Genomic DNA, 72,089 nt, shown 5'->3' with positions numbered 1-72,089 from the left:
GTAAGTCTTTTTTCTTGTTAACTGAAATTCCCAGTCTTTGCTCGTATAATTTTTTTAAAGCAACATCTGAACAATGCACAGGAAAAACCTGTTGTTTCTTCTTTGAACTTCTGGTTTTCTTCTTAGTGTGACTCTTCTTGTTGTCTCCGAATAAATCCTCGTTTTCTTCAATATCAATCTGCTGGATGAAAATTTCTTGAAAGTCAACTGTGTCATCATAAGTTGTCTTGTACTTGATTTTAAAGGGAGAATCTTTCTCAACTTTAATTATTTTGATGTCATTCATTGCAACAGTACATCCTGAAATGAAAAGATAACTGTAAAATGTTTAATTATTATCTTTTTAGATAGAATAGGATAAAAAGTTGGATTTAAAAGTTTTAGTATGTTAACAAAGTGTAGGAAATTAAAAATAATCCGTTCGAAGTAGTTAAATATGCGTTTAGAAAAAATATTTAAAACGTAAGAAAATGCAATTCTTCCATCTTGATTGCATATCTATGTGCCATAAATAACTACTCTTTAACATACATTTTTCAGATTAAATATGAAAAGGAAAGATGGTTTAAAAACGTAAAAGAAGATAGTAAGTTAAAAGATTCTTAAAAATTGTGTAAAAAGTATTAAAGTTAAATTATTGGTTTCACATGGTAAAGGCTGAGTAGGGTTAAACTATGTTTGAACCGGTTGAGATTGTTTTTGCAGTGAAATAATAGATGAAATCCCTTTATTGGTCTGCTCATCACTAGAATTATTTTATAACTCTCGTTTCATAAAAGTGTCTAAATTATATTATAACAGTAAGCAGCTTACCTGACACATTAACTGTAGAGTTACATCCAATGTTTGCCCATAGGTCTTTAAAATCCAAGAAATCTTCATGACTTAGTTCATTGACTTTATACGGATTCCCAGTTTTTTTTTGCAGTTTTGATCAATGAAATGTATTGAGCCGGGTGGTAAATTGGTCCAGACTTCAGACATTTCTTAATCTGCTTCTCAATCATTGCATGTACATTGTCCCCCTCGTTTTGACTATGCCCTTTTATTAGGAAATTGTGAGTTATAGACTTAATTGGCAGTTTGTCCACTGCATATAAGTACATAGAAAACAAATACTTGTTTTTCTGTTGGCCGCTGCAATTATCAGAGTAAAATATAATTTCAATATCGTTTTTCGCAATTTTTAACTTTTTCACTGAGGTATTTGTAAATGCATGTTCCAATTTCGCACGAGCCTCTGGCTCCTTCGCCTTCATGCCAAGTATAGCAGAATACGGCATCATTTTTCAGCTCACAGACAGTCAGGTTTAGCATATTTAATTTAGATTTATAATACATTAGGGACACTTCCCCCTTTGGACACTGTAATACAGCTTGAAGGTCATAACAGGCAACAATGGTGTTGACACTCACTGAGTCTTTGTCAGAATTTTTTTTCAATCGAGATAGATCTTTTTCCATAATATGCTTTTCATATTCCTCTTGCAAACTGGTCTTTCTCTCACCTTCAGCTGTCTCATATGCATGGCACAGCTCACAAAGGTCTTTTTTTGGAACAAAAAAAGAAATATTATACTCTTTGGTGAATATATCGTAATACTTTTTATAATTTCCATGAGGTTTTTGCAAGCTTTTACAATGTTCAACATAATCACGATGTAAATCACTAATTGTTTTACCACCTTCTATGAATTCTCTGGTTGTGTTTGCCCGTAGATAGTGGCTCTCAATTTTAGGAATAGATTCTATATGACGCCTGATGCCTTCATTTATTAACTTGTCTTGATCAGTTTGATGCTTATCATGTTTACCCCTCAGATCACCAGCAACAAAGCCACTTGAGGCGTCTTTCTTATCAATAACGGTTCTAATTGGTCTGTCATTGATCCCTAGGGTGTTTCTGAAAAAATCTTTGCATACACGAACTCGCTTATCAGCAACATCAAAATAAAAGGCTTGGTTTGGTTTTCTCTTATTTCCCTCTCTCTTGTACTGGTAAGTTGGTTGTATGTTCTGAATATGTGATGCTATGAAATCTCTTTGGCGGGAAAGGTCACCAAGTGCCCAATAGTTTTTGAAAATTGTTTGACGTTCATCAGGGTTTATTTTGGTTTTACACTGGATTCTACATCTATCACTGCATGGTGGTTTTATTTCCTTTTTCTCAATTAGTTTTCTGGACTTAGATGATGATTTATATTCCTCTCCAGAATTTCTCAGCTTTTTTGCTTTACATTTCAACCAGTTGTCTTTGTTTAGTGACCTTTTCTTTCCTTTTTTCTTTTGGAGATCAGTGTTATTTTGTTCCAAGAATTCAAAAACATTATCATTTTCTTCAAAGATCTCAGGCTCCTTTTCTTTAGTATTTACAACAACTTTGTTTCTTCTAGGTATGTTAAATATTTTGTTGGATATTGTTTGTTTTTTAGGGAAATTAAGGTCATTTTTTGGCTCGTAATTTGGATCCTCGTCAGAATCATCCACGTCATAATCATTTTCACTGTTAGGGTCATCTGAAAAAAGATCTCCAGTAGCTTCGTTATCGGTTTTACACTTTCGTTTGGGTCGAACATTTTCTTGGTTAGACTGAGCTGATGTCGTTGGCAAATTAAGTTTTTTAGGCACACATTCCCTGCTTTTGTTGGTATTTTGTGAAAATTCACTAACACACTGTTTTGATGTCGAAGGTTTATGATTTTCTTCACTGTGAACTTCTTTAGAAGTACATTCTTTAGGAATGACATCAACATAACCCTGAGTTTTGTCTTCAGGTTCAGCTTCCCGGGTTTGTAGGATCGTTGAGATTGGCTGGGTTTCAATGTGTTCAGTTAAAAGTTCATTTGTAGTTTGAAATATGGCTTGAACCTCATTATTTGGGGTTGTATTTGGAATTTCCTCTTCATTAATCACTGTCCACTCATTACCACATACAACACTATTATGTGAATGAGGAGTAGGCCTATAGTCTGTAGAATTGCCTTTTTGTTTGGCTAATTTTAAAATCAGGGATGTTCTATTGCTCATTCCTGAGACTTAAACTGGCTGTTGTGATGCCTTCACTAGAAAAAAATGTGTAACCTAAAAAAGTTCATAAATGAATGGCACACACAGGCAAGGCATTTTGTCTGTATGTGGCATTCATTTATGAATAAAATGTATATTGTTTACTGATAGTTTAACAAGAAAATAAATCGTAATAGTACTAACAGTGGAATATTTATAATAAATTATGAACTATTTTCGCAATACAAGTGTCACAACTCAAAATATTGCACTGTTGGTATAACATTGTGATTTAGTTTCTTGCAAAAGTTCAGAGTTGTAATGACACATCTCAAAGTCTGCCACTGTGGAGGTATAACAAAATGAAAAAAGTACAATGATTTTCAAGGAAAAGTGACACATCTCAAAATTTGGACTTGTGGATGACAAACAAAATTGAAAGTCAAAGCTATATTCAAGGAAAAGTGACACAACTCAAAATCTGTCATTATTCTAGTAAACAATATAAACATGTACTTACAAAATATTACAACCAAACAGGCACAACTCAAAAAGTGTCACTTTTGCAGAGAAATTATAGCACTTCACTCCTAGACAGTCAAGTCACAACTGAAATGTGTCAGTTTTGCTAGAAAAACATAACCTAGAATGTTCTAGAAGAAAAGTGACACTAGTGCACTCTAGTGGGAGCAAGCAGAGTTTGAGTTGTGACGTTTTTGCAGTGAAAAGAATAACTTATTTCAAGACTATTAAACCAATAAAACCCATTTAAAAAAATTTTGAGTTGTGACACTTTTCTTCTGAATGAACGATATGTATCAGAACCGGGAAGTTCATGGTTACTGTTAATTTAAAAAAGTTTCATCTCAGCACCCCAGCACCCCATCATGAGTGTTTTCGTCGACTTTTGATTTTTTTTATTGTTTTTTTTTATTCCATAAGGGAACCTATTGATTCATTCGACTCCAACTCGTGACTGCAGTACAGGGCAACATCGAAAATATAGATACAGGTCAAGTTCAGCAATCCAAGCTCCGTAAAGGCATATATGCCTCACTCAATGGGATTAAATTTTTGGAAGAATTCTTACAGCTTCCTTTTGAGATCTAAAAGCTCTTTATAATCTGCACTTTTCCCTACAATATCAAGCCGTATGTAAAATGTGGATGGTAAAATCAAAATAGGTAATTTTTAGTACATCTGCAGAACACAAATTTGCAATACTTCTTAAGAGATAAATTCCCGAAGCAGCCTTACATTTTCGGAGCAAACATTTTCAATGTAATTATCTCCCGAGTAACGCGCATTCAAAGTAATTCAATTAATTATGATTCTTTCAGAAGAACGTCATCCACCAACACCGGAGGTTGAAGTTCTTGCTCTTGTTGTTACTGAAGGCAAAACTTCATCACGTTCACTTGAACTCTTTGTGTTTAAAATAATTTAGGAGAAATATTTAATGCATGAATTCCCAATGAAGTTCGCTGTTTGATTTGATCTGATCCCAAGAAATGAATAGACGAGTTCAATCGGCTGAATTAAATTTAAAAACTGATTTCCCCTAATATTGATCCCTGTGTGACACCGTGGGGCAATTTAGACTTTGCTTGACAAAGCATTCGTAATCTGCACACACTGATTTCTATATTTGGTAAAATAAGACGAGATCAAATCGTGCGGCAGACTCCAAATATCACTTGTTTACAGCTGTTGCAACAGTGTCACATAATCCGCATAATGTACAAAACAAAAAGCTTCAGAGTGGTTGAGGAATATGCTTAGAACCTGCTCTCGCTCCTCTAGGCCCTCGCCAAGAATGTAAATGAGATTCGTTACGGCACCGATTGTCGACTTATTTTTCTAGAACCCAAACTATCAAGAAATTGTTAAATTGTTTTAGAATGGCTTTTCGAAAATCATGCTAAAACAGGGAGGATGGAAATAAGACGATAGTTGATTAGAACGCAAGGATAGTATTTTTTTTATATTTTGAATGACCTCAATGCCAACGGGATGACGCATTGAACAAACGAGAGATGGATCAATCGGGCGTTTGGAGTCAAGAGGTATTTGAAGTGCCACTTCAACATCCACACATTCGTGCCATAAATGTTACTGTATTTTCTTTGCTTCAGATTTTGCACGATACGGGTGACCTGAACTTCACTCACAGAACGAAGAGCCATATACGAAACCGGTTTCGTGAATGGGTCATCACGATGGCTATCCAAAAATGAATCATCTGGTTAATCCACAGTTTAAAAAAAATTAAAATTCACTTGCCCCTTCAAATGGTTATCAATTAGGTTATTTGTTCTTTCAGGGTTGGAGTTGAAAATTTAGAAAACACCTGTTTTTTCTGCTTTTTTGTAATGTTTTATGCGTTTCTCGAAACATTGTATGATTGTCTCAGTTTTGTTTCCATATCTCGTGACTTGGGCTTGCTTCTTTATTTTCTATAATTTTGCTTGAAATAAAAAGGAAGTTTTGAATTGTTTATTTTCGGTCTTAAAACAGATTTATTGATAAAACATGAACCTTTCTCTTGAGGTGAGGATATACCGAGTGATTCTTTTTTGAGAATGGTCTCTAATATTTTTGAATATGCATGTGATATTTTAATTGTAAAGGGCTCTTTTAAAAAACGCATTGAAGACTTCCTCCAGTACATCAAAAGAATCTAAGAATGGATCTTCCTGAGACAATTGTTAAAAAGAGTATTGTTTGCAGGCTTTAAATCTCGCTTTATTTTCATGGAGGAAGGTTCAATTTTTTTTTAAACAGAGTAATTATGGGTTCCTGGGCGAAGTGATCCAAGATAGCGTGTTCAGACCAGAGACCGAAACATCTGGGACATTTGTGTGACGTTTTTGATAGCCATACTCGACGAGGCAGTCACTCGTATTGGTGAGTTATCGGTCCATATTAAACCGAAAGAAGATAACATATCGTGAAGCCGCTAGGTCAGGAGATTAGCGTAATCTACAACGTTGATGTTAAAGTTACAAATGATGATCAAATTGAATATAATTGTAACGAAAATTATTAGAAGTATTTTAAAATAAAAAAAAAAATTCCTACACATAGGTGAACGTTGAAGTGGCTGGAGTAAAACTAGATCAAATATCCATTTCGTAAAAATCTAAGTAATTGGCTAGAATATATCTCTAAATAGTTATAGATATATTCTAGCCAATTACTTAGATTTTTACGAAATGGATATTTGATCTAGTTTTACTCCAGCCACTTCAACGTTTAGATCACTGCTAAATGGTACTGTACTATGAATTAAAGCAGGACATCTGTGACTTTGTAATATGAATCTAAAGTTGTTATTTTACTCATTATTTAAAACATGATTAACAGTTACACAGGAGAAAAGGTAGTGCAATTACCTTAGGCAAAATTCAACTCTTATCAATTCGTAAAATATAATAGCTATACTTATGTTGGCAATGCATCACATTTTTATTACATAAACACACATTTGTTTATAGAACACAGTCAAGTAATTATGTTACTGAAATATTCTTTAACATTAATTACTGTTAATATCAAAAATATTGAAATTAATACCAAACACCTACACCAAACATAATAAACGAGTTGATTCTTAATGGTCTTGGTTTTTATGAGTCTGGAATTGAATTAGTATTACCAGGTAGGTGGCCACAGTAGCAAACATTGAAGTTAGCATTTGTTTTTTGACTTGAAAAAAATCCTTCTGCAGAAAACACAACGGGTTTCTTGGCTAGTTGCAACAGAAAACCATTTAATTGTTTCCTCAGTCCCGAGTTCACGTTTATATTGGTTACCAACTTGCAGATTACTGATTCCGTCTCTTGAGCAGCTTGAGTGACTTCAGAGCTTGAGGACACAACCAAAAACATGTAACATGTCATTGCCAGTATCCAGACTACCACTCTAATAAGATTACCTACGTTTTTCGTGAACCAATGTAGAAAGAAGAAATATAAGAATACGGTAACATTTAAAAACCTATTGAAGATGGAGGAAAGTAACAGCTCACTGTAGAAAGTATTTGCTTGATCGAGAGCATCGCAAAGCATGTGGTAGGCAATCATCAGAGAGTTGATCGTCTGATTGGTGTTGACATCCTGAGTAAGACGTAGACCTGGTGGATTCCTGTGTCGCATTGACTGTTTGTAAATGTCATCGTTTACTACTTCTGTAATTCTGGTGTTGATCATTTTGAATCTTTCGGCAATACAATGAGTGACATGTTGGAAATGAATCAACGTACTAGTTAGGCCACAATGTGTAATCACGAAAGAGACAAGACCTGCAATGTCCATCACCAGAAACTTTTCATATTCTGCAAAACATAATAACATGAATATTTGTACTGCATGAAATATTATTGGGGCTGTTATTGAAATAGCGATGAGAGCAATATTCTTCCCATTTAGGCAGGATCTTGGTGTCTCCAGTTGTATATTTCTGTCAAATCTATTCAGAGTGTTGCATACGTCTAAGAACTTTGAGTACTTCCGGCCATAGCTGTTTAACATTACTATTTCAATCCATATATTAGAGATAGTAATTACAGTGAAAGTGAAGAGAGTTGTGTTTGAATGATTGTAATAAACTCTTAAGGAGTATCTGTTTGCAAAGATTTTGTAAACTTTGTATGTCGCAAATGCTATTTGAAAAAGAGCCTCAATACAGCCCCACCTAAACACTGCTGGCGAATATTTTACCTTCTTGATTCCGGACGGTTGTAGCGTGCATTTCAATGGAAACCTCATAAATATTTGACAAAAGATAATGTTTCTTTCCAATAGAACATTCATTGTGACACAAATACTTTCTATATTTTAAAGGAATAACAGAAAGCCTACTTCATAGCTATATCTCAAGTTACATACAATAACACAGGTTCCATACCATCAAATACTGTTTCCTAACACTTGAAAAGAGGTTACAAACCTAAAAACTTGAAATTTACTATATCCACTGAGTTCACCTAAAGATTCAAGTAAGCGATTTATATTCTATACCTCTACTATAAGTACGTTTTCATCACACTACTTGTAATTACAAATACCAGCATACTTTTCCTGTAGTTTAAATTGTGTAAGGTTCATGAGAAATATTTTGTCAATATCCAGTGTAAATTTTCGATTACTACTATTGCCATGACATGAAAAGTATATGAAAACGACTTGAAACTGCCAAAACTTATTATTAATGAATATTCTACGGTAAAACGGTACGACGAGTGACTGATAATACAAGCGAGTAAATCAAATTTACAAAAGCAATGACAGTATAAAGGAATATTTATGCACTTGTTACACGTGCAGTACATTTCATCACAATATTTTCTCATTGTTTATTATTCATAAAACACTGAAAGTTAAAGTTCACGATTTGTTCATTGCATTTATACTGATTTAATTACTTACATGGGAAAGTTTTGGTTTCTACGATAAACATTTTTATGACATATCGATTAGTATTGAATAAGGTAAGGTGCAATAATAATAATTGCAGCTATTGAGTGAAACTTCAATAGAAAACCTTAACATATTATTACGATATTGCTTACTTAGACAATTAGTGTTTAATAATCCTCCAATCTTTGGAATTTCAATCCCACACTTTCTTTATGCACTAAATGTATTAATTGTATTTGTATTTTTTTATTTAATATACCAAAAACAATTATATAAATTTATAATAATATACGAAAAATATTGCTTCCCAAAATGGAAAAATGTTAATGTGATAAACCACAATATATGATTTAAGATACCCATTCAAAGCTATTCAAGGATTAACTTTCGCCAACTATAACCTCTTGAGAGTCTTGTTCAACTTTCAAATAACAGTATACATTTATCGTTTTAGAACTTTGATACATATAGAAATATCAAGTAATATTTTTTTACAAAAAAGTTCTACCCTTAAACTACAACCATACATATTACTTACCAACTACTTTACCAAAGAAGAAGAAATACTTATTGTTGATAAGATGATTTTATCGTCTTGATAATTTTAGTACACCTGCACACCTGGATGTAATGTAAAATCCAAATTTTCTTTATAGTAGTACTTTGAAATGTTAAAAAATAAACAGTAGCTGTATGTTTCTTATTATTTATATAACCTACTAAACAATAACTCATAAGCTTTAATGCTATCATTTTACTTCTACTTCATAAGTATATTCCCATGACAGATTACGTAAACAATCTAATTTCACAATACCATGCATGATCAGATGAAAGAAAGTGTTATCAAACTTTATTGAGTCAGTATCTAAATAATTCCGTTTTTAGTCTTGTTAGTCAAGCTATTATTTACTTTAATTTACTGTTACTCGTAGCATTTCATATTATTTAACAATTCCAATGAATTTTTCTATATTTTTAGTTTTTAGGAAATATAAAATCACGTTTTTAGTCTCCGTTTTGAAGTGGTTGAAAATATATAATACATAAAATGTAAACGTGAATAACATTGAAAAATGTATCCAAAATACAACACTGCCTATTGTTATTTGGAAAATGTTTAGTCAATATAAATTTAGAAGTTCGTGATTGGCATGTACCCATAGATTTAATGACCCTGCCATAAAAATTTTAAAATGTAAAGTAATAATATAAACAAAACAAAAACAGCATAAAATCAACCCTAATTCGGGAATAGGAAAATTGTAACACATCTTATTTAGACAGTGTTTGCGCAACTCTTTTAAGTCAATAATAATAAAGACAAAAAAGAAAGTTTAAATCACTTTAATCATTTTTAAAATTGTGTTAAATCTTCATATATTTACTCTTGCATTTTTAAAGATTCGAACTTTTGAACTTAATTTTCAGAAACATGTATATCGTAGATGTCAGAAGAATATAATAAGTGCTTCAACTTAACAGTACTCCATAGCAATTATATCTATATAAGTACAGCAAATCTAGGTAAACTTGAATTTAAATGAAAAATAGAATGAATAGACAACAATGTAAATTAATATAAGCCATTACAACATTAGTCAAAAATATACAGACTGTTATATTGGTCTACTTTTTATACAAACGTAACATCCAAAATATATTAATTTAAATTCTATGAAATGAGTAATAAACAATTTTTCTCTGTCAATAAATTTAATACAGATTAATGGTTCGAAACTCAGAAAAAATCGTTGAAAGCATAATTTATGGCAATATTATTATTGTGTCTTTAAAGGAGACAATAGTTTAATATTTCTATTATTACAGTACATGGTAAAATATTATTATTATTATTTAAAGTATTATTTTAATATTCTATTGTCTCAAGCAAATACAGTATAGAGCGGGTATTGTCATATATGCGTAATTCTAAGAAAAAAAACAGAGACGATAGAATGAGTAGAACATGCTTAGACATTGAACTCATTAACCAATTCCTATCTATAAGCCAATACATTTTTTAAATAGGTACCTAGAACCAGCAAAATTTTTCAATTCAGATAATTATTATAAACTTTTTCGTTTAGAGTGTAATGACCAAACCAATGCCACCGGCATATTTTTAAGATTAGACAAATAACAACAAAATAATATACACTTTCGTTTTCTTCAAAACTACAAATCGATTATTTGTTAATAATCTCATTGCCCATGATATTATAATAATATGATAGTTATCAGTTATATATCTCCTGTCACCGAGGTCAAGGTCCAGGGTCAGTTATTATATGTGGAATTGTGAGGCCCGTGCCCGGCCCTCCAGCCTTAGACACCAGACAGCCCGTGTCGCCCCAACCATCGCCGACAGCTGGGATTGCTAATCATAACCTCCTATTTTTCACTTTTTTGTTTCCATTCACGACAGGAAAAAATATTTTTCTGAAGTATCAATTTACAAAGACTATTTAGAAGTATTTTGGTTGTAGATTTAAAATAAGATATTTGTAACTTGATTTAAATTTAGGTTCGTAGAAATGTAATTTTTCGAAAGCTAAAATTCAGAACGTAACGTATTTGGCGACCAAAACAATTTCCTAATAAAGAAACGCTGGTTCTAATCTATCGCTTTTTCCTAACTAATAACTCAACATAGTTCCTACCACCACATTGTAACACATGTATTGTGTGCTTAATAAAACACTGTTGTTAATTAACAGCTTCCCTCAGATTTTATTAAAGAAAAATTTACAATTTTAAACTTTTTCTTCAAAACGTAACTCCTAAGACATCGTTGAACCAAAACCAATCGCCAGATATTTATAATGATTTAATATAAAATTTTGTCTTCCTATAACCACCGCTTGTTGGTAGTTTTAGTGTTCCTTCTTTTATAAACCCCAATATCATCGACTTATTAAAGTTCAAGTTAAAGTTAATATTATAATTTTACTAAGTTTGCAATCATGTGCTGCAGCCCTGCCGCTGGTGGCGCTAGCAACACAATATCATCTGCGTAGAGTAACACGTTTACTCGGTAACCACCGAAACTGCAGCCGCACTCCATGGCCCCGAGAATGTCGTTGACACACCGAGAGAAGAGTGAGAATCCCTTTCTCAATCCCAGTGTCGTGCTTAATTCCGCGGCTACTCCTGCAGTGCACGACATGCGAGCTGTTGTTCCTTAATACAAATTTTGTATCATAGTTAGCATCCGCATTGACAACCCCATAAATGAAAAGTTATAAATTAACGTCCCCTCTCCCACTAAATGTTAACAAACGCAGTTGTAAAATTAACGAAGAAACAAAACCGCTTTCCTTGTGGCTGCGCCAAGCGAAAATTATCTACGCTCGATAAATTAAAAATATAAACATTTTAAATTATTCTTTCTTGAACCCAGCTTAATATTACGTAAGTACTTCACAGTAATCAACCCAATAACTCAATCATAAATTTTATAGACTTGTAAATATTTTGCATATACAATCAATAAAGGACAATCGTCTGCAATTCTTGACTGCGTCTATATCCCCTTTATGTGTAAAGGAAATCGTATTGTATGAATCTAATAATTTTGCAATTACAAATCCGGTATATCAGTGTAAAATTGGTAATTAATTCTATCAAATCTCCTTTATTATTTTTAAATTTTGACATAATATATTTGATTTTTATGAAACTAAATTTATCGTACAGAAAGTCAGTTATTATCAACGAAATTGCATACGTTATGCAAGCTTCGGTTAAGAGTGGATCCTTTAGCATTTTAGTGCTCAGACCACTGGACAGGCGTGATATTACCGACTATATTAGGATTTTTATTTTTTTAACTATTAATTGCCGTCCAGCACTTTCTATAATCTGAAATAAAACTTAAATCTCTCATAGTATTGTTAAAATGTGCCCTTTTTGCATCTGCATATCAAGTGAAATTTATTTTAGAATCTAAATAACCAGGTTTTATTTCAGTTGAGTTCGTTTTACTTGAATCAACCCTTCCTATATTATCAATAGTTACGTTATGCGTAGAGAAACTTTGTTGCTCCACTGTCCTTAGAGGTTGTGTCAGAAACAACCGTATAGCATTCAATATGTACCTGAAGAGACGATGAGACTGCCGCTTCACATATTTGTAGGTCTTTCTGATCTCGAGGCTATGTAAAGTTTTGCTTTCAGCTTCATCACCGCCGACTTGTATTGTATCTACTTACTATATTGTCTATATGTTCCTAATTACTGCTATAGTCTGTAATAGTTATAACAATATTTCACTTACCATATTTTAAACTTTATCAGCCCACTGCATCAGGCTCATAATACCATATTATCGATCACCCCTACTTTTATCAATGTAAATAAATGTTTTCAATATTCTATCGATATTTCAAACCTACGGATCTACTAATTACGTAGGGTTTTAAGTTATCTTAAGGGATGTAGCGGTTTTTCATATGTTCTCGCAATTTGTTATACAAATTTAAATGAAGGACCAAAATGATTTTTACGTCTTAATATTTATTAATATGGTACCACAAAAATACATCGCTTCTTGGCGTATATGAACAATTAAATTTCAACGTTTCATAACCCGTTTCTTTTATTACATTCGAATTTCATTAAGTCGAGTAAAATTAAAATATAAAGTTAATAAATCTGTAATAAATATTTAATATCCATACATATAAAATGTTTGAAACAAATTGAAAGCTTTATCTCTTTCAGCTGAATTGATTGTTGATTTGTATGCTTGTTTATTGACAATATTGTGCAACTTGTCGATATTATAACATCAAATTTATTATAGCATAAAAATAATTTAAATGATGTTAACTATTAAAAAAAATGATAATTCCGTATTATTAATCACACAAATGGAATTCCTGCACTTCCATTCTACCCAATTGTATTTTTATATGTTTATCCCGTTCATAGACTTTTGATTTCTGCATTTTATGAAGTATACCCACCACTCGTTGAATACCGCTGACCGTAAACAGGAGTTGTTTTAACGAAAACACTCATACATTACAAGACCAATACTTTTGTTTTGGGCGTTATTGCATTGCTCGTATTAAAGCTCTTCATAAAATGAACTTCTGATATTCATTTCAATGTTTTTAAACAAGTATATGTGGTAATAATTATTAAAATATTTACTTCTAATTTATTTTATTCACGTCTCAGTGCTATTTAATGTGCTAAACTGGACCTACGCGACGCCAACCATACAATCTGCCGGCACTAGGTGGGACTGTTTCTGTTTCCTACAGTACCACACCAACGCTGTTAAATTTACCTTTATAATGATTCGTGAATGGAGATTTATGAGACTTTTACCGCCCGTTTGTCTGAGAATGCTGCTTATAGTGCTGGTCACACGTATATGACCAAGACCAAACATAGACACGACTTCCTGATTAGATAGCATTAGGTGGAGCTGTTTCCTAAGGTAAGACAACAACAGTGTTGAATTTCGGCAGCAGAGTACATGACTATTACTATTACTTTTATAAGCGCAATTCACACATACTTCTCAACGTACCCATCTTAGCCTTGGTTACTGTTGGTAACTTTTTGTTTCGGAATCATTTGTATTTGTTAGAAATAGAGTCCATTAGACTCCATTAGATTAGATGTATTAACGCCCAATAATTTTTAATTAATTTTAATTTCCTTTCATAAAATGAAATTTTGATGTCCATACGTGTAGGTAAAATTACACAATATATATTATACCAATTCATATCAATTTATGTATTCATATTACGGCAAGTAGGTAGACTTACAGATTACTGTAGACTTTACATTGTGTTCAAAGTAAAAGTTTCTCTGAAATAGAGACTAACTGGTCAAGTACTCGTACACAATTGCTCTTTCACATTTATTTTGAACCAAATTCTTTTAATTACTGTACTGTACTCATGGGTGTCGTAAATAAATGTTTCCCGACTGATTGTGGCCGAAAAAGTACACTTTATTTAGAAGAGAGATATTGAAAATATTTTTGAGGAAAGCAACTGTGTGTCTATACGCAGTAAAGAAAATGTGTGACAGATAAACACGCAGTTTGTTATATTATAAAATGAACCTAACATAGTTTTAAAAAGAGGTTGTTTGTATACTGTGAGAGTTTTAAGAAGATCTAAACAAAGTTTGTTCTATATACGTATAGTTTTGCATTTAGGTAATATATATATATATATATATATATATATATATATATATATATATATATATATAAACCTATACTTTACCTCTATTTAAAACCAGAATTAAACGTATAGTTTCTAGTTAGTACTTTGTCAAATCAATTTAAGCTGTATAATAATTATTAATTATAGCGTGCTAGTACTGGACCATTTAAACAGAAAATAAAATGTTAAAATTCCGTGTCTTTCACTACCTATTAAATATTCCTTAACACTTTAACACATACACAAATACACATTTATATATATATATATATATATATATATATATATATATATATATATACACATACATACGTATACTGAGTGTGTCAGTTAAATCTATGATACGCTCTGATACGCTCTGTTTCGTTTTCGAGGGATGGAACTCGGGACATTTTGCAGGAAATAGAAATGAAACATTTAATCACAGTTATAAACTTGCCCATTTTCCTAAAATGGGTGATTTATTGTGAGGGTTGCTTACATTTTTATGAAAAGTTTATATACTCATTAAGTGAAGGTTCCACCTCGATCCCACCCAGGAAGTGAACCCACCTTATTTGAAAGGCCTATATAAGAGAATAATAAAAGTGGAAACTAGAGCTTTCCATCACAACCCAATACAAAATCATTGAAATTAATTAAGTTAAAAGCATAGATGGGTCCTCGCCAACCGTCAATGGACAAAGAAAAATGAAACTCGATACACCCCTGTAGGTAACAAAAGCGAACCATTTCCCCTAAAGAAGTTTTTTGGGGAGCGGTTTAATACGTTTAAATCTAAAGTAGCACTAGTAATTAAAATTACGTTAAGCAAAATAACGGCTAAAACTTAATAACCTGAGATTTTGTATTAGATGGTCAAATTGCTATCACAGGACACTTTTTCAATGTTCAAGCCTGATGCAGAAACTTTAAACGGGGGGAGGTATCTTTACAATTTAAAAAATAAATGTCTATTGGAACATGTTAAAAGTACTATGCGATAAAAATATACAGTTTTTAAATAACTGTATTTTGTTTAACAATGCTTATAACAACTCTCAGAGTTATAATGAAGTATAAGCTATGGCCTATAATTAATTGTTATTTGTGACCGTCCATTTTAAGTACGTATCCTTATTTTAAATATTAAAGTTAATACTAACAATAAATACAGAAAGCAATACATGAATCAAATTTTAACATTATTTTGCCTAAAATATGAAATACTATCGCTTTATTCAAATCGATAAAAAACAGTCAGCATGGAAGACATGTTCTATGGACAGTTACAAGCTGACAATTGGTTTTAATTTAGTGAAATCAAAGACCTTTACTCTTTCACTGAAAACCTAAAGTGTGGAAAGAATTTTTTCACAATAACAGTTATTTAATTCACAGTTTTATCACTTAAAAATATCAGTGTAAAATAATTTACTACGTTTTTCATTTAGTTATACAACAACAGTTAAGATTGTTATTTATATTTTTATGTATAACAGAAGTTATATCATGGAATTTACGTTGAAAAATATATATATAACATCTAGTTTATATAAAGAACACGCAAATTTATTTAAAAAGCATGTTGAAAATATACATTTCAATTAAATAGCTAGTTATGGGGTAAATGTGAGTATGGTAAGAACAAATCATATTTCATTAGAATTTTACAACTTCCCACTGTCACTTTTGCGGTGGAAATATGTAGGTGGGTTATCGTTAAGGTATTTCAATATTGAACTAAATTTTATATTTTGTTCTAGCAAATATTACTACGGTACGAATAATTTCATTCATAAAAGAAAAATGCAGTACGCTTTGTGAACTTTATAAGTATTGGATTTAAGAATGTGCAAATATAAACTTAAATCGTTGAACGTATTAGTTTTAGAATAAATCAACCTTTTTTAAATTTTGGAAAATATGCAGTGCCTGGGAATGACAGCTGTGACAGTAAAACAGTAAACACCCTAATGTAACAACACGTAACATCTATTAAAAAATAACTTACCAAAAGCTATAGTTGCGTCAGAAATAAGCCTTGCGAAAATAAGCCATAGATGGAAGTTGTATTATTATTTCGTTCATGTTACTCATTTTATAAATTGCGAGAAATTTAAAATTAGCTTAGCCTAACATAAAGAATCGAGAAAGTAATTATTAAAAATCTCGATACATTTTGATAAATCAAGTAATAGTTTGTTGAGAACCATATCCTGGAACTCATTTTCTTTTACATCTTGAAAGATAATAAAATAACAATTTATTCCTTTAAAAGTCATTAATCACGATGTAATGTTTGAATGAATAACAGGAATTATGATCTTCAGGGACGTGTTATCTACCTACCATCACTGGGGCCCACACTTAGACTCGCGCGGGTACTTTTTTTGTCTTTTGCGGTCCATTTGCATGCAAGAGCGCGCGCGTGTTTACATGTTTGTGTGTGGTTTATGTGTATCTGTTCCTCTGATTTATTGAAACCCCACCTCATTATCGAAGCAATGCAAAATTAACAATACAAATTTGCAAATCTATGGTATTATAGTAAGATCATAACTAAACAACTTTCATTGATGGGGGAAAATAATTTACTAAAATGTAGGAAGTATTGATCGTCAAGCCAATGAACCAGCCCTGAGGATAAACGTATTGACCATTAGAATTTGTTCTCCAATTAATGGATGCAATAGAAGAATACATAATCCTGATAAGACATTGCACCGAAATAGCTTCTAATTATAATATTATTATTTAGTTTTATATATTTTATGTAACGTTTTCTGGCAAAGCTACACATTTTCATGGGTGCATGCCTTAAGGGGACTGTTACCCAAAAAATTAATAAAATAATAATTTTTTTTTTAGTTTTCCTTATTTTTCTTTGGAATGTACTGATTTCATTGCAGTAATTAGTTTTTTCCTATGATTACTATAAGTTGGTAAAAAAATATATTATTGAAACCCTTGCATGTCATTTTTCGACACTAACTGAACATCAGTCATGTTCCACTAGCTAACACTTTCATATATTTCATTGTTTTGCTGTATTTAACTTTTTATGTTGGCTATACTGTCTAGCATCTTTATTTCAGGTTACTATTATTGTTACTACTGTCAAAAGAGGATGGGAAAGCGGCTTTTAAAATTAAAATCTGTCTCGGGTAAAGTAAAACTTGAGGATGGTAAGGGATTAGGTGGGCAGGGTAGGCTAAGTGAGCCTAATATTCAAAAACTGCAGACCTATTATGGCCTGGCTATAAGGCGAAATGTGCAGAATGTTGAAGAGATGAGAAAGGCAATATGGGCAGTGTACTATCACACGATGTCATCAAATGATAAACCTACTCATCAGCTAAGCCCTAAAGACAATGAGACATGGTGTAAATATAACCTAAGTTAACTGACCAATGAAATGTATGACCATGATAAACATTTTCACATCCCTGAGTGTGTTATGAGTTTTATAAAATCCATATTCAAAGACCTTTCAGAAACCAAACTGTTGGAGCGATGTTTGAAAGGGAAAACTCAAAACCAAAATGAGTCATTGAATAGTGTTATTTGGTCCCTAATACCAAAAAGAACTTTTGTAACTCTGCCTACCCTTAAATTTGGTGTTTACTCTGCAGTTTGTAGCTTTAGTGACGGCTTTTCTAGTAAATTAAAAGTTTTGGAAGCATTAAACCTATGTCCAGGGAAAAATTTTGTAAAAGCGATGAAGCGCCTAGAAATAGTGCGAGTGAAGGAAGCGGACAAGAAAGTTCAAGAACTAGAAAAGGAAATAAGGAACAAGAGAGCTTTGAAAAGAAAACGCCTTGAAGACATGTTTAAACAAAGTGAAGACCCAGATAATCCATCCTACAGCTCAGGAAACTACTAGGCTATTGTAGTTAATACATTTTCTTCGATTCCCGTAAGTTGGTTTTTTTTCTATTTAGATGCAAGTTTTCTCAGCCATTTATGAACTCAGACCTCTCAAATTTTTACCACTTGTACTTTGCACTATAATCTAGGTCCTGAACAAAGGGTTTTACAAAATAAAAAGTATTATCTTAGAAATAAAATATATTTTGTGATTTTTTTAGTTTTAAAAAGGTGAACTTTTTAAAATTATTTTTTTAATACTAAAAGATGATAAATTGTAATTTTGGTTTGTGACGAACTATAAAAAGGTGTGCTTTTAAAGACAAAAAAATCAAAGCTCTATCGTGACTCATTATTTTAGAAACCTGCATAAAGTTTATATGGACTAAGATAGGCGGTAACAGTCCCCTTAATGTTCACTGCCAGATTCCAGTTGATTTCCAGTTCCCCACAATTCAAGACAAAAAGCTGCTGGTGAATATTTTATAGTAGTTTCATGCAGTAATTTTGTTTCAAATAGTATTTGTGTGCATGAAGGTACATTATACCGGGTGTCTTAAAGTCCCAACCCACCCCCGCCCGCCCTGTTAACTTTCTTATAAATTGAGATAAAGTCATTTACTTTAGGAGATGTTTATATAACAAACTGAGAAGGCTTTAGATGTAAGAACTTTTTTGAATCCTCGCCCAAAATGTGTTATTTTGAGGTTAAGTAAAAAATTTAAAATTAGAATCCGTATAAAATGACCCTTCATTTTAAATGTATTGTAAAAAGTAGAAGAATGGCGCAATCAAGCGCTCTCTAAAGTTAATCTATTACATTTGGTGATAAATTTAAATTTAAATGTTTATAAAGCCCCTAATATTATAATAATTGAAAGTTATTGTAAGGCAGATAAAACATTCACTCAATAGTTATTATAAGAACTTAGGGCTCAACATCAAAACACAATTCATTACAAGAATTAACAAAAATCAGCAACCATGATTAACATAGCATTTATTAGGTTCTGTTTTAACTGATCGAAGCCCATTAGGAAGTCCTGGGAATACCAAAAGCTGGTTTTTCTATATCATCTCTCATTGTATACCAGTTAGTTTTTAAAACTTTACTCGCCTCTTAAAATACCCTATTTGGCATTGAAGGGTGGGGGGGAGTCAATGATTTTATTATCTCGAAAACTTCCTCAGTAGGTCATATAAACAGAATAAAGTAAATTATTTCATTTATATTCATAAGAAAGTTAATAGAGGGGGGAGGTAAGACTTTTAAAACACCCGGTATTAAGGTAATTAGCGTATATAGCTGATAAAACGAGGGGTTGTATGCTACTGGTTCAACGCAAAACGGCATATAATTCAGAAAACACGTCCGAAAATCAGATTGCATAATGTAGAGTACAACAATGGTTATAGCTTTTCTAGATTTTATAAAAATTTTAAAAAGGTATTTTTTGTACTACAGAATTGAGACGAAACGAAACGAAATTCTAGTCTAGTAATTCTGTATTCTTTTAGTAACGGGGTAAGTAAGTATTATACAATCCTCTGCTCTTCCACTCGATATCAATGAAGATTCGGAGTACAAAAAGATTAAAAAGTATTAAAGAGTGCAAGTTTGGTTGATGTGAGTACACACAAGCATAAGATATGATCATTACATTTGATTAATTTTAACATTCCGTTCTTATTTGAGATGAATAAAATTACAAGTCTGCAGTTAGTTTGAATATTAATCAACACTTTTGCCTTAATAATTTAAATAAAAAGCAATAGGCAATATTTATTGTGACGGTGTTAGAAGCCGCAGCTCTGTGTCTTGGCCATAACAGTGATCGTTTGTGCCTAAAGACCACATAATCGGTTAGAAAAAAAGTTATAAAAGGATTTTCCTAATTGTTTTTCAATGTTGTTGCCCAGTTGTCCAGCCAGGTATTATACATAGAAATACATCTGATGTATGAGTTTCATAATGTTCCCAACTAAAACAGAACGGTGACTGATATATAGAATTTACCACTCGCAAAAGTTAATCGATGACCCAAAAATTCTCATTAGTTTAATGGAACAGGTTTGAAAGTATAATTTTAGGAATCCGGAAAAAAACAGTAAAGCCGTTAAGACCTATAAGTTTTCCTAAGTTAAATATTATTTATAAGAATATGAAGCAAAATTACATGAAACGCTGTACTTAAAAATATGTAAATATTACATACTTAAAACCTGTTTCCAAACACTAGTAATCTATCCAACCTTAATATTTTAATTCCATAAACTATTAGGCGGAAAGTTTACTAAAATTGTGTTGTAAAATATTACAAAAAAGTAATATTAGGTTTTACTGCTTGGCACCTGCTACGTAACGCATATTCTCATTTGCCATTACAACTGCTGTAAAAGTATACCTAAAGGTTCCTGATGGTGTCTGTGATAAAGGCCAAGATATTCCGTGTACACTGCAGTTGGATAACATACGATGCGAAAGTTGCAACTTCTAAGGAAGACAGTCACAGACTTTAGTTCTTAAAGATGTAGTAATACGTACAAGTTATTTGGTCAGGATAATAGAATGGTAGAGATTATTTATTGATAATGGTCATTATTGTCATTGTATTATTTATTAATAATATCACATAGGCATAGGTAACGTATTCGTATGTGATAAAACGGCAACTGGTTTTCTTACTTAAGGATATACCTATTTCCGTCAGCCAGCAACGACAGATGGGAGGAGTCTTACAATGTGCCAAGCGTGTCATAGAGATGGTACAAGAAAATTGGATCGGGTTTAAAAGGGTAATATTCTTCCTGAGGCCATAATAATAATATTCCTTTATTGCATAAAAACAATTTACAACAATTGCATTGCAAGCGTCAGTAATGGTACAAAAAATACATCAGTTATTTGATGATTTGTCAACTAAAATTATTATTTAATGAAAGGCAATAATCAGAACCAGGGATTTTTCTCGTTGCTCTTAATTTTCAAAATTTTCATCCCAGCGGCCCATCATGAACTCGTCAACAGAATAAAATGCCTTTGATACCAGGAGGTGTTTTAGACGAGCTTTGAATTTTTTTGGATCATCGAGTTGTTTGATAACTTCAGGGAGCCTATTGATTATTCAGACACCAACTTGTGATGGCAAGTGTTCAAAAGCAATTGTTCTGTGTTGGTCGATTCTAAAGTTGTCCCTGCCTCTAGTCTCGTACTGATGGACATCCCTACCCTGCAGCAACTCACATTTGAGTCTACAGTACAGGGCGACATCGAGAATATAGAGGCAGGGTAAAGTCAGCAATCCAAGCTCCCTAAAGGAATCTTTACACGACTCTCTGGGGTTCAATTTTGAAAGAATTCTGACAGCTTTCTTTTGAGTTCTAAATACTCTTTCGAATTTGTACTTAGAACAGCTGCCCCACAGTCTCAAGCCGTAAGTCAAATGTGGATGTATCAGGCCAAAATATGCAGTTTTCAATACATCCAAAGAACAACATTTTGCAAGATTGCGCAGGACAAAAATGCCCGAGGCAACCTTGGAGCAAACCTTTTCAATGTGATCGTCCCATGTCAGTCCTCGGTCAAGGTGCATTCCAAGGAACTTAATGGATTCAGCTTCATCAAGAAGAACATCGTCCACCATCACTGCAGGCCGTAGCTCTTGGTCTTGTTGCTGCCGGAGGCAAAACTTCATGACGTTTGATTTCGAGCTGTTTGTTTTCAGATTGAGACCATAGACCATAGACCAAGGAAAGCTTGTAGCGCAACAACATTAGTTTTAAAACATGGAGGATGTTTAAGACACGAACATAAATGTTCTTTCTTTACCTCACATTTTAGATATTGCTCTTCAGCTGCAGGGTCGACACTTACATCTAATCCATGAAAAACTAGATTTACATCTTTCACATTTTTAATTCCCGATAATTAATGTAAACCCAAATAAAAAGATAATTAATAACTTTTAATTTTAAACGGAAAAAGGAACATACATACACATGTACATTATATATTACATATAAACTTTGTGCATAAAATGCTAAATAACAAAATATATTAATTAGAAGTAAAGTGACTTGTTAACACATTTTTTTTGAATCACTAGTTATAAACTGTAAAGTTAATCGGTCAGACTTCAAAAGTTCTGACAACAGGGAAGTTTAATTATAGCATGTCCAACATAATAAAGTAGGTCCGATGGAAGAGTAAAGTTGTTGAAACTGTATTTATTACATTTATTCAACAGTTTAAAATTGAATATGTAACATTTAAATATAATTATGCAGGACGTTATACAAATATTTAATTAAGGTTGGAGATTTATACCTGTAAAATAAATATTTGTTGACCTGTGAGTATCAATTATAAGTTCCAAATATTTTTTATGATATATTTATTAATACAAGAAAATTAGATGTAATTGATCATATTTAAATCTGTCATTTAAATGGAATACCTTGTAACTTTACGCATCTAAATATTATGTCATATGGGAAATTCCTATGGTAAAATAACTTAAGAAGTTTGGCGTGTATTATTTTGTATAACGTTAAAGGAAAGAAATAATATTAAAGAAATGTATTATTCTTAACTTAGGTAAAGAATTTATATAAAATATTTTTAAAAAAATCATTGCGTAATACTGTTGGTCTCAATACTACGTCTACCTTAATAATTGAACATTAATAAGTAGTTGTCTATTTTTTCAATCAAGACCTTGAAAGTTTAGACCTCGATCAATTGATGGGAGAATCCTATTTAAAATTACCTAAATGTAAATGTCTTCATCCCACCAGTAATTAAAGATGAGAAAGGGAAATTTAAAATCCATTAGAAACGTCTTAAAGAATCTTTTCTTTTTTATAGGAGGTTTGGAAAACTTTCAACTGTTCAGTAGAAAGAGGGCCTTCGGAGCATCCGGTTTACAATCTTAAAGTACCTCCTCATACTAGTAAGCACAGATTTATATAATATTTCTCAATATTGTGTTGTTTAATATTTCAACTTATTCATTCCTAATTTAAATTCCTCAATGGAAAATATGATACTGCCACTGCAGCTAATGGCTTTTATTTCATACACATATTAAATTACTTTCAACACAAAAATTCAAAGACACGTACTGTTTAATATTTAAATAATGGATTTTGCCTTATATAAAAACTGTTTAAAAGTGAATACTAAAAAGCATAAACTATCTAAACTGTGTAATTTATGTGATACTTCGTGTGATAAAGGCATTTATATAACTTATGTATGTTACTTATAGAAATGCAAAGAGTACGTGCCTAAGATCTTATCAACTTCGTGGCTGCATGCATAATAATTAGTTTTATTACACAACCGTGCCTAGCAACAGCTGCTACCACCTAGTCACGCTATAGTTACGGACACCGTTATTATTTATGATTTATCATCTTATTGTACATCCTCCTTATAATGGGTATACAATGTAGAGGAATACACCTCGTAGAAAGAATGTAAAATTATGGACAATGTACAAGTTTGGTGACCGAGGCAGGAAATAATTGCCGTGTAATATATTTCAAAGAATAACACCTTTCTCAATGGACTGTTATTGAAAATTATATGTAGTTTAAAATGAATAGAACTATAATGATTTGATGTACTTAGAACCCTTTAGATTATTGAATTATTTATAAGCTGTGTTTGGGTTTGTGCTTATACTGTAATATATAAAAAATTTAATAATGTTTGAATAATTCTATGGGTATAATGAGACTATCAAGCTCAAGTAGGTAGGCTACAATATTTTTTTCTATAATTTATTCTAAACTGTAGTCAGATTACAGTTATTTAATTAATTATAGACAGTCCAAATTATTTTAATCAGTAATTGCCTCATCCACAAGAACCGTTATAGCTTCACATATTCATACAATTACTAACAGTGAATTTTGCAGTATGATTTATTCTTCGAATTGAAACGCTTACATTTATTTCAAAACCAAATATTTGTATTAAAGTATTTCTTAACGTAACTATCTTGTTCCCATTTGACTTTCAACTCCTCCTTATAACAATACAATACAATACTTTCTCTCTTCATAGCAGGTCTATTTATAATGCAATATTTAAATTTATATTTATGTACACGAATCTCAAAAACATTTTCACTTTGTTCAAAAATGTTTAATTAATTTTTAATAAGTTACATTAGCCATGCAATCTCTGGATACTGCAGTTACGAGAAATTAACCGGCACAGTCCAAAATATTATTATATACTTTATTTTCAAAATATCAATTTCTTCATCCACCAGATATCAAAGTCAAACTTAAACAAGCAGATTAGCGTAGTACAAAATAGCGAGAGATTTTCACGGAGGGATAGGCTACAATATTTTTGTATCTCGTAATAATTACGGTCAGAAAATATTACCATCGAAATAGTTCAAGATCTCGATGATACTACTTATAAATAATAACTGAATACAGTACCGTAAACCTGAAATCAAACCAACAAAAATTTCGGTGAAAACTGTTTGACTGATTTATCCGCACTTCTGTTTCTACTGAAAAATTATTTCATATTGACTATTAGTGATGATATAAAGGATAGCTTATTAAACAGCATCTCATTTAGAATTCAATAAAATAATCTTGCTCCAATATTTCAGATACTTTACTGCTTGTCTTCCAAAAGTCTTTCAGAAATTATGGTCCCTTGAGACCATAATTTCTGAAAGACTAATTTATTTTAAACCTTTCCTTGAAAAGGTTTAAATAAATTAAATTACAACTAAATACTTCTGGAAGAAAAATTTAAAATTGAATTAAAATAAAATTTTCTTGTAAAACTGAAATAAAACATATCATTTCTAAATATAATTCAAAATAAACCGACTTATCCTATTATGCGAGTGTAAGTAAAAACGTTAGTTTTAAAATAAGTTCGAAGCTTCTTCAAGTCCTGTGTTCAATTTCTGTTTCAGATTTAACGTTAAAATTTGAACTATACCATATTCCTTCCAAAATTATTTCATTTAAACTTTGAAATATTTATTTATTAATTTGGTCTTATTGTTGACAATTACGTTTATTTTTCAAGTAATCTTTTAATAACACTTAAATTGTACAATTTACTTGAGCGAAATACTGCTTGAACTGGTAATGTCTTCAAATATTGCCTTAATAATAGTTAAGCATCTACTTTATGTTAATATGTTCCATTAAAAAAATACAAATTCACTTTAAAAATAAAACATAATCAGTTGATAACCATTTCCCCACTTTTTGGACACTAAATAGATGAAAAATCTACCAAATAATACGTATAAAGCAGAAAAAATTAGTAAAAGTGTTATATACCCGTTCGATAACCTAAATTACCTCAAACTAACGACATTGATTGGCCTGCGACTATCCAATCATAAGGATTGTAAATTATTTACTAAACATCCCACGTTAATAAAAACTGGGATATTAAAATAATATATTAATTAGTTATATTATTTTTAATATACTGATAAAAAATAAATTTTTTTCATGTAAAAAAATTTATTTTACCAGATGAAATTAAAGCTAAATATCCACCACCAACACTAATCTGGGCATCTATGTCTTAAAGGTGATGTATAGCGTTACTGACTATTCTTGATGCATGTACTTAAATAAATTCCATGACAAATAAATTATTTTGAATTTAGAATTGAAGACTTTCGGGCCACCCCCAAAGTACGGACAGGTGGGCTGTTTTAATGACAGGTTCGCTCAGCGGTCACCCATCTAAGCAGCAGCCACGCTAGACGTTGCTTAATATGATTATTTTGCGATAACTGTTCCATTGAATCCGCTTTCAGAGAATCTTCTTTCCGTATCATTATATATCTTACGGATCCTTTCTTGAGAGTTTGTATTTTAAAATTATCTTTGAATTAACAAATCTGCATATATTCTAAAGTATGTTTGTATATATTTTTTTCTGATTATTTAATAATTGCGTTATTAAAAACATATTGGACGCTATAATTGGCACTGAATATATTAATTAAATCAGTATCGTATTGGGTTTACCTAATAATTGAAATGTTGTTTCAAAATAATGAAAAATATCATGTATTCACATATTCGGAGCTGTTCTTTTTTCATATTATTGTACGATGTATGAGTTATTAGCATATACTTATGTACAAAATATAATCTCATTACAAATGTCTATATTTGTAAATCTAAATTTAAAATATGTCTCTTTATATAAACAGGTAGTTAAAGTTACGTAAACTACTTTATTTAATCAAGATTAATGATACATATCTATGGACTCGCATTTACAATCACATACGAGCAAGAAGTCAGCTTAGTCTGATAAGTGCATTCCTTCTAGACCAGACGAAAGGCATTCCAGTGCAGGCATTCCTTTATCGCCGTTCCATTGTTTCATAGCCATTCCTTCTATTGTACGATTACTATGCATTTATAATATGGGAAACATATAGGCCACAGACTAAGTAGGTAGAAGTTTCTCATAAAGATACAATCATATTGTTACGTCATATTATTTTTATTATTTTCCTTTTTATAAATCACCTTCATGTATTCCTATTCACTTATACACTAATATACATTTAATATTATTTTTCCATTTTGGTTTATACTGGAAAGTGTACATGTTCAGTTTATTTATATTTCACCTCCCTCTTGGTGCAGAGTGTGAATTATAATACTGTTACAGATTTGACACCAGGAATCTAAAGACCACGTCTTTATATTCAAAAAAAAGATTTAATAAAGGTCAATAAAAAGGACTTTTTAAAAAGCACTCTTTAACCTTTTGACGTTAGAGACAACTTGACTACAAAAGAGGTCTGTTTGAGTGAGAACATTTTTACTTTAGCTCTACAGTGTCGTTGTCTATATTATTTTGAGATCATGGTTTTTGCTAAAAGAACTTTGACTTAAAAATGTATTTAAATCCAAAAGGTTTTATGCTAAATATTCCAATAATGTTGTCAAAAGTTCACTGAACAGGGCATAGCCGAGTAATATTGTCTATAAATGATTAATTTTTCGCTAGAAAACACAAAACTTAAAGGTTAAATTTAATTACAGTACACCTTTTGTAATATGTATGAACAACGTATCTCCTACCTCCCTCATTATGAAAAATTAATATAAATATTAGCAAATAAAACATAATTTATGAATCATCCGTACAGTTTTATTTGTTTGACAAAATTCTAACAAAGATCTATTCTATAAATATTTACAAATTACCCCAAAAATGAGTATATTAATTAATTCCAGCCTACAATCTAATGGGATATATTAAAAGAAATTCAATAATGTGAGGTTAATTGTAAAATTTTAAACAAAAAACTTAGTTATAAAATATTTTTGTGCTCTTTGTTTCAAGACCATTTTGACACAAACGCCAAATAATAAGTCCAACATATTAACTCCAAAAAGGAGTTTTTTTGTTGTCCGTGTGAAATTATTGAAAAGATTAAGGTTATATTTGCGGTGTTTACATGGCATTTTTCTGTAAAAGCTTTATTAAGATCTGATATACCTTAAAATATAAGTTTTGTTTCGAGTGTGCAACAAGTAAAAACAAATTCAATATTGCAGCTGAATTATGTAGCTACTTCAGTAAAGAAAGTTGAGTATATTTGTACATCTTCGGTTTTCATGTGAAGACTCAATATCAATATTTTATATTAGAGATGTAGCCTCAAAAGTGTTTGCTATATATGTATATAATTATAAACCTTTAAAAACTTTTAAAACTTTTTATTTTCATACTATTTACATTTCGAATTCTGAGACTTCATCTTCAGGTACTCAGTAATGAAGATTTTACTTAGTGGTCAATCAGTAAACCACATATAGATTATTAGTAGAATAATATAAATGAATATTATGAATAGTATGAATATGTCAAAACTGTTATTTTATATGGCCTTAATATTCTGAAGTGAATTGATTAATTAATATGAGAACGGTCTGAATCTAAGAATCCTGAAATTTACGCCTGGAATCTAGAAATCTTGATTACTGAACCTTGATTACTCAGTACCTGAAGATGAATTCCCAGAATTGGAAATATACATAGTATGAAAATAAAAAGTTTAAAAAGTGTTAAAATGTTTATAATTATATACATATCAATATTTTATTTGTGACATATTTTTGAGTAGGTGACAGGCTAAGAATTTAATTTCAAATGGTGTTCACAATACAACTAATCAGGAAATTTGTCAGTTTTCAGTCACTGAAACGTCTGAGCTGGTTATCCACATAATCATAGAGTTCATGTAGTAGAGTATTGATATTGAAATAACTATGTATTTTTAAGCATATCATGAAATCCTGTCAGTGTACCACCAACGTCTTACCAAGCACTTAAATAATGGTTAATGAAGAATTTCCATGAGTATATAATAGTTGCATTCCAGGTAACACGGAACAAACACAACTTACAATTTTAGTTCGGAAATATACAGAAACCAAGTTTACAAGAACTGAAGTACTTTCAGCATTCTACTTGACTGCCTACTATTAATCATCTGTCATAAAAACCTAATGTGAACAATTATTTTAATGTTTGCATTAGTAAAAACCCCGTAATAACATACGAATCAATGACTCCCATGGTAGGGTGATCGTGAATTTTCTCGTGATTCAAATCTATTAATATATATATATATATATATATATATATATATATATATATATATTGGTGTATGCTGGTTTAAAAAGTATGAAACAATGATTACATGCATGTTATACATTAACCGTTGTGATACGTTTTTATTAACGCAATGATTAAACAAATATATCTTGAGTATTGCTTAAAACCCCCAAACACACCCCCGCACACCATGGATACGCCTATGCTTGCATGCACACGTTCATTATGTAAAAATCAGTGTAAACAATTGTTTTGAATTTGTGACTGCTGCCATATTTAATAAGAGTGGGATGATACTATTTGTCATTTCTATTATATGCATCTCACACCGGCAGCTGATATTTATTCATGCGAATTCATGCAAAGTACTAGTATACAGCGTGGAACATTGCATTCTGTAACTCGATCAACTGTCTAAACATTACCTATTTTTTAGTAAATACATTTTATTACAATTACTTTTAAACGTATTCGTCGTCCTCTACCGTAGACTAATGGTTGTAGTTTCTGCTCAACTTTGAAATCACGGGTTCAAATCCCGGGAGGGCCACAAATATCAGTGTAATAAAAAAAAACCACTTTACATCGAAGCCAGCATAGCTTGAAGCTAAAGGCTTAAAAAAGATGTGTTTGTGGGAGGTATTTTGGAGCAAAAATATACCAATGTTTTATTTTAATTCGTAAGTAATGTACATGCTACTTTCCGCCTAGAGCTGTCCAACAGAATTTGTGTGATTGAACATTGTACCGTAAATTAGTTATTTAAATTTAATATAATGTAAATTTCACAACCTAGTCAGCCAGTATATTTAATATTATTTTTATCGAATGTTCCGAACTAAATTATCGGCGGAGTAACTACCTAATTGGCACGCGGATGAATATTTTCTTCTAACCCTTTGTAGCAGCCCAACTACGTGACTGATCAGACCTCGCGCGCTTTGTCCGTAAGTAAAATTTATCTCTTCGTATTATTAAATTAGCCCTTTGATGCCAAACGTATAAAAATGAAGGTAACGTAAAGTAAAGTTGTAAATAGTAAAGTAACGTACCCTTGAAGATCTTTTATTTGCTTGATTGGGATAGATAAAAGTTGTGGCGTCGTCCTTAATGGCGAACACATTGTTATAATAAGTAATTTGTATCATTAAATGGCTAATACCGTCGCGAATTTGTTTTAGGCGAGTTCACGTACCTGATGTATCTCACGTGTTGTTTTAGTAGATGGCTACCAGTTTCCCAACTTCTACCCCTCTTCTAGAAATAACCGTTCTTAGACTACAGCTTCAATGTCTCGTGCCATGACGCCGACACCCGGGTTGTGAGTCTACATATTGCGAAGTAAAGTGAAATCTTATTGTTTTATAAAGTAGAACATCGTAGGCATAATTCCAGAGAACATTGGATATTTTAGGCCCACTTAGAAGATATTCGTTTTTAGTTCTTGTGTTCTAATTGGCAGCAACGTGGCATTACATACTTTTCCTTTACCATCTAAAGGTGGTGCTTGTAAGTTTTCGTAATTAAAATGAACTTATAAGTAAACTTTGCATTTCTAGTATTTATTACTACGACCTCAGAAGTCACCACCCTCATGTATTTTCGTCCAACGGTACAACATCAAACACCCAATATTCAAATATGTTTAATATCACTAATAAATTAATACACATTTTCAAATATCATTTTTATTCTGGCGAAGCCTTTCAGAATCAATGATTCCATCATAAGGCAAGTTCAAAAAGTCGCATTTATAATAAACTCGTACATAGGTTTATTGTATTGGAAAAGGGTTTTCAATTAGTTTGTTGAAGTTCTAAACTAATTTCCTGGTCGATATTCCTGGACTAATGTTTTTTTCGTGATAGCTAACAGGAACTAACGAGGAACTGATATACAATACTAAAATCTAAGTATTAAGATTTATTTTGAATATGCTGCTTTTTGTGGTATGGATTTGGCTTAACCATTGAATTATAGCTGTAAAGTTGTTATTATCGCTGAACTAACAAAGTTTTCGTGAGAACTAACAGTGACAAGGAATTTTTAGTAACGAGGAACTAACGATGTATGCTTAGAAAATTGAATTATATGGATTTCATCTGGGTAGGCTACCCATCTAAGTTAGCGTGCCCATTAGATTAGGGATGTAAAGCTGTTAATATCGCTGAACTAACGAATTTTAGTTGAGAACTAACAGGAACTAACGAGGAACTAACGAGGAACTAACGATGAATAATTAGAAAATCAAACTATATAGACTTAATTTGGGTAGGCTACTTTTCGTGTTGTGAAGTTGGCCTACCCAAATTGAATTAAGGCTGTAAAGTTGTTATTATCTCTGAACTAACCAAGTTTTTGTGAGAAATAACAGTAACTAACGAAAAACTAACAATAAATATTCCGAGAACGTGCTTATATTTATTTAATATGGGTAGGCTAGGTATTTTTCATACTGTGAACTTGGCTTACCCATCAAATGAAGCCTGTAAAATAGTTAATACTACTGATATAATCAATTTCTCATTACAAATAACGGGAACTAACGATTTATACTTAAAAAAATCTAATTATAACGGGTTAATCTGGGTTTATTGGTATGGACCTATAAAAACCAATATTAACCTCCCAGAAACATCTTTTGCCCACCGATCTTTTGGTGCAAGGTCCGATTCAAATTTCAATGTTTTACGATAGTTAAGGATTTTGAAATTTGTAAGCGAATTCCGTATTTATAACTCGAACGGCTTGGCCTAGTGAAATAATATTATTTAAAGCCAAGCCATATTTTATATGAAATGTCTAGTTTATTCTAACTTGATGTACGTCACAAATATTGGTACGAACCTAAAAAATCTACAAAAAACCAATACAAACATTCAGGGAAAATCATTATGTTGTAAATCTTGATTTAAATTGTTATGTAAAAAAATTTACAAGAATTTATAATTTTTGTTTCTCAAACTTACCAACTTATCAATAGATCCAATTCAAGTTTGTACTGCCGCATTTTTTGTATTATTTCATTAACCATAACGACTACTCTATTTTATTTCAAATATATTCTATTGAAAACAATTCAACACAACTTATACGAGAAATCGATATGCAGCTCATACTAATCTATGAATACAATTCCTGATTCCACTTTTACCCAATGCAATCTGATATACAACGTAAGTAATTTATTAATTAGAAATACCAAATATCAGGTTCAAATGCATGTCACCGATATCGACAAGGAAAAGGATATGCACATATTAGCAACATATATGGATTTGCTTAATATATGCATTAAGTTTTTAAACGATACTAAAATACTCCTGCGAGTGTTTTCAGTCCCGATCGCAGTATGACAGAATTTACCTTAGAAAATGAAGTATTTTAAATAGGCAATATGTATTTTCTAATACAAAACCTATACACAAGGTAAGTAACACATTTGAGAGAACATCAGGTTTATTATAATATGTATTCGATGCCAGCGAAACTGCTGCAGGCCTTAGGCCTATATAATTATTTTCTAAACTTTAAGAAACCAATAAATACCGTCAATTTTTTCAGTGAAAAGTTTTAACTTCACTTTATATGGAAATAACCTACTTTATATTATAAAATATACTTTCAAAATTTCTAAACATAAACGCGCCTCCCGGAATCGCTCAATGGCCTAATTTGAATTTGAACGCTCTATTTAAAATTGTATTTACGTTGCCGTTGTCAATATTTAGTTGCTATGTAAAATCCGATACACAATATAAATATCTTATTGTGTAATAATTTGCCTACCAAATTTATAACACTTAAAAATGCCTAGGCAAAATCAGTCGTATCCCTAAAAACCGATGTGCACCCCAAAGAAATCTAGCAACCACTATGCTCAACCAATTTAAGTTTTGAAATATTTTCAAAATAAATTTTCTCAATTACAAATTAGAAAAGTTTTGAATATAAATTATAAATCATCAGTATTAACAGATTATTCTATTTGTACAGTTTATAAGCATTGTCAAGCTAAATTGTAAAGTGACGAAAGGTTTTAATATGAGTATTTGTTTATAACATAGTTCTAAATCTTAACAACCTGTTACAAGCAGAGTCTCACATGGGTAGCCGGCAGCCTAGTAGCGTGCTCTCTTATTTAGTGCTCATTACCGATTATTTATAGAGCACATATTTAATGGTACATGGTTAATCAGCGATGTTAAAATATTTCAGTATGAATGATCTAAACACACCTTTCCACTTCATTCCGATTAGTTACTTTAAAATAATACTCGTGGTCAATAATTATTAACATGTTAAACATATTATAAGCTGATGGTAATTCAACTCCACTCCAATAATTGATTATGAGTACTCTTGTTTTAATTCTACTTCATTTGCCCTTGCCGTACATTATTAAATCAACAACCAACTATTAACATTTTTATTTATAATTAACGGTGTAGGGAAGTATTTAAAAACATTTTAAAGCCGGTATATTCACAAATGTTGGTAAAAGAACAGATCATTGTGTGATCTTATTCTTGTACAGAACAAGCGCGGTTCTTGTCAGATTACTCTATACCGAAAATGGATATTTTTTAATAATCCTGAAAGCATCATCTTCTATGTTCACTTGGGAAATAGAAATGATCTGGTCGATTGTAAGCCGTTGCGGAAAAGGTGGTAGACAAGTTTTTCATAAAACTGTAGTGAAAGAACTTGGTATTAATAAAATCGACACAAATAAGTGAGCGAATGTTATTTTTCTGTATCGTTCATTTTAAAGTTACATTTAAATAGATATGAAATTTTCTAGTATTGTTGAAAGCGCATAATAATCACTAATAAGAGCTAAGTGATTGTACTAATTCAGTGCTACATGTAGCTATAAAATTTAATGAAATAATGTACAGGTATAGGCTATAGTAATAAATATCTATACGTGATAAGGGTGGTATAATTGATATAATGTTGTATTATATAATGATAATGGCTGCGTAATTGACCAGCGGCAAGGAGAACAGCTCCCTACGCTGATAACTATGGCATACACTCTTTTGAGAATACTGGTGATAAGACTAATAGGTATTAGGTAATAAATTAATACTGTTGATTATTATGGAATATTCCACTATCTCTTTGTTAATGCTTATAGATTATGTTATTGGTTCTTGGTTTTTACTGTACATATATTTGAGTATATATATATATATATATATATATATATATATATATATATATTTCTCTTATTATGATTATTGCTATTAATATTACTTATAGTATTGTAATTTTTTGTATACGCTGTGTCTTTTTTTACTGGGATACCTCTCATGCACGATGGACTCTTGTTTAATTAATGTTGTTGCCTGCTGCCGTCCATATAGCTATTGTGTAATTTTCTGTCTTCAAATATTGAATGCTTATTGTAATGTAGTTGCATGTAATGTTTTCAGTTAAATAAAGAAATAAAATTAACTTCTCAATTATATCGCCATCAATGAATAGGATGACACTACAATATTATGGTTAACTGGCAATTGCCTAGTCTACATTAAACATAGCTTCTCCAACCCACGTGCTGGCTCCAATTTTCTAATTATTACTAACTATTAGTAAAATGTTCCAAGGAATTCCTGTATCACATGAGAGCAGGAAAAACCGATCATCTGATAATACTGGCTATTTTAAGCTCTCGATAAAAACAGAGCATCGCAGGAGTAGACCGCATGGCTCATTGACTGCCATGTTACTGGAACTCTGCAAGTAGTGCATCGGTAGATCCGTGGTTAGCCTTGCCATACTTCTTTACAACGTTTTGTCTATCTAGAATAGATGTTTCAGATATTGCGTCATTTACTACTTCTGCTTATTTCATGCGTTTTTTTAAAGCTATATTTAGTATAGAAAAATGGTACATATCTTATACTTCTAATAGAAAAATTTCAGAATACGTAACAACACTACATTGTTAAAAGCTCGTACATTGATAAAAAAATTAATTACATGTAAATTTACGATACATAAACACTTTAAAACAGATATCGTATAGTTAAAACACACAAAATTCACTTGCTTTTAATTAATTTTTATTTTATATATATACAGAATTAAGTAAATATAAAAAAAAACACAGTGCCTGGTGACAGAAGTTGCAGCTAAGCCCATTTGTACAACTTAACAAATAGTAAGCAGCGCACCTCAAAGTTATTTACACTCCTTTTCATAGTTCATATTTCGGAAAGAGTAAAAATATTCTTAATCGACTATGTATTATATATTTTGTAATCGCTCGAATATTATACATTTGGACAAGCTCTGCATGTGGCTCTCTTCAAAATTCACGGCTTTGTGTTATAATGGTAAGTCCATGGTTATATCTGGAGAAGCGATCGATACATACGTTTTAAGGATGCCCAATAAAATAGTTAAAAAATCATTTATAATAGAGACTAGGTTCTACAATAGTCAACGAATTCAGCAATTATAAATGTATTATATCAGATTAACGTAATATTTCACTCAAATACATTGTTAAATGTACAAATAAAACAAACACATTTTTTAGTAAATATAAAGACCTGCTCAGTAAAATGGAAACTAGTATAGTTCTTCTCTTTAAAATTAACGAATTAGATTGGTTTAAGCCTCAAAAATATTAACTCACCGAATCTCGAAATTTTTACATTATCATGATGTATAGGGTTAAACCAGATTTTAGGAATTGATTAGGGTATAAATACCGAATAAATAGTATGCGGTAATTGTATTGTTATTATTGGTATAAATTCAAATGAAAGTTAATACTTTTAACAGCACGTTATATAACTATAACGATTTGTTATTCCCATCTTCACCTAGAATGCCAATAATCTCGGAAGTTGGATTGGACCATTATCTTCTACCGCAACAGTCTGTAAATTTACCTATTATCATGCAATATTTCTAACACCACAGCGACACTTGTAACAAAGCCCCAAGTATTTATCACAACAATTGATAACATGTAAGGTTATGTGAATACACAATTGGTAGTTGTCAGCTACGAGTCATTTATGACGAAAATATTTAAATAAGTCAAAGAAACTTATGTTTTTGGGTTTGTATATTCCAAACAATTTGATGTTATATCTCATATATTGTTACTCACTGGAAATAAAATTACTTGTTTTGCATTTAAAAAATAAAACGCTTTATCCTAAAATATTATAATATCAACCATTACAGTATAAACAATAATTTGTTCATATGACGGAATAAATTAACTGCTATAAAGTAATGGATGTTACGTAATATAATTAACAAATACAAGATAACATAATATCTTCGTAATAATCTAATGGAGATATAAACCGAAATCTTTTTACATAGTTATGCAACAAAATCCAAAGGTTTATCATGTGTTGACGTTACGGATATTAACTATTAGCCCTATTTACTAATTAATAAAACAAATGAGTTTCTAGAGTTTTCTAAATGGACATAGTACACAGTACCTAGTGTTGTTCAGTCCACAAATATTTAATGCTGCAATATCAGGATATTGTCCAAATAGTGACAGAAAGTAAAAACTAACCATATAAATGTTTTAAATATTCCATTTAATGGCAACTTACACAGTTATCTACAAATATATACATAGATCGTTAGACACTGGGGTGTGTATATCTGATATTTCAGATATATATCTACAATCCATAAGAGACATGCTTATCCCAAATGAAGTTATGTCATGCTGGATGCCAAAGCATATATTATATTTATCCTTGATTAGAAAAATGTTATTTTATTATTTTACAACCATTTACTACTTTTAATTTAATTTTTATTATAAAAAATAAATTTATTGTTACAGTTTTGTTGAAGATAAAATAAATAATTAAAATAGAATTGCCTTTTAACAGTTTTTTTACAACATTTATTTCCGAACAACTCGCGTGATAAATTACAATAGTTACAAGTGACTTTAAAACGAATATTAAATAATAACCAAATTAAAACTAATAAACTATTTAAAAGGCTAAATAAGTTAAAAAAACTACTACAATCGCTTATCATTTGTTTTAATTCGACTTTAACAATTTTACAGGCTTCAACACTTTAATGCCTTCGGGATGACCATTATAAATGGTAGGCTGAAAGTAGCATAGAATTTCCAGGCCAGTCTCTAGCCCAATTATGGGGAATTGCAGCCTTCCACACTGACGGACACATCATTCAGCAACCTCTTCCAGGGAAAGAAGTCTCTTATTTATGTATTTTACAATATACACAGTTTGACAGAAATATATAAATAAGAAGTCGAGCTCTGACGAGTAGGTATACTTACATAGAAAGGCCATTTTGTTTAAGAGAGATATACTGTAAGTAAGTTTAATAACATATCAAAGTAAATATCAAGCAGCAAAACTAAACTTAACAATAAGAATTACCATAACATCAATAAAAAATAGTCTAAAATCTACACTAAATATAAGGTATTTATTGGTGTGTGAGTGTGTGCTCTTACTCCGGTAATGCAGATCCTTTACAGATAAGACATTGTGGACCATGCAGCACGTCAGCACCCTGCAAAATATGATAGGAGGACATGTGGTCAAAGCATGAGTGGCTGTAATTAACCTTAATGCAGTGGTGTGCAACTTTGCAATCATTCCTGTATCCTCCCTTGAGAGGCTGTTCCCATATGCTGGATAACAGTAATAAAAAAACTAACAAAGTAACAGCCTTAGATTGCTGTAACCCAGTAGGTTCCCCTTATCCTTCCTAGGGATTCCTGAATGGCGTGGATGACGTGGTCTGACAATGCTAGCTCTTTGTCAAGCACAACAGATCAGCGTTTGAATCATGTTACAACCCACCAGGGCTTGGCGTTCATTTATCACCTGCACTCCACGCTGGTTGAAGGACTGTACGTATGGTTTTAAAGATTTGTGCAGAAATAAACGCTTGCCGTGTCATGATCTTGCCTAAATCGGAATTGATACCAGCAACAACACGTTTCACATTTTAAATTGTATATGCAATATGTAACTGACATTTGTCTGCATATAGATGGACTGTACAATGTTTTATACAACTTCATAGGTCAGATGCTCAACGTTCATGCTCATACATGTTCAACACGAGGATTAACATCATCAGCATAGAAATATTGCACACACGCAAATCACTTCTTCACTTACAGAGCAACTCCTCCACGAATTCTGTCAGACCTGGTGTCCTGGAGATCTGATCTTATTATTTTATACAATGCTATTTTATAATATTCAGAAAGGATGTTCGTTTGAAGCCATATTAATGTTACTCCAGAAGCATAAATTTAATTTCATCAAACCCTTATGTTAAGAAGAGCAATTTTTAGCATTCTAACTCCTCTCCCCCCACAACCAGATAGTTTCCGAGGGGCAAGGGGGGCAGATAGATTTTAGGGACCAGTACAGTCAGTGTCCTCACGCTCGAAACCCAAACCGGACTCAGGCATAGTACTAGGACACTGAGAGTTGGCGGAAACTAATTTACAGCCCAACTCTGGAATCGCCATTGAGATGACGTCAACTAGCAGTGACTACAAGTGAGAGACACCTGCCTTGCTCAGATGTACTCTGTTCCTGGCCAGGCGCTTCATGTTAAGATAACAGTTAACTTCTACTATGTCACATTAAAGTTAAATTCCTAAATGTGAATTGCTGAAAAAGTTAAACATGTGAATTGAAATTATGCTTAAATTATTATTGTATTTGGTTATTATTACTTGATAGTATCATTAATTCGCCAGACTGTGAAGGGCTTTGCATTTCCCACAGCCCACATTATAGCCACCACCTCCCATAGAATGGGCAAGGGGTATTGGCCTCGCCTTAAATTGTTGGTAACAAAATTAAAGGGTGTCACAGACTAACTTACCTACCTAATTTATCGATCTATTCTTAATTTGTGTATATTCTCCGCCAGGAGAACATACAAGATATGCACCCCAATATACACATACCCTGATTTCATATTTGGGGTATGCAAGTTGCACCAGCTATATTTTTTCATAAATTCTTTAAAATTTATTAAAGTTGACCAGAAGCTTCTTCAGTATAAAACTCAAACATTTATATGTTTATGTTTGATGGAATTAAAAAAAATAATTGTTCATAATTAACTTAATATACATGTAAATCATACACATATTATATATATAAGTATATGTTTAATTTTATATATGTAATATTTACTAACATAAATGTAGCGTAATAAATCATCTAATTTTCCAAATTACGATACTTAAATCACGGTTAATTGTGATACTAAAACCCTATCTCATCTTTCAGTACATACCATGATAACTCATCATGAAACTGAATATCAATGTACATATGAACTGGAGCTTCCAGTTGATTTGGCCAACTTGAATTAAAAATATGTAAAATTCAAATGAAATGAAACTCGTCATGAAGAAACTGATTTAACCAAGTTTTAACTAAATCTTTTACATTAAAAGTGTATACGTTTTCTTCAAAATTGCTTTTAAATTTATGCACCCATACCTCTGACAGTTGCATTTGATATTTATGTAAAGTTATACAAAAATTTGCAAAATAGAACTACTTTAATCCACTTCTGTTTCTGGTTATTGCTTTGTGCAAATTAAATGTTTTCGTGTTGTATTCACGGTTATGGAAATATTGCTACAAGAATAGTTATAAAAGTCTGACTAATAAAGCATTGATCAGTGTAAGTCTTTTGGTATAGTTTGGTGGTTCTGGCCAGAAGTTACATTCTGCCATTAAAAAATCTAAATATAGGTGTTGTCAAAATCAGGGGTTTTTAAAGTTAGGCCAAGCTTGAAGTTTGGTCTTTAGATTTGTTCATTAGGCTTATGTCCAGTTTTTGATGGCACTACTGGGATTGCTTAAGTTAAGTATATATCTGTGTTGAACGCTAGGCACTCGATCCAAATTTACAACATTAGGCAAACGTAAATTTATTGACGTCTATTTATGCCCTTTTAAATCAACTTACCCATTTATTGACATAATACATTCAACTAGCTTACATGAAGTCGTATTATTCATAAGGATATAACTTTTGTCTCACATTCAGAATGACTTAAGTTTTTAGTCTGAGGATTTACTATTTTGCTGTAGAATAGTTAGAGATAACTTCCCTAACATTTAAATCCAAATTATCTTAATTTATATACCGTATTAAAAACTTACTATGTGAACTTATTACACTTCTGAAATATGTTTAAGTTCAGGTACATAAATGAATGCACTCATAAACAAATATTGACGAGGGTTTTGACTAAATATTTAATTTTACATTTTCAAATACTAAAGATATTCACAGCCATAATTGCTCAAATGTGAGGAAACAGAACTCCTGTGCTAAAACTGCTAAATAAATAATTTTCTTTATTTTGTTATATAATAAATAATACTTTGTATCATCATTGAATAATAGTGGTTATATTTGATTATAGTTATTCTCCAGATCTAATACTCTTATATAATTTAAAAAATAATGATAAATGGCATTATTGTTTAAAATTAAAAGAATCTGGAAAATTTTCTCTAAAAGCTATTTTAAGACAAGGCCTATAGGCTATTTCACGACTAACTATACTGAAAATAATTTTTCATGTCAAATGGTGTAAAACAAACACATTTAGGTTAATATACCAAGATCAATCTATAACCTACATTGCTTGAACAGAATACATTATCATAATATCAATTTCGTATGTACACCAAGAAACCCGAAGATATATTACAGTGATATCATTTTCCATTACATGTATAATGGCAAGAAGAAATTCAAATTCTCTATTTATACATCACATTCTTGCTAAACTTGAGTAAACTGATGTACAGGAGAGTACTTAACACTTTTTCTCGTAGTTACATCTAATGTTCAAAAACCTTTTAACATCTCAAGTATCTTAAGGTCAAAACAGTTAAACAGACGTAAATATCTTTAGCTCCACCCTGCCAGAAGAACTGGACATATTGCTTATAATGATACTTACAAGTGAATCCATAGAGAATTATTTAATATTAGAAAATCTCTATATGTGGGGCATTTATACGAAAATATGAGTCTAAAAATTTTTCACATCCCTTAGTTCACAAACTGGATCATGTGGTAAAGCCATATACCGAAATAACACAATATCTAAAATGCTACATCTATTATAAAACAATAAACTTTTACAAAGGTGGCAAAACTTAGTATCTTCAAGATTTACTATGTTGAAATTTATGTATATTCTGTAAATGTATGTGTTATTCGTGTGGGATATTTTATTTGTGCCTTATGTGACAGGTTACACTGTTTAATCAACATTGTTCTGTTATATATGAAATAGATCTGTTGTGTTATTGCTCTCGTGGTTTTGTTCTTTGCATTGTTTAGTTGAAGTAGTTTATGTTATGAACAATGAGAGATTATACATCTACTGTTCAAGAAGTAGTGCGAGAAAGAAAATAAACGAAAGACAATTACAAAAGAAATCCTAGCAAAACTATCTAGGTAAGCTGACAACGTACATATTACATTCATAGCCTGAATAGTAATTTAGATGTTGAGTTTGAACTGACACGCAACCGAGGTAAATGTAACGCATCAGCCATTATCAATATGGTATGTGTCATATTTATTTTTCTTTGTTGTATAAGTTTTATTGCAGTATTTAGTTTAAAAAAGTTCTGCTACGGTAACTACAAATACCATTGACAGAAAACGTAAAATATCTATTATAATAACCTATTCATTAAAAAGAGAGCATAGAGAAAATTGTAGTTTGTGCATTTAAATAGCATATTTATAAACATTTTACATATATCAGACAACAGTCGCGCAAACTTCACAACAGTTACATGAAGTATTTACTGAAAAATGGGTGGAAAATATTTTATGAAAAAGATGAGAAAAACAAGCAAGATATAAAAAGGCACATTTTAAAATGAAACTTCCACGAATCCCATTGATCACGGTGATGAAAAACCTGATCTTATTTGCCATCATGTGTTAAACATAAATACAATTTTGTACCGCTACTGCCAAGAACGTGCCAGGGGATTTTATGTTCAGTGTTTATTAGAAAAATAATTAAAAAACATTATCACATATGGTTTGTGATGATCACAGTATAGTCATATATTTTGACTGCCAGAAAAATAAGCCCTCTGCCAAAGTTGTTGAAATGTTGTATAACTACCAGGTGTGGTTTTTTAACTTTAAGGGCTTCTTTATGGAAAGACCATAATCTTGATAATATGAGTTAGAAGACATACATGGTTAGAAAATGAATGTAATCGTGGATCTATTAAATCACATCTGCTCGATAGGCATGGTGTAACGTTTGTTTTTAGTGGGGTTCTAAATGTTACTAATTTTGTAGCCTACGCGGATAATTGCAGCGAACTGGGTATTTCTCAGGGATCCTTAGAAATTTCGTATTTCGATTTTAAAGTGCTGTCTCAGAAAGTCGGCAGATCTCAAAAGATTTGTTATCGCGGTTATAACCACGGTTTAATCATCGCCAATACCTTAAAAGACCATTCGTCTGGTTGCGTTTTAAAATCTTATTTGGACGTAATCAGGAATAATGAGGAGGAGACGAATTTCAATAACGAAGTAGATATCTTGAAATCGGTTATAACGACTTATCAACCACTCTTTAAAGTTATCGCTGAGGGAAGTAAAACTTTCCCGTATTTTAAGACCCGCTTTTATTAGAGCAGAATTTAGGAAAACCTAAATACAGGACAGGACCGATTTTCACAGCATTCCAAGAGCCTAATAATAAAATAAAAGGTTTATTTAATCGAAAACAATGTAATTTATTCGTGATTTAAAGTTATGATAAAACTGGTTTTTAAATATTCGGCAAAACGTTACTATTGGTGAAGATGATTAAATTTTTAACAAAATACTTAATAATAAGCCGGTGCCAGTTTAGACAAAATGTGCATGAAAAACCTTGCGCAGTGCAAAACAAGCTAACTACAATTTACCCAAAATTTAGCAAGCCAAGCAATTCATAATATAAAAAGTGTATTTATAATTTTATTCTACAAGCAGTGAAGTTTTTATTTATTTCAACTGAGTAAATGTATTACCAATCGAAATAATTGAAGTCCACTTAGTAGTAGATCGTATCTCTTCGTCGAAGCGTACTTTAGGGTGGAACGAAAAAATAAATTTTTTTATTTCAATATATAATAGTGACAAAAATGTCCTTTTACTATTATTTAATCAATTTTAAAGTTTAAACATGATTGGAGTAAGGTAAGAGGTGCCTCAAAGGGTTAGAAATTGTGATTTTTGTGTGAAATCTATCGAATTTCAATACATTTGTATCTGTAAATAATATTGTTGTATTTTACCATTTATGCTTAAAAAGCCAGTTATAGGTGACTAAGATGTAGTAGAATCTGATAATATGATTTGAATTGATGTTCTTCAGAATAAAGATTATGATATAGAAGATGAGTTTTAAGCAGAATCAAGTGATGATGAAAAGCCTTCCACCTCTTCTCAGGCCCTAACAAAAGATATAGTACAACTACCGACAGTAGCTTCTATCTGGGTAAAAACTGGGGTTTAAGACAGGATTGCAGCAGCTATAGAAAGTGAGGTTCTTAAATATTGTATTTCTGAGGAGTACAAAAGTAACGTCATTGACAGAATGAAAATTCAAAGAACTAGAGCCAATAATCGATAAAAGGCAGTGGTAACAATAAAATTGGGAGAAAAAAAGGTTGTTTTTTGTGGCAGAATGTATAAAACAATTGTTAAAGAGAAAACTAGGAACAAATTTTCAGAAAGACTGTCGTTGAAGAACACGTTTCGTTAGTTGAAGAACCTGATTCTTTATTTCTAGCGCACGCTCCGGTACAGGTGAAGGTATCAAATAAAGTATTTTTGAGTATTTTAATAGTAACTGTTATTTGAACTGGAAAAATTTAACTACAATTGGATGTTATGGCACTGCTATAAACATTGGAGCTAATAATGGTGTTACCGCTCTATTTGAAAAGAATATTCATAAGTCTTTGCAGTGGCTAATATGTTTGTTTCATTGCAACTAGTTGCCATGTGTCAATTATTTTGTCCATTAGATGGAAAAAAGGAACCTAATCAGTTCTGAGGAGTATTAGGCAAACTACTTTAAAAATGTCATGAGCTTCCAGTAATTACGTACTAATTAATAGAGGACAATTTTCCTGATTTAGGAGTGAAACAAGATCTAAATACCGATCAAAAGTATTTAATTGAAATTTGTAAATCAATCTCAAGTGGAATCTGCCTCCCTGATCAAGCTATGAAGAAACCAGGAAAGTTAGCACATTCACAATGGCTGACGTTGGCTAGACCCATTCTCCGGTTGTATGTTGGAACAGAGAACCCTTCAGAAAACCTGAAAACTTTAACAGATTATGTAATTAAGGTGTACTCTCCAATTTGCTGTCACCTTAAGCTGAAGCCTTATTGTGTAAATGGAGCCAAACACTTATGGGGACTGATTTCGTTGTTAAGTTATCTTTCCGACGAGCATCTTAAAATAATAATCTAACCGTTATTCCAAGAAACGGCTACTACGCTCACCCTGAAAACATGTCGCTCTGCATGTTAAGTGAGGAGAGAAAACACATTAGGCCTCCAACGACTTTTGAAGGCAAGGTCAGAACAGAAAAATGAGGTACGGAAGTTTGTGATACCTAATCTAAATTTTAAAGCTGAAGATACATCGGCATTATCAACTGGGCTGACGTAACCGAATCACAGAACCACCTATGAGAAATCACGTGACTGATGAGGACTTAGCCAAGTACATAAGTGAGTCACGAGAAGATGGCCTGATGAATTCTATTGATTTTCTATGTTTTACCTGCCATACAAAAACAGTGGAATGACTAATCAAGCTTGTAAGAGAGTCATCACTCTGTGTTTGCGGTTTTGAAGAAAGAAATGGATTTGTCAAAGCCAGAATTGCTTCACACAAGATGATGCCAACATTTGAAACAAAGAGACATTTGAACTAAAATGTATAATTGAGAACATTGAATATTGATTTCGCTTTGTTACAATGTTTCATTTTTCTATTATTTGTATTTTATGAATATAAGTGTGTTTAAAGAATAAAATGTGACTTTATTGCAAAGGTTCCTATTCTTTCATTTGGCTCAATATTATCACTGTACTATAAAAGCAAAAGGAGAAAGTATTAAAAAATGTTAGGCAAGGACACATCATCACAATATTATATCTACTAATATCTTACTACAGCAAAGCCAAAAAAGTACATTAAAAAAAACTTTTTTTCAAGTTTTATACCCACTAAGTGGGCCTATAAAATGATGATGGCAGCAAATTAATTTTTTCATGATTTAAGGCTTAATTTTCATGAAATTGAAATAGTAAACATAAAATGCCATCCAAAAAAAAAAAAATAAAAAAATTGTTGAAAATTTTTAAATTTATAGACAAAAAGTATTTTCAAGGCTTTTGCGGCACCTCAAGACGTGTTTCTAGCAAAATAAAAATTTTGTAGAATTACTTCTCACATAAAAAGACAATTTTTTACTATTAGAATGTATAAAACAGAAAATGATTTTTTGCCCTATACCTACGTTCCACCCTAGCGTACACCTCAAAGTCGTCCTTATCACTCCTTGACAGGCCCTCGCAGGTCCATATACTAGTCGATGACCTCGATTGACGCTCTAGGTGGCGGCTGCAATCCTTATTAGCGCCCCCAGTGACAAGCTGTCCCTGCGAGTTTTATTACAGCCACGGGAAATACCGCATTCTTTCTTCCAGTTCATAAAATTAAACGATAAAATAATAACGCATTTAACTGTTCAACAAAAATGCAACAAAAAAATGGGACCTTGCAATGGTGTGGTCCTGAAATTAATACCAACAACAACGAATAAGAGTATCTACGGCACCTGATCACCTTGCCTTATATCGATGCCCTTAATAGCAATCTCTTACCTGAAACTTAAACACGTCGAATGACTCATAAGTGATTGGTAACTAGTATATAATCACATTTGGAACTGTAACTCAGCCGATAAGATAACAATGTTAACAGTAACTATGAAAATCTAAAGACAAACTTCCACCACACTTTCAATAAAGATAATTCTTGGACTTTCTACGACTAAAGCTAATGCAATGTTATACAAATATATCCCATTTGCTTTCAGAAGGCTCTGAGATAATATAAATGTTTACTTTAATATATATATATACATATAGCCTACACACACACACACATATATATATATATATATATATATATATATATATATATATATATATATATATATATATATATATATATTTATTTATTTATTTATAAGTAAACGTAAAGTAAAGATGTCTTATTTGACCGTCTCTAACACTTAACCGTAGTACCAACGGCTTAAACGTGAATTACTCGCTTACACACACACACACACACACACACACACACACACACACACACACACACACACACACACACACACACACACACACACACACACACACACACACACACACACACACACACACACACACACACACATATATATATATATAAGTTCTAGTTTTTTTATTTAAATTTGGATAAACTAACCGTTTAAAGGTTACTATTAAGCAATTCAGCTAACAATTATAACAAACTTGCTTTTAATAGGTTTAATTTGTTGCACATCAACATTCACTTGTGAAGATCCATTATTCTTACACTGGGATTGAGCCGGGGCTCAGTTTGGACAATTTATTTTTGTCTATTATTTTTCCCCCCTCGGCCACTCTTGTCAGTCGGTGGGGGAGTCACTCCGTCAGAGTATTGATTTTCTGCCTGGTTGGACTGATTGGTTGAGGTCAGCTGGTTGACCTTGACTAGGTTGACCCTGCTGAGTGTGTTGTCTCACTAAGTTATTCTCTTCTCGCCTTACTAATTTTGATTTGTTAGTTGTTGACTTCGAGTCAGTGTGTTGCTTGTTAGTCTGTGTCTTTATTTATTTATCATGCCTGTCTCTCTGGTGCCTGAATATTTGTTGAAGGAGGATCTCCATTTTGAGTTGTTGGCTCGTGGGCTTACTCCGGGTTCCGACTGCGAGTCCATGCGGAAGCAACTGCGGGATAACATGGACCTGGACACTACCTGGCCTAGGGATTTGGCGTTCCAGAAGCAGAGGCCTATTTTGGAGGCTAAGTTGGAGACTTTTGAAAATAGTCAGGAGGACTGGTTGGAGTCGCCGCCTACTGGCCGAGAGAGGGCTAGGTATTTGTCCCGGCTTACCCATCTACATATGAGGCTGTCGCTACTTAGATCCAAGCTTACCAGTTCTGGTGATAGGGAGTGGTTGGAGGAACGCATCACCTTGGTGGACAGCCTGCTGACTGTACTCGAGAGGGACGAGGGAGCAAAGGCTCCTGAAAAACCTTGTCTGCGGTTGACTCTGCTGCGGCTGTTAAGGGTGAATGCCGGATCCCTGGGTCAGTTGTTGCAGACTTTGATGTGGGCGTGGCGTCGGGGGTGTCTGGTGTGGACGGGACCCTGCCTGCTGGATCTGGAGGACTGGGAGCTGTGATGACGGGATCCTTTGTTCAGTATCACAAGCTCCCAAACCCACTTACCCCGTTGCTGCAGCGACTACCAACGGTGGATGGTCTGGATACTGAAGCTTTGCTGCGGTTTCTATCTGATATCCTGCGACTGCATGACTTGCCTGGTCTTCAGGGAGCGAGCTTCCTGCATGTCATCTCTCCGTTTTGTAGGCCACCTTTGGGTGACTGTCTGGTTCGAGTTCTCCAGAGGGGTGGTACCCTGGATGATTTTCATAGGGAGGCATTGGATTTCTTTGTTCCTGGTCCGTTGAGGGAACGTCTCCGTGTGGAGAAATTCTTTAGGCCTCAGGGCAACGGAGAGAGTTTGGCAAAGTTTGTGGCCGAGGTGAGGGACACTGATAGGGTGTTAAGGCTCGATATCCCCGAAAGTACTGTGGTCACCACCATTCTTGAGGGTCTCAATCCTGAAGAGAGGTCCCGTCTAGTTTTTGCTGGTCGCCCTTCCACCTTTTCTGAACTGGACCGTCTGTGCATTGCTTCGCGCAGCGTGCAGTTTGCTGACCGGCAGAGGGCGGAGAGGAACAATCATCGTTCCATCCAGCCCTCCAGGGCTGTCACGGCCGTACAGAATCCCGTGGATGGGCCACATCACTCTGGTGGGCTTCGTCTACCCATCTACTATGCCTGTGGTGAACGAGGTCATACTCGTCGGGAGTGTCCTAGGAGATATCGCACTGGTCCAAAAAACTAGATCAAAGGGGGGTTTTATCTGAAGTTCCCCCGAGGTCTAAGAAAGAATTTAAAAAAAATAGTACCTTTGCGAAAAATTTGATTAATATTTTGGACACTATGAGCCTAGCAGAAAAGGGAAACCTACGGCTTAGGACAGCATCTTCGGTGTGCCCTTATATCAATATCTTAGTGGGAGACTCAGTGCATAAGGCCCTAGTTGATTCCGGGTCAGCCTGTAGCCTCATCTCTTCCCGTCTTTTTGAAGCCATTTCAAGTTTAGGTTTGGTGAAGCACACCGAGGAGTCTTCTTTAACTTGCTGGACTGCTTCTAATTCCCCTCTTCCAATTTCGAAGAAGGCTTCAATCAAGTTTAAGGTTGAATGTTTTTCATGGGTGTGGAGCTTCCTTGTGGCCCAGGACCTGAGTATGGATTGTATTTTGGGGGCGGATTTTATTCAAAAGACTGGTTTGGTGCTGGATCTTCAGGCGGGCCGGTCTTATTTCAAATTCAATCGGCGAGTGTCAGTCCCCTTTTCTGATAATTTCAAATCGACACCGCAGGTTGGTGAGGTGGAGTGTGAGGAAGGTTCTGTCCCTGGGGACCCGTTCGGTCACTTGGATGAGGAGCAAGCTGGGGTTCTCCGTGAGCTTTGCTCAAGATTTCCGGATGTCCTCACACCCAAGCTCGGTTCTACCCATCTTATTGAATATGAAATTCGTCTGACTGACACTCAGCCAGTACGCTCCCACCCATACAAGTTGGCTCCTCCAAAGATAGAGGTTATGCGTGGTATCATCAAGGATCTATTGGATCAAGGAGTTATTGAGCCCTCAAACTCATCGTATGCCAGTCCAGAGTTCTTGGTTCCAAAGCCTAATGGAAAACATCGTATGGTGGTTGACCTAAGAAAACTTAATGCCAAAATTGAAATAGACTCAGTGCCTCTCCCCGACCTCCATTCTGCTTTTGATTGGTTCGGTAAGGCCACATTGTTCACTATATTTGATTTGAACCAAGCCTATCATCAGATTCCGTTGAAGAAGGAATCACGTCCTCTGACGGCCTTCTGTGTTCCGTGGAATTTGTATCAGTACCGATCTGTACCTATGGGGCTAGCTGTGGGGGCCCAAACGTTAACTAGGTTGCTTGACTCCATCTTCCACGATGTTAAGTTCAGGTATGTCTTTAATTATCTTGATGATCTTCTGGTCTACAGTGAGTCTTTCACGGAACACGTTAAACATCTTGAGGAGGTCTTGGTTAGGTTGGGTAGGGCTGGCCTTACAGTCAATCCGGAGAAGGTGTCTTACGCCAAGTCTGAAATATCGTTTCTCGGTCACCTCGTGTCGTCTAGGGGTGTATCTATAGACCCTGCCAGGACCCAAGGCACTCGGGATTTTCCTCCTCCGAAGGATGCCAAGGGTGTTGCCAGATTCATCGGCATGGTTGATTTCTACCGTAGGTTTATTCCTGACTTTGCCGAGGTGGCCGCCCCTCTGAACGCCTTAAGAAGGAAAGACGCAAAGTTCGTTTGGGGTGAAGATCAAGACCGTGCTTTTCAACTGCTTAGGGAGGCCATTATCCAACCTCCTGTGCTGCGAATACCGGACTTTAGTAGGCCCTTCATCTTGCAGACTGACTCCTCATCCTGTGCTGTAGGAGCTGTGCTTTCTCAAGAATTCGACGGCGCTCGGCAACCTATAGCTTTTGCATCTAGGACTTTGACCCTTCAGGAAAAGAAATCTTCTATTTATGAGCTGGAGTGTCTGGCGGTCGTTTTCGGCATGGATAAGTTCCGGAGGATCCTAGAGCATTCCGAATTTCTGCTGGAAACTGACAATCAGGCTCTTTCCTGGCTATTGGCCCATCCTCGACAACTCGGGAAGATTGGTCGCTGGGTTGTCAAAATTGCGGCCTTTAAATTCAGGGTGCAGCACATTCGCGGCACACAAAACGTCGTCGCCGATGCTCTTTCTAGAATGTATCATCTACCCAGCGATCCTGTTGATTCTCAAGCACCGTTGTGTGGGACTGTGATGTTGGATTTCCCTGCTGCCTTTGAGAGTTTTGGCTCTCACCAACTTCAAGACCACGAGTTGTCAAATATCATTGGTGAGCTCCAGGAGGGAGAAGCCAACTCTCCTTACTTCTTGTCCAAGGGTGTCCTCTGCTGTCGTGCCCGACGCGGAGGTGGTCCCAAGATTGTTCTGCCGAGTGCCCTCATACCGATGGTCTTTTCCTATTTTCATGTTTCTCCCGTGGGCGGTCATTTAGGGATTCATGTTACGAAATCTCCTTACTACCCCCAGCCTTCTCATGCTGAGCGGTTCAACCGCAATCTCAGAGCCGCCCTCATCGCTTATCACGCTGAGAAACAAACTACCTGGGACGAAAACCTGAGCTGGCTTCAGTTAGCCTTCAATTCTGCTCTTCACGAGAGTCATGATTCCACGCCTTTTCAGGTCATGTTTAGTCGTCCTCCTTCTGATCCCTTGTGTAATCTCTGGAGTCTGATAGTCTTCTACCAGTGCCTGGTACTCCCAATGTGAGTGACACTTGGGAGGCAGTCAGGGTTAAGCTCCTACAGTCTAGGGAAAGGGTGAGGAGAAAATTCAATAAGGGACGTATTGCTAACCCCTTCCAGGTGGGGGATCTTGTCTTTTGTAAGGCCCGTCCGGTCAGTTCGGCCGTGGATAAACGGGCAGCCAAACTTTGCTATCGGTGGACAGGTCCTCACCGGATTCTTCGTTTTCTCTCCCCAGTTACTGCTGAGTTAGTTGATCCCGTATCGGGGAGGTTGTGGCGGAGGGCCCACGTTTCTCATCTGAAGGCCTTCCGTGGTGATACCTCTGGTCATGCTCTGGATACTGGTGCGGCTGCGGGGGTGTCCGGGGACTGATCACCCCTGGTTTTCCCTGTGGTGTCGTTTTACTCTCTTTCTGTTTTCTTCCTTCTCCAAGAGAGGCGCCTCTCAATTTTTCAGGAGGATCGTGTTTTGTCTGCCTCCTGCTCAGGACTTCGTTTCCTGTTAGGGTTCTCGACTTCCCGTTTCCTGTGCCAGAGCTTGTTGGTTCTTCTTTCAGTGGGGGAGAGGTTTTGTTTGGGGTTGCACCCTTTTTAGTGGGGGAGGTTGAGCCGGGGCTCAGTTTGTACAATTTATTTTTGTCTATTATTTTTCCCACCTCGGCCACTCTTGTCAGTCGGTGGGGGAGTCACTCCGTCAGAGTATTGATTTTCTGCCTGGTTGGACTGATTGGTTGAGGTCCGCTGGTTGACCTTGACTAGTTTACCGACCAGCTGTTCACCGGCACCGGCACCGGCTACTGTTCGGAGCGGTCAGACACGTTCGGAGAAGCTACTGCGTTGCTGTCTGTTCACTGCTCGTCCCGTTCCACATGGCTGGCTAATTCTACTACTTTCGGCAGGGTCCCCGTGAGTGCCGTCAGCGGGACTGATGCGGCGAGTCTGCCCACAGCACTGAAGCCGACTGAATGCCCGCGCCCTGCCAGCGCTATTGGACCGGCATCCAACCGGAGTGTAGTGCTCCCATTCATTTCTTCTGGAACAAGGTTGGATCAAAAATGTTTTTTTACTTCTTATACTGAACTTGCGAGGACTGGGGTGCAGGGAGCGCTGCCAGATGTTAGATCTGGAGGAGGGCCAGTACCTAGCCAGTATTTATTTAGTTAGTTACATGACCTGAAGGGGAGGATTTCATCTTTAATTCGGATTCGTGGAGGCAACTAAGCCCCCGCCTCCTTCGAAAATTGGCTTTAAATATATATATTTTTAATTTTCGGCTACAAACTTGAAACAAAATTACTTTTCAAAAATAGTGGGCCTAGAAATTCTACAACCTTTTTCCTCCCCTCAGTTCATAAAAAATTTACCTGTTAAAAATTTTATATTTACTACCGCCGTACCTGAAATTGTTATTTATATATCAAATTTCGATATTATATTATATTATTTATTTATTATGTTATTTATTTCTATTTATTATGTTATTGTCTATATTGGAATTTTATCTGTTGTTATTTAGTTCTTAAGTTACACGGTGCACCGTGGTACTGCAGTTTATTGTACTTTTGCATAAAAATGTTTGCCATCTTCTAATTATATTTTGTACTCGATATCTTGTCTCTCTTTGTCTCTCTTCCCACTAGTGGCATGTGATTGTTTTTTTTATGATTTGCTCCGAGTTTGGGAGGGGCGCGCTTCCGAGACCTCCTGTCTTTTTCGCTAACTCGGAATATTACAAACAGACATTGCCGGGGGGTATTGAAAACGTTGACAGATTGGCGATTCTCGTTACTGGATACAGGATTGAAAAACTGATAGGAGCCCCAAACATTGATTGTGGGACGGGACGAGAACAAGCTACGGCTTGTCTAAACGCTCTGGATGACTAAAACCTGAGGGAAAATGTGCGTGCTTTAGTATTTCACATAACAGCTGCTAACACGGTTTTGAAGAGTGGCGCATGTGCCATTCTTGAAGGCAGTTTAAATTCTAGCCTCGTGTCGATTTCATGTAGATACCATGTACTTGAAATCGTCTCTCCTCCGTTTTTGGTTATATATACACACATATGCATACACTCTGTCATTATATATATATATAAGGATTTACTTGCATATTTACAGATAAAATAACACGTTGTGTGATAGTGGAAAATAGCATGTATATACATTCATACACATTGGCCTCATTCATTCATTGGCTAGGCTTGTTAAACAATAAAAAAATGAAAATATGAAGCCGAAAATACTAAAGGTATAAAACATATTTTAATACATGTATTTTAATAAAAAATTTGTCAACTTGATGTGACCTGGAAAACTTAGATGTTATTTACAACATTCCACATAAGCCGAAAGATATAAGTTATTTTTTTTTACGGAGATAACATATTTCCTCTGGTGAATTGTCAAATCCTCTGTCAGAGAAAGTATAGACTACTTGATGCTAAATATCCTGCCTATCTTCAATATTGTGCAATGTTAATTTCTCAAGGATCGGCTAGAAAAAGCTTATTTACTGGACTCCAGATAACTTATATCCTCCAATTCATCCGTTGGATCATTGACGGACTGCCTGATACTTGATATCCTGGGTATCATCAATAGAGTTCGATGTTAATTTGTCAATGATCGATTGTAACTAGCACATTTATTAAAATCCAATTAACAATATCTTCAACCAGTCTTATTTTCAAAATATCGTTAATATAGGAAAATAGAATTATAGTTTCTGTCATCTTTGGCTAGACAGACTGCTTTGATCGAGCTATATTTGCAATTTGACTGTATTTTCCATATACTACCACTTTGAACCTAACAGTGAAAGCCAGAGCTGTAGAAGTTGAAGTAGACATAGTTCATACTCATGGACAATTAACGGTTTTAGGTTAAAGCACCTAATTCAACTAGAAATATAAAATTTAACATCAAAGAGCAAGATTTAAACTTTATAATCTTTTAAAATATAAAAAGGATTAAGCAAACGTTTAACACAATAAAACTGTTTACACATGAGAATCGACAATGAACTAACGATGAATGTATCATAAATATTTAAATTTTATATTTATACGTCAGGTATAATTAGATATTTAGTATACTGCATGCAAAAAATAATTATTATATGAAAAGATTGTTTACCAAAATGCAATCATTAATAATTAAACAATCTAGTATCAGTAAGCAAGTTATAGGTAACTATAAGGAAACAAAATGTATTCAAATTCCCCATTTGCGTAATAAACCATGTTTCATTATCTAATAATAGATTTTTGTTAGAATAGTTTTCTGAATTTTGTCCCCACATGTAACTTTTGAGCTGTCATTCACTTAGAATGGGAATTTGGTTTAGGCTGGAGCATTTTAGATGTTAATAAGTCTTGTCACGCTTTCAACGCAGTAAACTGCTGTGTGTTCAGCAGATTACAATGGGGTCGCAGGTATTTGTTCAACTGTTGTTTCTGACTAAATTTGTCAATAGGAAATTGTTAGCACTTTTGGTATGTTTGTGACTTTTATTTTGTTTTTCTTATTTCACACTTTATATTATAATCTCAAAATTTACCATCTTATCCTGAAGTATGACAAGCATTTCATTGCGATTTATCAGTGAATAATTACAAATTTCTTGAATGTGTGATACGTATATTCCTTTATATTTATTCGTCCCCTAATATACTTATATAAAATAAAAATACTAATAGCTCTTATATTGACATTACATTGTCCAGCGCTACAGGGTGTTTCAAGAGTAACACGAAAATCTTCTCAGCTGATTTCTCTCATCAAAATAATGAAAGAAATAAGAATAGAATAGAATAGAAAAATTATTTATTTTCTTGAAAATATGTACAATAATAAAATTATATAAACATCATTTATACCTTAAGCACAAACATTGCTCCTTAGTTGTAGACACAATTGACATGAAAATAAAAATAAAACAATGTAACTTTTTGTTAAAGAAATATTAACATGTCTTTTTTTATATTAATACAGCTAAGGTACATCAATAAACAAAATTCAAGAAAACAAAATAGGACCTCAAAAGGCAAGGAACTGCCTGTGTAGAGGATCCAACTTTCTTAGAAAAACAAAAGAAAACAACACTCAAGCAAATGAAATTAACAAATAAATTCAAATACGATAAATCTTCCCATTTAAACTAAGCTTTAATAAAACAAATTTGAATAAAAAACACATTATATAATTTTCAAAGTATAAAGCTAATTCAGTACATAAAATGCCATAAATATAGATTATAACCATATCCAGTTATTATATCTTCCATATAGACTTAACGTTTGTACAGACTTAACCAACAATAAACTTAAAATTAATTATCAACTATTTATATTTACTAGAAAATCAACACTTTCAAAAGACAATAACCACGTTTTTAATTTTTTTGAAAATGATTTAGAATTATTACAATTTATTATTACACTTGGCAAAACGTTGTAAATTTTGGGTCCTGAAAAGATGTAATCTTTTTGAAAAAAAGTTAAATTAGGTATGGGCACAGTAAATACAGGTTCATTTCTTAATTTAGAGATATAACTACTATTTTTTGTGGTAAATTCCCACTTCTTACATAAAATAGCTTTAGGACCTTGAAAACAAACAAATGCTTCAGAGGAAGAATTTTACTAGTTACAAATAGAGGATACGAAGCTTCTGTCTTCACCTTTCCTGTCATTAATCTTAAAAAAACTTTTGCAAAAGAAAAATCGGTTTGATATTTGATTCATAATTCCCACCCCAACAAATTAAACCATATTCCAATCTACTATTAACTAATGAGAAATAAACCGTTCTTAAAACTTGTTCTCTACGAATTGTTTTCAAAAATTAAAAACATCTCAATACATTAGTAAGTTTAGACTTCAAATTTTGTATATGTTTCTTCCAATTTAACTCATGATCTAAAATAACTCCTAAATACTTCATAGTGGTTGTCTGACCTACTATAGCACATTCAATATTGCATTTAGATTGAAAAAAAGGCATTTAGCACATTTATAAACTATACAGTCTTGGAATTTCTTCTCAATCCTTAAATTAAAGTTTATATATTTTGTCTTGGCAGGACTTAGCAGCATATTATTACTAGAAAACCACCATTGAAGCGCATTCAAATCAAAACTAAGGGCATTTTTCACCGTTTCCCAATCATCTTCAACATAACATAAGGCTGTATCATCAGCAAAAGAAGTTATGTGACCGTGAAAACGTGCATCGCAAAGATCATTAATATAAATTAAAAATAAGATCGTACCAAGCACAGATCCTTGGGGTACACCGTGTTTTATTATGCCAAAGTCACTGATTGTTTTACAAACTTTTACACATTGTTTTATATCTGTTAAATAGCTTTGAAACCATTTTAAAACTTTACCTCTAATTCCACAGCCAAACATTTTTCCTAAGAGTATCCTATGATCTACTGTATCGAAAGCTTTCTTAATATCCAAAAACAGACCAGTAACCTTTTTAGCTGAATTCAAACCAAAGTAAACATTTACATTTACTTGTAATTCATATAGAAGTATGACCAGAAACGCTTTTGTTAACATGATACAGCTAGCGAAAATTTTCGCCTGATTTACTAGAAAATTATGGAAAAATGCAAAATTGATATTTTTATGTCGTAAATATAGTTGTAAGATTTATTGGATTTTCTGTAAAATGAACCGAAAAGTGTGTCCTTTAAATACAACCCATTTCTGAGGTACAAAAACATGCTTTGTTTGGATTTGAAGTACGTTAACTTTATTAAATGGCCAATTAACACACAAGCTTTTTAAACAAAACTTTTAGGGAATGTAATTCCGAAAGAATAATTTAAAATAGGCTAATAACAATCAAACACAAAGCTAAAAAAATTGGTGTTTAATACGAAAAGCAATAAGCAAAACAAAAATAAAACAGAAAATGTAATATATATGTTTATTAAAAGAACATTATTCATAAAAACAATAAATTTTAATCGCTGATTTTGGCCAATACTTCATTCCAATTTCCATACCATATAAATAATGTTCAAAATGATATATTTTTTAATTTATATACATTCTAGTGCGTTTAAAGAAACCACGTGTAGATTTTCTTATAACATCTCGGTCATTCTTGAGTAGTTCACAAGCGTTTAAATTTAGGTCTAATAATTCTTCTTTGGAATTAAGTGGTTGTTGTTATAATGACCCCAAAGGTAGTAATTCGAGGGATTTAAATCAGGGGAACCAGGAGGCCAATTAATTGGTCTACCTCGACAAATCCAGGTGCCTGGAAAACTTATCTGCAAGTGCTCTCTAACATTTTGCAAATAATGAGCCGGTTCGCCATCATGTAGGATGTCTTCTTTCAAGTGGTACATCTTCAAGTAGAACTTGCAGTTGATTCTCTAAAAAGCCTTTGTACAGAAGACCAGTAGGGTGGTTTTCAAAAAGAAATGGGCCAATCAACTGGTCCCCAATCATACCACAAAATACATTTATCGAACGTTGAATTTGAAAGCTCGACTCTACAATTGCTTTTGTATTTAAAGTTAACCAACTGTGACTATTGAAAAAAATAAAAATTCTTTATCTTTTAATCATCGATTCTTTGGTGAATAAAAGACAATTTGACATCATTTTGATTTTCTAACCACCATCTAAATAATTTTAATCTTAATCCAATGTCACCTGGATCAAGATTTTGAACTCTTTACTAGTGATATTGATAAAAGCAGTTTTTTTCATTATTTTTCATGCTATATCACGAGATGTGTATAATCTACTTTAAGTCGGGGAAAGTTAAGTTGAAGACTGCGTTTTATCATTTCAATGATATTATCCTGTTCGCGTATAGGCTGTATTTACAGGATGTTGTCTCTAACAATTAACGGTTTGAACATATCCATTTGTTTGTAAGTTACCAAAAAGTGATGCAAATGTTACGTGAGTGGACGTTCTTCTGTTCGCAAATTGTCTTTTACATTCACGTTTAGCTGTACGACTATTTCCTTGGCCAAACCAAAGACGAAAACAATATCTGCGTACTTTTTATTTGAAAATATAAATGGCACATTGTCGTTCAAAACAAGAATAAGGTACGAATAATACAATAATACTCATGCACTGCACAATTCAAAGATGATAGACGAGTTACTGCAACAGCTGAATTGTTGGACAGCTGTACAACAATAACTTGTATTCAGGTATTGTTGCAGCAGTGTAGCCACCTCTCGAATTTCAATAAACTAAAAGCATTTCTATAAACGCTGTATTTTTAAAATCTTGTTTCTCAACGTACAATGTTTTATACTGTAAATGTTTTAAATATTTACTTTACTGACACAAATCATTAAATGTTATATTTTTAAGAAAGACGTTTATGTTATAAACTGATATTGCATATTCTGTCATTTCTCGTGTATAATTAAATATTTTATAAACTTTATTATTATTTATTATTAGGCCATTTTACACTATTCTCTTAGAAATTAAATTGTCTAAAAGTTTTGGCTATAAGTTTGCGTGTTTATTACCCATTTAATAAAGTGAATGTACACACAGCAAGAAGAATGCGAATTCTGAGCTAATATAACCTCATGTCTGATACATTATTGACACTGAGATAATTGTAGTCACTTCAATGTCGTACTGTTACATGGGACACGGTGCGTTCAGTTTAGGCTGAAGCCGGTTTGGTTGTGGCAGAGAAGTTGATTGTAGGTGAAGAATTTAACCGTGTCTAACATGGAACCGTCCAAGTAGACAATCAGTGAATCACAGTTCCTATCTATTCCACGTGTACTTATCTAAATAGCCATCACATTTAATTAGTATGTAATATTTAATTGACTGAAAGTCCCTCTTTAGATACTGCACAGCCTTGGTAACAATTAATTGTCTGTTTATTTCGCTATGTCACTGAATGGGGCTCTAATTCAGTGGGGCTCTAATGGGTATTCACCTACTCTAATAATAATTAATATTATTCTCTTAGAAGATTCTAGTTTTAGCTATACCCTATAGATTCTCTATCTAATGTTCCAGGAGAATCGTATTTGTTTCATATAAGTTAAATTAACGATATGTCCAGTCTGGTCGGACAAAACAACAGTTGTTGGAATGCCAGCTGTACAGTTTTTTTTCGTTGCTAAGAAATATATTAAACATTAAACCTATATTGGAATAATAGAAAAATCTGCATAGTTGATGAATTTATTGGTACTTTTGATCATTTATATTATAACTTGATAAACAAGTTTAATTCCAATGCTGTAAAAATCCTGTAATTTATATTCTACGTGAAGAAGAATTGCTATATTAAGCCATATACATATGCATATATATATATATATTTAGCTAAAATTGATTCATTTTCTAAACATGTAACAATTTATTTTGCATTGAATTGATTAAATTAAACAGTTAACTGAAGCTTGAGTAATGTTTATGATCTGATAGAGCATATTTTACACAAAAAGATCTTTTTTGTTGTTGTTGTATTGATACATTCTCTACAGCTATTTAATTTCTTAATGTTATTAGGAACTTGCTACAAGTTTAATTAAACCCTAAATTTGAATTATAATTTATTTATTATTTGAAGGCTTCTTGTTATTTAATATATTTATATTATAAATATGAACTATTATAATAACTGTATTGCAGAGTGTAATTGTGTTTAAATTACTTCATCCCAAGCCTTTCAGAGAATGAAGACCTCTTTAACGTGACAGAATCAAAATACCTCAATTTTGAGAGGCTCTCCTGGATTTAACACTCTCTTTTATCCCCTAGGCTTTAGAGGGTATAAGTGCTCCAAATCGTCATAGTAACCAACATAAACATCTAGTAATGATTTATAATTTGACTATATTCATAATTTTAAAGCGTTTTTTTATTCAAAATATATGAGAAATTTGCAAAAGGTATTCTAGTGACCGGTTGAGGTAAAATTATTCAACTGATAACCTTAAACAACACTGACAGTTCAGTTATTCATGATTCATACGAACATTTATTATTTTCTATGTCAACGGTATTTCTATGTCTTTTTTGGTATTAAACACTGTTTTCTAAAAATCAAAAAACCCTGTTTTACATAATAGTATTGTAACCTACATTAAGTTTTACACTGCTTTGTTGAATTAAGAACGAAAGTAAAGAAATTTCTCACAGTCAGTAAGGTAGGTTAAACTTTTAATGGATAGGGCGGAGAACAAACAACCGGAAAAACGAACAGGATGTTTATTTCACAGTCACCTTTAAGAAGCCGACCGATTAGTTAATATTTTCAAATCCTAGATCTGATTTTACTGTACCGAAACTCTATTTACCAGAATATTTTCATTCCGTTCCTGACTGTCTTGAGGTAAGTGTCTCTGATTTTTCAAGATATAAGAATAAAGAAAAGTATATTCATAAAATGAAACCCCGTTATAGAAATTCCCAGAAACTTTATTACAGACAGTTGAATGAAGTCCATAACGCATATGTTTCAATGAATTTAGTGTAAAATGAACGACAACTGTTCTCCAAATCGTTTGCGCTGGTTTGTCACCTGTGAAATAGCCAGTTTTCAACTGTGAGCAAAAATACAATATTAGCAAACACCGAGCTAACTAGATAAATTTAAACATATAAAACTACACCCCTCCACAGGCTTTGTTATATGAAGCGTTAACGTCCATTAAAAGTAACATATTTCTTGTCTGGGATTAAGATTTTACAATACATTTATCCCTTTCAACAATTATGTTCTAACTAGTACAACTTGTTATTCATATAACCTTCTAACTTTATAATTAATGACTATTAGATGCAATAACATTACTACATTATAAGAGTTAGGACATGTAAAACTGCAACAGATAAATAACCGTTTACTTTAATAATATGTTACTTATGAGACTGTTTATTGTTAACAGATTTTATGACACTAGTAGGTGTTTTCGTAACTGTGATGTTGAAATGTTTACCTAAAGTTACAGTATTTACAAAAACCACTGTGATATAATTAAATCTTACCACCTACTGTAAAGACCAGAATTTAGAAAATCCACACGAGTCCTCTTTCGGCCTATTATCATTTGTTAAACCAATTATGTAATATCACGGAATAGGTTATTATAATATAGGTACATTTTAGAATAATAGTCATTTAGCTAAGACAAACTACACAACTTGCTTTAGCTATAGACGTTATTTGGTATTTTTAAATAAAATTGATGAAATAAAACAAACTATTATTTCATAGCTCTATCCCTTAAGTGTTTTTATTATGTATCGTACTGCTTAGATCTTATAAGGGTTTAACAATATAAAGAGCATTATGCGTTGCGTAAAATGAATGTGTCATATACATAACATTGACATTTAACTTTATATTGCAATTGAAAAAGGACATATGTCTGTCAGCAGTGACATTATTGGTATAAACAATGTAACAAAAAACGCATTGCAATGATAGTCTAGCTTATAAGGATTTTAATGTCGTGTGAATCTCTTGCCTAATATCAAAACAGTTTTTACAAAGCTATACACAAAAACTTGCATTATTGGTTCCGTAATATACTTTACAAAATTAAAAGATGCAAAAACTCAATTATTACTATAATAGGAACTATAATTTGGTTATTAAATGTGGTCCGTTAATTTAGTGAATAGTTGCTTGCATCCATTTCATAATTAAATATAATAAAATTATAAAAAAAAAACATCCACGCACTGGTCAGTTGTGTGTGTAGGGTTCCTAAAATTAGTTTTTTCTGCATACACTGGTTTTATAGTTTAAAGTATTTTTTTAATTATTGGTATAGATGCCGTTAATCCTATAATTGATGAGTAATTGAATTGGAAAATATAAAAATTTAGATTTTTCCATGCTTAGTATGTATATGGAATATTTCTGAAATATAACAATTTTACATGTAATATTTAAGTACAAATCTAGTCATTATAATTAATTAAATATAATACATTATTTAAAACGATTATAAAACTTTTTGTCCAAAATAAATAATAATTATTATGTGTAACAGTATACTTCTGATCTTAAATAATGTTAAAAATTATTACAAAGAAATCAGATTTTGAAATAAAATTAAAATATGTGTAGTAACATTTGAGTGTGTTGAATTGCCGATCGAACCTACTAATACATCTTCTCACACTTTAGCCAAGCAGATATATATATTATATATATATATATACATACATATTGGTTCATAATTTAATTTTACGTGATAATCTCACTCCAGTCTCTAAAACCTCACATGTCAAAACTTACAAGTTTTCCTATTTTAGTTTTGTTTTCAATGGTCTATGATTATGTAAATTTTCAATCCATGTATAAAATAATGTTTTTTTGTAGTATAAAAATTATATTGATTGCTTGCATATGCTGCTTGTTAGGTACTATAATCAGTAATACAATAAAATTAATATTTAATAAAGTTTAAAAGTTTATTTAAAACTGGTAATATGCACGCACAGTATGTTACAAAATTCCAGCAGCAAGCATCCTAGTAGACTGATATGTTTCTAAAGGTTGCATATATCTTTTACAGGTTTACGTTTGCAATTAGCAACGTAACGCGTTGAAATTATGTATGTTACTGTAAGGGAATAAACTAATCTTCATTTATTATTCACAATAAATATGAGATGCATAAGTATAACTTATTTATTTATGTTAATATTATCGTGGTGTTAACTTTTCTATGTGTAAAACCTAGTTTTATATTTGACTGCAAGTACTACATGATCCGCAAAAGTAATGAAAAATTACAATGTTTATAGAAATAATGTATATTATGTATGCGTTTACCCGCGATGATTATATTCTTATTACCAAAGAGTTTATGGCCATTTGGTTAATAGTTGCTTTAATAAAACGTTTTAAAAGCTATTGTTTGAGACGAAGGTCTAATAGAACTAGTACAAAAATGTATGTACATAATTACATTCAGAAAATGTCTGTAAGGCATGTCGAAGTCGATAGGCGGAAAAATATAAAACCGCTAACACATACAACATAGTACAACTTAATAGTATTCTTTGCTGTGCTCCTCGTACATTGCAGGTTAGGGTATGTTATTTCTGTAACTTACTGTATATTTCATCGTATGTAATCGTCGTCTAGGCGGTACATGTTTGGAAGTTGGAAAACAGTTGTCCTTTTCAATGGTATTCTGAAATGTATTCCTCAACAATGTTTATTGATTGGAATTGTGGTTATTTGCATGGCATTACAGTATTAGTAGGAGTAGCAGTTATCATGCCATGGATTGAAAGACCTTGTGAGATTACAGAACAATAAAAGCAGTTCACACAGATTGGTAGCTAGAAAGTGTCGAGTAGCTGAGAGTTTCTTGCCTCTAAATCTCCTCCACCTCCAGCCCCTCCAGACCCTCCTACAACTAAATCACAGCAATTCGATCAAGAATAGCTCCAATTGACTTTTCTTAACCTGTTACCCTTTTAAAATCACTCAATTCTCTTGTTTTTATGCGAGAATCTGAATAAAAGCTTATAGAATCGCCTTTGAGAATGTGTTTCAATATATTATTGATTAATCAAAATATTACAATAAATAATTTATACCAATTTATATAGTAAATTTAAAAGCATATTACGTAAGGCATAAAGGTTTAGAGCTTATTAGTTTAATCACGAAATCAAAAGTGTTCAGAATCGATTCACAGTGGAATTTTGATGTAAAGTCACCTATAAATAATAAAATCAAATATTTATAAAGTAGTGCTATTATAAATGTGATCTGTAATAATACGTACGGTTAAAATAACATCTCTAGATTAAAATTCAAGAATTCAATGTTATATTCCATTTAAGAATGTTTTTGCTCAGCTTGCTTGGTTTCTTAATATGTACTATTCGGTTAAGGAAAACTGTTAACTTGAAATATAATATATATATATAAAACACAAAATTGCACAAAAGTTATCTATAAGGGTAAACATATTTCTGATGTATATGTTTATTACATAACATATATCCTACAGATTACAGAAAGTTCGTTTACAAATCATACTGAAAATTGTTAATGTTTTTTTATGGTTCTTGAGTTACATGTATTCTAGCAAACTCCTGTAAAACATTAAATCATACCCTCCTCCACTAATACAAGGGGAAAAGAAAAGTCACTGATATCCCATATCCTACAGAGCCGCATGTGAAACTGACTGACTGACTCACTCACTGATATATAAATACAAATTCTGTCGTAGTTCTAGAAGTGCTAGAAACTTTATGTTTAGCACGCATGTACCTTTGCAATATAACCCACAGGAACAGTCTGAAAAACTAGTTTTATTTTTAAACTCCCCAAAAAACGTCGAGACAATTTGCGCAATTGTCACCCTTGCTGGTCTTTTTTGTAAACTTCATAGCAGGCGTACCGTTGAAGCTAGCTCAGATCTGAAGGAAAACCGTTAGTCAAGAATGAAATGACCTAGAAAAAAGGCTGAGTGTCTTTTTGTCCTATCTGTAATGGTTAAGCGACAAAAGGCTGGAATATTTGTCATTCCACAGATTCTTTCATGTAAAATATTGTTGTGAGCTCGATAGTGGTTGAACGGTTGGTCTTACCCCAAATCTGATTGATCACTAAATTATCAACATACGTGATCTATAGAAAAGTTCCGATTACTTCTTACTACATCTCTATCTATTTGGCCAAAAAAACGTGATTATATGCAAAATTGTTGTAATTTTAATTTAAAATTTAGTTTTTGGGGTTGATAGCAGTGAAAATATTTGTCGTAAGTTAAAACAAACTAGTAACAATATTTAGGAAAAAACGTCGTCTACAACAAAATTCCGATGACTTTTTGCCCTATCTATATTTGTTTAGCTTCAAAAACGCGATTATGTGCAACATTTTTGTAATTTTTGTAAAAGTTTTTGATTTCAAGCTCGATTGCGGCCTAGCGGCCTAGTCCTGTCTTAAAACTAACTCATTTATAAATAGCCATTGATTTTATCTTAAAAAAGGTCAAGTAGCTTTTTGTCGTATAACTTTTCTTAAACCTGCTATACGCTCTCAATGGCAAAATGTGAACACTTTCTCTCCACCCACATGGATAATTATTAGTCACTCGCCCTTGGAAATCGGTACGTGTAATATCGGATATCTAGTTTTTCAAACAAAAATTTCTTATTGTCTTACTTCTAAATTCTTACAGGCCTAGAAGTTTAGTTTTTCCCTCAGCACTTTTATTCGAAAAGTAAAATTCAATATACGAAGGTGTGGCTTTCCAAAAATAGAATAAACACAGAATTCAGCGACGATATGTTTTTACCTGTCTGTACAAAATTCGTAGCTACATAAACCAGGACAAGTTCCGTTCAGCTGGAGGGTCTTGACATCTTAAGATTTCCGCCCTACCACCCAGACCTTAATCCATTAAAATAATTTGGGCCGAAGTAAAAGGTTATGTATCTTAGAGGAATACATCCTGTATTATGTCTCAACTAAAGCTCTCTGCAAAGACAAAATAACAAGTATGGACGCAGAAGAGTTGTCAGTAAAGTGCAAACACGTGGATGAATCGAAAAGGACTTTGCAGCTGCAGAACCCCAGATTGGCAACATTATAGAATTCTTTGTTATATCAGTTATATGGCTCGGATAAAGATAGCAGTAACAGTTACAACATTATATTTATTCCTGCCTTTTAATTAACTATATTACTGAATTAACAGAAAATTAAATAAGTTTAAAAACCAAAATAATACTAATATAGAACATATCCTTGATTTTTCAATTGTTATAGTATCGTATAACTTGTTTTTGAAAATAACTTATTTGCCCATACTTTTACAGAAACCTCCTTTTTTATGCAAACAATGATTTAGTAGCTCACCTTTTCGTTACTAATAGTATTAACTATTTATAATTTCTAGTTTAAAAAGCCAAGACACAAACTTTGAATATTTACTATTTAAACAATTTTTAAACTCAATTGAACAAGATACAGATTATTATAAATAATGGTTTCGGACGGATAAATGTGTTTCATAGTGCCTTCTAAAACTCGGAACAATTCACAGTTTCTTAACTGCTTTAGATAATATTAGAGGTGACTGATAGGATATCATTTATTGCAGTCGTTCTACTAAATAGCAATAATAAAAGAGTTACGCTGTATACTCCAATCCACTGTCATCCATAATTGCATATATTCCTAGCTCTGGAAAAATTAACCAGTTAGATGAAAACTAGTTTTGATACTTGAAACCTTTTTCTTTTCATGGACCATCAACATTCATAGACTTTATGCCTATAAACATTTTCACAAAATAACACCCAAAGTATAAATATTATAACCAATGTATTATAAACACTATTTCGATTGTTGCATTTAAAAGGGCTTGTACATTTTACCCTATAACTGTGTACCTTTAATAATGATTTAGTATATCTGCAGTGTCTAGTAAGATTCAAAAAAGTGAAATATTAAAATTTAATAGAATAAGGTGAATTAATATACCTGAAATACATTATTAAAGTAATTAAATATTGGTCAACATTCCATACATTTATGTTAAAAGTGTTAAATCTATCTTTTAATACTCTTAGAGGTTATTAAAATAAGGAGTCTAAGAAGAGAGAAATTCAATACAGAAAATTTGTGCGAAAATTAAAAATTAGAGCTTAAAGATAAGTGGAACCTATTTAAATGAATGTTCAAAATTCTTTTAAGATAACGGAAGGTAGTTATTATCACTGCATGGTTAATTTTGGGTAAAGACTATGAACCATTTTCGTCTCGGGATCCTTGGTGTAATGCCAACTGCAGCAGCCTTGGCCGCAAGGGATCCGCCCTGACCAAACGCTGCCTCTTAATAGCCATCAAATGGGCCAGGATATTTACACCTAAAACATCAGAGAGAGAGGCAGAATCAAGATTTCTTGTCCGCCTTAATCAAAATCATCCGCCAAATTATTTACCTATTTTAGATGTTTACATGTAATTATTTGTATGCATGTATAAATACCGATGTTTTTAGTTTTATTTATTGTGTTATAAATTTATGGCATAATTTGCTAATTAATAAAAGTCAGTGAAAACACATTGGGTAGTAGAGTGAAACGCTGCCTACCGCATCAGAATACGACGATCCAGTCAGAAATGGCAGCGCATAATGTACTTCACAATGTGTACCTAAAACAATCCGCCATTTCTGATTGGATAAACCTTTTGAGATGCGGTTTGCGGCATTCAACTCTACTAAGTGAGCTCTTTCAAATGAGTTATCACTCGACCCATGCTTCAATTTTAGATTTCCATGTTTTCCTCTGTGGGCCGTCCCCGCATGGTTGGCATGTCATGGTAATATCAAGGAAAAATAGTTTACATAGCCATATGACACTGTGCAAAAGTTATAGATGTTATCTCCTATGGTTTTTAAATTATTAAACCGTACCCATACTTTTCAAACAACCTGTATAAAAATAACATTAAGTTCACAATTAAAATAAGGCACATTCATACTTAACAATATGGCTAGACATTAGGGGCAACAAATACACGTGTTCCACGTAGATATCCAAAATAAAACTGATTTAGATGTAGGTTTAACACTGGATGATTTTTAATATATTACCACAAAAGGATTATAAGGTCCATTGCAATATGTTGAAAGGATTATGCGATAAAAATTACTGTATTTCTTTTAACATGGCTTACAACTGTAACAGTTATAATAAAGTATTCCACAGTATGATAACCTATTGCCTATGATTAATTGTTATTTTTGACCGTCCATTTTAAGTACATAGCTTAATTTTAAATATTAATGTTGAATACTGACAATAAATACAGTATTTAATAACAGATTGAACTTTCAACGTTACTTTGCTAAAATTACAAAATTCAAATAAAAAACAACAGTCAGCATGGAAGACGTATAGTGCAGAAGGTTACAAATGAACAGATACTTATAATTTAGTAAAAACTCATATTTCTACCCTTTTATCAGAACTAAATAAAATAAATTTGGGAAAAGAATACATTTTCAGAATATATTTAGTTGAACAGCTAGTTTATAATTTCTAATTTACATAATAGCATTGTACGTTTGTCATTTGATTATAGTTAATCATTAATACTTTCATTTATGTTTTCAAGTATAGCAACAGTTATCTCATTGAAATTACATTTGAAACCACTTATCACATCTCGTACATACTATCAAACTGCTTGGGTTTCCAAACTACTTGTGTGTCTTGTGATGCGTAACATTTCAAATTGCATCTTGAAAGTTTCCTTTCCAAATTGAAGTCTCACACCAACTTATTCAATATATCTATACATCATATATTTAAATTGAATGTAAGTTTATACAGTGAATGTGATTTTGGAAAGAACAACAAAATAATCTGTAGAATTTTACAAACCTTTCAATTATGCGGTACAAAAATATAACTAGGTCATCATTTAAGCTATTCATGATCAAACTAATTTTATTTTGGGTTCCAGCAAATAAAACAACTGAATAAATACATTCCTTTATGCAAACGTCATCAGGTGTTTTCACTGACTTTTTTTAATTAGAAAGTTATGTCATAAATTTATAACACAATAAATAAAACTAAAATGAATTCGTCGTCTTTATGTTTATGAGTTAATTAAGTTCTACCATTGTTCTTTGTTGGTGAAATAATTAACTTACCACTTAATTTTTGAATTAAATTTTTTTTGTTATTTTTTATAAACACTAATCAGTGAAACTGATTAAACTTTCAGTTAGTAGAGTGAAACGCCGCTTACCGCATCAGAATACGACGATCCAGTCAGAAATGGCAGCGCATAATGTACTTCACAATGTGTACGTAAAACAACCCGCCATTTCTGATTGGATAAACCTTTTGAGATGCGGTTTGCGGCATTCAACTCTACTAAGTGAGCTCTTTCAAATGAGTCATCACTCGACCCATGCTTCAATTTTAGATTTCCATGTTTTCCTCTGTGGGCCGTCCCCCCATGGTTGGCATGTCATGGTAATAGCAAGAAAAAATAGTTTACATAGCCATATGACACTGTACACAGTTTATAGATGTTATCTCCTATGGTTTTTAAAATATTAAGCCGTACCCATACTTTTCAAACACCTTGTATATGCTAAATTGTATGCTAGACTGCCAATGTTATTTCTGTAATACACATAGATCGTTTGGACATAGATTATGGCAGCTGCTTTGTATATTAAAGATGCTAATTAATCGTTCTTTGCTTAAATATTGAAAAAATAAGGGGAAAAATTACATGAAATTTATTGTTTATAGTAAAATACAGTACATGGGTTTATTTCGTTATGACATATTAAACTAGGGTAAAGCAAGGAATTTGAATGTGTAATTTCATTCGGACTAATTTTATGAAATTGAAAACTAAAGTGAATTAAGTGAGATATTGGAAGTTAAAAATGCTGTAAACTCCAAATCTCGTAGATTATTTACGGGATATCTCTGTTTTATATCTATGGCAGTAATTATAGCGTATGAAATGAAGAGAGTAGTTGTTTCATAGGTTTCTTTGTACCGGAATGACTTGTAATAAGTCTGTGACTGTTACGTAGGGCAGCATGTTTTTTATGTGTTACTGTACTTTTTCTCACTGGCCAGAAAATTTTTTTTGGATTGAGATTACTTGCAATTGTCCCGTTTAATTAAACAGGGTTCTCTTTATTTGTTTGGGTATATCTGTAATTACAAATGTATGTCTGCCGAGGAAAATGCGCTTTGATCTTATAGTTTATATTGTTAAATACAGTACCTTGCTCTCCGACAGGGTTTGAGTACAGTTCTAAGCGTTATTTGAGTTGAACGTTTATTAGTATTTTGTCTGCCCTAAAAATAAGACACACTTTTGCAATTGGCAGCGGTTGTACAGATAAAAATTTCCATATTTAAGGGGTTTATTTTAAGCAAGTGTAACCGCCTCAAACCATGTATCAAGAACAGAACTTTACAGAGATTTTACAAGTCAACAAAGACGAACTTTTCCTTCACGATCGGGTTTAAAGAAATCTAGCTTTTGGCTAATCGATCTGCCTGACACAAATCTAAGGATAACAATATGGTTAAAATGTGAAATAAAATTTTGTTTCTTAGATTTTATTTTGTTAGATTGAAAATTTGAAAACTTATTGTTACACACGTCATCAAACGTCAAATTTACATTAGCCGATCATATGAATTTGGCCTATTTTGCTCAATATGGCGACTTTTAAACGCATTTCATCGATTTGACTGTGGTGATGTAACTATGAAATTTATACTTGCAACTTTCTTTATTTTAATTAAAAAAACATATTAAATTAAATCTAGTTTTTAAATGAACCAATATAGTTTAAATTAATTATTGTTTTAAAAATTTTTAAGTGAACAACTAAAGGAGTTAAAAGACATATGTTTATGTTTTAAATTATTTATCACATCTTCAACCGGTTCAAATGTACTTTCCATTTTCACCCGTTATATTAATACTGTGCATTATATTTAAACAATATGGAATTGATTTCATTTTCTGTATCGCTGATGTTCCATGTATTGATTTTTTTTATTTCTTCTACAGAGCTCAAACTTTTTTTTAGGATTTTGTAATTGTTATGGATTTTCTTTTAGTTTATTCTTAAACAACTGTTCTTTGTTTTAATACGTTTACCTCATTAGGTGCTCCTTAAAATAAATTTATTATGCATTGCAGCCAATACACTGAAAGCTGATACTCAATTACTGACAGATGACCTGGTCCGGAGTTGGTCTGACTACGTGATTGCTTTTTGCGGTTAGTGACTCAGTAATCATTCCTCACCCAGTGGCCACGTGCTCTTTATCTGTTCTTATATATGCAGAGTGACAGTCTTAGGACGACTTTAAAACTATTAAATACTAAGTCCACAGATTATTATATGTAGTATGATGTTAAAATATTATGGTCATAAAAATTGCTAAAGATATGGAAATTAATTTGCTGAAATAAAGTTTTGGCTTCTCAAATATTGCTTTACTCCACTATGCTCTAGAAGGAAAAAAACATCTTAGGTTATGCAAAGCAATAAAACTGGGACTATACGAATCCTATCCCGTAAACTTTGTCTTTGAGTAAGCTTCATAAAAAGTAGTCAAGTGAAGGTCAGGGGAGCCGACCACTCAACCCCTTCAAGTCTTCCAATCCACCGGTATGGGAGTATTTTATTTAAGTACCTCACTTAGACAACATAGCGTTGCGATGCTTCGTTTTGTTGGAAAAATACGTTTTGGAGAAAGAACCAAGACTAGCTTGTAGGACAGGTTATATCTCATTTTTTAGCACATCTTGATACTTTTTGGCATTTCAATTTCATTGAAAAATGGTTCTATAATTTACGTGGCCATTTTTAAGTTATCTTCCCCTCACTTTAACTTTTTGGGAATGTTGTTTGTGACAACCTAACTTCAAGTGAGTGTAACATTATCCCAACCCCAGCAGTTATGCTTGTTAACACGCCCATCCAACATAAAGGTCGACTCATATGATAATACAATATTGAAAAGTATTTTTCATTTCCGTTCATAAAAATTTCAGAGAACTCAATCAAAAGACCAAAATGGTCTTTGCTCAGTTGCTGCAACACAGTAAACCGGTATGCTTTGAAAACGACATTCTTCAAAACTTTGCAAAACTGATTAAAAATAACAAAATTTTCCATAAGATTGTATTTAAGGTCAATTTTTGATTTTGAATGAAAGACTGAAACTTGTGCATACGGTCTTAGATTATCACCCTAGCCGCGCATCATTTCAGGTGTAGTTCTCTCAGGCTCACTTTTAAATGACAGTAGCAGTATATGGCTGCAAATACTACTTTACGTAACAGTGTAGAACAACAAATAATTGAAATGAAATAGAAGTAACTCAGGAGCTCAATATCGAGTAGCGTACGCTATATACGTGTACAGTTTTTTAAAGCCATCTAGTGTTGTGTTTAGAAATAAAAGACCGAGTATTTTGCAAAGAGATTAATTTCGAGAATATAATTTTTACGTGACACTTCGAATGAGTAAAAGTAGGTTAATTCTTATCGGTTTTCACTTTAAAAATAATGTTGTTATTAAGAATTTATAATTAATTCCAGCATATCCTTGTAAAGTAAGGT

The sequence above is a fragment of the Homalodisca vitripennis genome, chromosome X (assembly GCF_021130785.1).
Source record: "Homalodisca vitripennis isolate AUS2020 chromosome X, UT_GWSS_2.1, whole genome shotgun sequence".
Taxonomy (NCBI): domain Eukaryota; kingdom Metazoa; phylum Arthropoda; class Insecta; order Hemiptera; family Cicadellidae; genus Homalodisca; species Homalodisca vitripennis.
The sequence above is the reverse complement of the archived record's forward strand: the minus strand, read 5'-3'. Positions refer to the sequence as shown.